We start from the raw sequence: 71,412 nt of genomic DNA on the forward strand, positions 1-71,412 counted from the left end.
TTCTCTTAAAACAACCAATCCAAGTAAAGCAGTGAGAACAAATCATCAGGGTCTTGACAGAACAAGACAGGTCTCACAAGCTTCTTTAGAGGCTTTGGGGAGGTGCTGAGCTACTACATGGCGCACCAAGGTCCTGGGTGGAGTTCACCCAGTAGTGTTACCAGTTCAGTGCCTTGCAACTATAAAATACTCTTTATCGCTGGCACACTGATTCAGACACTTGCCTGAGTCTGATCCTGCAATCTACCAACTGCTTCCTGGAAGGTGCTGAAGACCTTTTGTGCTCACTGGCACAAAGGAGTGGATCCAGAAATGCTTCTGTTCATTAGCATATTATAGATGAGTATTTGGAAGAATACCAGAGGTCCATATACAGGTGGGAGGGAGCTGGCAGGCAGTGCTTGCATTATTTCTCCCTCTAAATATATTGTTAGGCGAAGGTCACATCCACGCTGTAAATTCAGGCACACCCAGGCACTGGAAAGTAATCATCCATGTGAGAAAATTGTTAGAAAGTTCCCCATCATCATTTTGGGTGCCAGCCTGCATCTTCCTAGATAATTCCCAGGCATGGTTCAATGCACAGAACAGTCCAAGAACAACTCCCTGCAGGCAGTTTGCATCCAGCCACCCTCTTCTGGAAGGCAAGACAGTTTACAAGTATGGAAGAGGGCATTTTGTGCCAGTTGGCCACAGAGCCCAGGATACATTTAGTTCCTGGATGCAGTTAGTTTATTAGCACAGATAAAGCTGAATTGCCTCTACTTAGAGTCTCATTACTGGACATCAATAAATGACGCCACCATACACTTACTGAATCAAACACTCTAGGACTGCACTGCCAGCTGAATGAATTCTTGTTGAAATCACAAAGAAGTGATGATCATGCACACAAGTGTATATAATTCCTATATACAATGAGGCAGTTGAGGGGGTGTCCTGGTTTCAGCTGGGACAGAGTTGATTTTCTTCCCAGTAGCTGGTACAGCGCTGTGTTTGTGGTACAGCAAAAGAATAATGTTGATAACATGCTGATGTTTCAGTGGTTGCAAAGTCGTGCTTACCCTAAGCCAAAGCCTTTTCAGTTCCCCGTGCTCTGCCAGCGAGGGGCTGCACAAGGAGCCGGGAGGGAGCAGAGCCAGGACACTGACCCGAACTAGCCAAAGGGCTATTCCATACCATAGAACGTCATGCCCAGGATATGAACTGGGACGGGGGATGGGGGACAGGGAACGGGGGGCTAACCGGGAGGGACCGATAGCTGCTGGGGGACTGGCTGGGCATCGGTCAGTCGGTGATGAGCACTTGCATTGTGCATCACATGTCCTCTTTGGGTTATTTTCACCTCCCTCTTTGTTGTCTCCCTTTTAATTACAATTATTATCATTTTATTAAATTATTTTTTAATTTAAATTATTAAACTATCTTTATGTCTACCTACAAGTTTTCTTGGTTTTACTCTTCCAATTCTCTCCCCGTTCACACTGGGGGAGTGAGTGAGCAGCTGTGTGGGGCTTAGTTGCCAGCTGTGGTTAAACCATGACAGGGGGCAACATGCTATTTGACCTTTCATCAAAATAAAGAATAATTTGAAAAGCCACATATTTTCCCTCAAAACTGCCTGCATCGGGATCAGGTGCTACCCTCACACTGGCTGAGGAAATCACACGGGTTTGCAAGTTCTGCATTACTATGATCCCACTGTGGTGCAGTATTTGCAGGACTGAACGGGTTGAGTCCTGCTCCAACACCGATCTCTTAACTCAGTTAACACCCGTCTCATCACAGCCTTGACACACATTTTCCTCATGTCTTGGTGGAAAACCAACTTCAAAATCCTCTGAAATCTAAACAGTTATTAAAGAAACCAGAGGGATTTTTCCAGATGTAAACTAGGAAAAATACAAAAGGGTAGCTGAGAAGTACAACCCAAGGAATGTAAAATGTTTCTGAGGAAGACCCTGGTGTCATAACCAAACCAAACTGAGCATCCGAGGCACTGTCGTTCATCTGCATAGTTCAAGCTCTGTTTCTACATGGCATAATGGTGACACCTACAGGGAAAAAATCATCTGCTACCTTTGAAACAGCCCAGAGAGGAGCAGCTGACAACACGTCGTTAATATTATCTCCCTATTAAAGGCCATAGGGACCGTGCAAGCAAATAAAATGCTTCTCACTCGCACAAGTAAGTGCTGGCTGCAGGGCAAGGTCATTAGCTGGATGATGACAAAACTGAATCTGGGAGCCATCAACTCCCTCCACGTCTGCTGTAGCCACTCCTATCAAGCAAATGACAGCAGAGTTAAGCAAACTAAAAAAAAGTAAAATTTCTGTAATAACTCTTCTTTCTTGATCTTGATCATCTTTCAAGCTTTGCTTGGTGTATACCCATGTGTGTCTCCAGGACATGGCTACTTGAGCACCCAGGCTGTGTTGGAATAAGTTACGCTGAGACTATTGCTAAACAGAGAGAGGTTTGTGAGAACATCCCATCACTGCCCGCTCCTTCAGCGAAGAACTCAGGGCAGGGCACAGCACAGGCTGCTGGCTCACACTTGGCCTGAGTCCAATTACTGTTTCCTCAGCAGCATTACAGAACTTGATACAGGACTATAGAAGAACATTCAAATGTTACAACACATCATATTTCTTAAGAAGTTTAGTATGTTCTCTAATCAGAGTGGAATTTAAGAAAGTGAACTGTTGTACAGATAAAATAACCAAAATCTTTCATTTTAACTGTTGCAGTTTAATGCCAGCCAGCAACTGAGCCCCACACAGCCACTCGCTCACTCTCCCCCGTGGGATGGGGGAGCCAATCAGAAGGGTAAAGGTGAGAAAACAAAGTGAGAAAACTCACGGGTTGAGATAAAGGCAGTTTAATAGGGAAAGTAAAAACTGTGCACGCAAGCAAAACAGAACAAGGAATGCATTCCCCACTCCCCACGGGCAGGCAGGCTCTGCCATCCCCAGGACAGCCGGGCTCCAGCACATGTAATGGGGACTTGGGAAGACAAACGCCATCACTCCCAGTGTCCCCCCCTTCCTCTTTCTCCACCCAGTTTATATGCTGAGAATGACGCCATACAGTATGGGATACCCCTGCGGTCAGCTGCCCCAGCTGTGCTCCCTCCCATTCCTTGTGCCCCCCAGCCTGCTTGCTGGCAGGGTGGAGTGAGGAGCAGAAAAGCCCTCGGCTCTGTGCAAGTGCTGCTCAGCAGTAACTAAACATCCCTGTGTTATCAGCACTGTTTCCAGCACAAATCCAAAACACAGCCCATATTAGCTACTGTGCAGAAAATTAACTTTACCCCAGCCAAAACCAGCACATTAACTCCCATTAATGTCTCACCATTTTTCAAATTTGCAGGCAAAGGCCTGGAAGAAAAACCCAGACATTTGTCATACAGGGTTTTTTTTTTACAAGCAATCCTGACCATTACACATGGTATGAAACAAGCATTGTCTGAAGTGTATCCTGAAGATAACCACCAGGAAAGCTTCAGTTCATAATTCATCTAAATGTGTATCAGTGCAAGTTATCAGAGGACACATCCTTTCTGACCATGCAGTATCAGACTAACCCACTAAGACAGAAACAGACCACTGACAATACAGTTTGAGCAAAGCATGAACAAAGTGGCATTACCATTGATTTCCAAAATGAGATTTGAAAGGTCATTATTAAAATAAAAATTTGTACTAAAACATCCAGTCTTTAGTTCAGTTCCTTTCTGAGAACTTTGAGCAAATTTCTTAATAGAAGCTGTTTTTTTCTGTGGCAGACAGATTTGAATTTGTCTCAAGCTCATGATGGTATGTGCACAGGCAGCTGTGCAGTCCACAGTAATGACTAATTAGCTAGAACAGTTATTTTGATCACGTCTAATGTCCAATTCTCTCTAATTTCCGTTTTCAATTTTTTACATTTCCCCTGACAACAAGCAGTGCTTTAAAACGCCACACTAAAGGGATCTCTGAAGCAAGAAAGGGCTGAATCAGTCAGAACTTTACAACCACAAAGCAAGTCAAAACGAGTGAAAACTAAAATACTTCCCCCCTCATTCACAGGACTGGACAGAAACCAACAAGTGGTTTCAGACCTAGCAGTGGGTGACCATCCAAAGGGGGGAAGTTTGCTCTCCACCCTCAGCCAGAAGTTCCTGCAGCATCTTTTTCTGCTGATACTTGTTCTGATCTGGCTAGTAGCCAGATCCAGGGGGAAAAAAAAAAACCAAAAACCCCCAAACTAGTTCCCTGCTCAGGAAGATTGCAGAGTCATGGAGCGTTGCTGCCACTAAAAGGGAAGCGAAAGGAGGCAGATCCTCCATTTGGCTGGATACCAGCATTAGATCACGCTAAAGCAATTACCAATCTACAGCCAAAGCCCACGCACCTTATACTGGCTCTTCACAGATCAGTGCAAACCTGATTTTTAAACAAATCAGCTTCCTCTGGGCAGTTTGGTTTCCTACATTTTTACCAAATTAAGCCACCTTACTACAGAAGGCAGCCGAGTTCTGGGCCAGCCTCTCTGTTAGAGGCAAACTTGCTTTGTTCAGACCATGTCAGGACATCATTCCTGCTGCTGAGCCACGCAGGTTCAGCTACAGTCCCCGCCTGCATGCCACTGACTTCAAGGCAGCAGTTACGGATTACTTAGGTGTAACTCAGGCTTCACTGCCAGGCCGCTGCACGTTCTCCGCTGCAGGGCCACGGGTGGAGGTACCACCACGCGTGGGCCACGCACCGGCGCTCACCCCACGCTGCTGCTGAGGGGAACGCCTCACCAGCCGCCTCCAGCACCCGTACCCGTACCCGCCGGCCAGGCCGACCAGCGTCAGGCTTACGGGCGAGTTCGCCTCGTATATTTTGATTCCTTCTTTCAACTCCCTCCCCAGAGCACCAGCAGCCGGGCCGAGCCCGTGGCCTCCCGACCCGCTGCCACCGCTCCCTCACGGCGGCGCCTGACCGCCAGGCCCCCTCCCGGCACGGGCTGCCCTGCGCCGCGCCGGCCCGGCCCCGCCGCGCCCGCCTCAGCGCCTCCCCGCCTCAGGCAGCCCGCGGGCAGCCCTGGCGCGGGGGCCTTGCGGCGGGGCGGGACGGGACGGGACGTACCAAGTGCTGCCGCCCACCCCCTGGTGCGGGCGCTGTAGGCGGGGCTGGTCCGGCGCTGCGGGAGGGCCGGGCGATGGACGCTGCGCTGCTCGCTGTCGCCGCCGTGCTCCTCGCCGTCCTCCTCTTCTTCGCCACCCGCCTCCGCGGCCAAGCGAGAGCAGGTGGGTTACGGCCCGGTTAGGCCCCCACTCCGGCCCCGTTCCGGCGGGGTGAGCTCAGGTGGGCCCGCCCCTGTTGCTGGCGGGAGGGGGGGCGTCACCAAGGAGACCGCGGAGGGGGGGGGGGGGGGGGAGGTCTCTCCTCGGGCCTTCCCCTGAGGGGAAGCAGCTATGGTGGGGGGGTCCCGGTGGTTCCCCGGGGATCCCTGGCGTCCTGCACTCTTCTCCGCGGTCCTCCCTCAGGCCCCGGTGTGGGAGCTCCGGGTGGCGGCGAGGCCTGCTGCTGCTGCCGGCTGGGGCCTTGGGCCCGCTGGGCGGCCTGAGGCGGGCCCTGGGTGAGGGGCTCCGGGCCTTGTTGTGGGGTTGGAAGTCTGGCTGGGCGGGCGGAGGGAAGGTGTCCCTGACGCTCCTTCGGCGAACGGGCAGAGAGATGCACCGTGTGAGGTGACAGCCCGGCCTGGCTGCCATGCCGGTCCTCAGCCCTGCTCCTCTCCGGCAGGCCCGGCGCAACAGCCCCTTAATGTCCCTGTCAGACATAAGACTTGAAAGGCAGGCCAGTTGCTCACTGCACCCTGACAGCCTGCTTTACCTGCATTTCACAGAAAGTGCCCATTTTTCTCCTTTTCTACCTCACCTGACCCAGCTAGCCACACCAGGTTTAGGCGCAGTGTTGTGCAGTCCTGTTCTGGGAAAAGGTAGATGATACAGCACTTCCATGCTTCCTGCAAAAGGCAAGTTGTTTTATCGCTAACCAGTAGTTAGACCCGTAGAATTGTTTAGGTTGGAAATTCCTTTAAGATCGAGTCCAACCATAAACCTAACTCTGCTTAGTTCACTGCAGCAGCGTGAAACCTTGGTGGAAGCAACCTTGTGTGGGTGCAAGTTGAATGTTACGGGAAGAAGTCAGATGTGGCTGTGAACTTACCAGTGTTCTTGTGTTTTCCGAGTGGAAGAAGATAGGTTGTTGAACTGCAAGGTCTCACATTAAAATGTTTAACCAGGACAAATGCTGAAGCCTTCCCAGTTTCCAGGGTTTGGGGTGTTTTGAGGTTGGGTTTTTCTGTTGGGTTTGTTTTTTTTTTTCTTTTGGTGGGGGGAGAACTTTGATAGTTGTTTTTTTTTAAGAGGGGGAAAAAAAAGCCAAGACACCTTTAGTACAAACACAGCCATTCCGTTGGTAAGAGCTTTGTGTTAAAAGCAGTTTTTGCTGATAATTACATTTTCCAACACATTTCTCTCACACCTCCTCTTGTATAAACCTCGTCTAAATCTTTCTTAATAGCTTGGAAAGTGATGAAATTTCATCAGGTATCAAGTGTCTTAGAACTGAGGCCTTTGTAAAAGTGAGTGATGCATGTCCTAGAGAAATGATACTGCTGGAAATTTGTAATTTCCTGAGCTTGGCTTGTGTCATGACTTGGGTAAATCAGGGGCTGTGGGGCTTGGGAGGATTTCTTTTCTGTTTAAGCATACAAAATCCTAACGAAATTGAAGCACAAATACTTCTTTTGAATGATGTGAATTCTCAAAAAGCTCTGATAGTGGTTTTGAGCAGTTTGGTATAAAGTTACTTTACATTCAGGGTAATTTAATCATTTTGAAGCTTCTTTCACAGTGGCATCTTTTTGACGTTTCCACATTGGTCTTGCTTTTCTTACTGTGGTTTTAATACAATTTCTGCCTTAATAAACTGATTTCTGTCATTATAAAGTCCTCTGCAGAATTTCAGATTGTGGGGATTACTTTATTTTCCTTACGCAACAGAAATGCTTTTTCAAAACCATTGGGGCTGTGGTGTGCAAAATTTGGTCTTAAGTAGGAATTTGCTTTCCTGTTCCTTTTTCTTATGTGGCTAAATGGAAGCTGCTACAATTCTGCTAGTGAATCTGTTTTGTCACATGGAAAGGGCTTGGAACCAGGGACACTTGACTTAGGGAACTGGTGGAAGCTCTCACCTTTTCTTGTTAATGTTTAGGGATTGGGGCAGCCTGCAGCTTCTCTTCCTGCGCTCTCTTGAGGAATTGCCCTTTCAAAAATGTTGAAGACTTGCCTGCTTTAGATAATGAAGGGAGCTAAGGATCACAAGAGGTAAATCCTCTAAGTTTGTATTTCCTTTAAAAGGTCATTTTGAGCAGCATGGTGTTGCCAGCAAGATCATGTCTGGACTTGTTCTGCTGAGAATAGAGAAAAAAAACCCACATAGCATTACTGGCTTTTATACATGGTTGGCATATCTTTTTGTGAATAAGCCCTAATGTGATAAGCTGTGCTAGGCAAAAGCACCTCCCCAGGGAAGCCAAACATGCTTCCTTCTACCAGCTGCATTTTGAATCATTTTCTCGTTGAATTTAATAGGTTAGGTTAGCATGCAGGTAGAAGAAGCTGGATGCAGCCCGTGTGGTGGGAAGTCCCACTAACTTGTGAGGGTGCAGCAGGTGGTGCTCTCTGCACATCGGTGGGAGATGAGAGAGCTCACAAAGTAGTAGCAGTTTTGCTGAGCTGCCTCAAAACTTGCCAGCCCAGGTGTTACCCTGATGGACTTGCTTATCAGATATAACTGAAGATAATGTGCTATGATAGGCAAAGGATTGCTTCTCAAGAAAAAATGTCTTTGCTCTGAGTGGAAATTTGCAAAACTTAATGAAGGAACAGATTTCATATAATCACAGAATGGTTTGGGTTGGAAAGGACCTTCAAGATCATCTAGTTCCGATGCCCTGCCACGGGCAGGGGCACCTCCCACTAGCCCAGGTTTCTCCAAGCCTCGTCCAACCTGGCCTTGGACATTGCTGGGGTGGGGCATCCACAGTTTCTCTGGGCAGCCTGTGCCAGTGTCTCGCTGCCCTCACAGTAAAAAATTTATGTCTGGGGGGTGTAAATTAGGTCCTAAGAAGTCCAGGCTCCGAAAGATTTCATAGTAGTTTTTGCGGTGATGTAACAGTGGTGCTTCACATCCAGTTTAGGAAAGAGCTCAGCTTTCAGAGCAGAGTTCTGCTCCCTTCCCCTTTAGGAAGGAAATAATAGAGGCAGAGTCTCACAGATGCTGCTGTGCGCTGGCTGACAAGTCAGATGAAATAATCTCCATTGCTGCCTCTGCATTGTGCTGATGTTTCTTGAATGTGGAGGCAGAGCTGCTCGCAGCACAGCGGTAAAGCTGCTGTCCCCAGAAAAGAGGTATTGCCTAGGTTTTTGAAAGGCTGAATCAGAAACTGGAGAACATACAGATTAAAATAAAAATTAAACCAGTGTTCATTTTCCAGACACCCATTTAAGTTTGTTTGTATCGCTTGTAAATTTGAGGGCTTTGTCTAATTAATGTATTCCAGCCTGTCATTCTGCAAACTGTTGAGCAACTTGTGGATCACTTTTCTCACCTATTTAATGCTGGTCATTAAGTTTCACTGAAATGGCTCTAATTAGTCAAGTCTAATCTTGTGTGGCTAATCTCAGCATGAAGTGGCTAGCCTGGGGTGCCACTTATGTCTGAGACCTCTGCAGCTACAGGAAAATAAAAGAGATGTATTCAGATAAGTGCAGTGGCCAAACCACACCCTGTGCTGCAGGAGGATGTGAAAAGAAACACGGGCCTAGACTCCAGAGAAAATGATTGTGACTTCAGATCTGATGGTCAGTGCAGTTCCAAGAATAAGAGCAAGACAGTTTTTGAGTGTAGCCTCCTGTATTCTTTGAAACCACCAGTCACACTCCTCTGTGTGCAGCTCTTATCTACAATAATTCCAGTTAAGAGGGAGAGCAAGGAAGTTTAATTTTCTAGGTAACTGCAACAAATGAAGTGTCTTAAGCCATGTAGACAAATCATTGACCCCTACAGAACCTGCCAGGTATAAGCATGTTACAGGCAGAGTACATGACACTTTTTTTTTCTTTTTTCTCCCCTTCTTGAAGGATAGGAAGAAATGCAATGACTAACACTTTTTTTTTTTTTCAAATGACTGACCAGCAGAATGCCTTGCAAACAGAAGCTATAGCAGGAGGGAGGAAGAGGAAAGCTGTGTTAAGTGTAGCTTTTCCTGCTAAATGACAATTCAGTGTCTAGGTGGCTTCTGTTGTTTGTCTGAACATTTTGGAGATCTGACAAGCATTGTTCAACAACTGCCTTGTGTATTTGACCATGATATGGGTTGGGTTTGGTGAGGTTTTGAATACTTTCTGAGCCCTTTTAGCACTGCTCAGCTTTGAGGAATTACTGATTCTCCTGTAGAGAATTAAATTGAGAAAACATAATAGCCTGGTTCACACGTTTGTCTCTGTGAGGGTTAAGCACCTGGGTTTGAAATGGATGTGTGGCTTATAAATAGATTGCTCTTTCACAAAATGCAAAACAGTCTCTGTTTTGCAGGCCAAGAACCAAAAACAAGCTCTAGCATGAATGAGCGCTGGAACTGCACAGCTGATAGGCTGTACAGGACTGCCTTTGGAAGTTACTGAGGTAGACACACTGAAGCTTTCAAGTGAAAGGATGCTAAGGTTTGAATCGCAATGTATCTCAAGAACTTACTAAGAGAAATACTGCATTCATATAAAAAGTCTTTTTGCAGAATAAGTATTTCTGGCATTTAGTAGGGTCCCATATGTGGTCTGCTGTTCTGCCTTTGCAGTATGAGGCTTTCCTATAGCATGTTCTGCAGCATTCAAAATAAGCATTATTACACTGTAAATAAGACTGGGCAAGCCTTGAAGCAAAATGATTGGATCTCTGGAGCAGACACTCTGCAATTTGTTATAGACTTGTTTTGGTCCACAGATAAAAGGAGTGAATGAGAACAAGAGGGTGACAGCGGTGTGATAGTGCAGTCACTCCAGTTGAAATGTCACAGTGTGTGTTAGTGCTGGGGGACTGCAACATTGTTGCAGCAATCCTTAATTGCTAGTGGCTTAGTTGGCCAGATGCTTCCCCAGATTACTCTGCTTTGCAGCCTGTGCTGAGCTCAGTGCTGCTGCAACTATATTGTTATCAGTACCAAAGTTAGCTGCTTTGAAGCTAGTTGAGATATAGTGACATGAGCTTCAAGTACACCTTTGATCGTCATGTAGGTATAGTCATAGTTAATCTTATTTTCTGATCATAGATATGCTAATAGGTTTTTTAGGAAGGCATTCTTTGGGTCCGAGGAAACTGGAGACTTGGCAGAGCATGGAAAGCATTTTGTGCTCCTGCTGGACCACAATATGATCTGGCAAAGCAGAAAAATAATGTCCTGATGAGTTTTAAGTAAATGAGTAGTTCTGCAGCTTTCCATGGGACTATTTGAATATTTATCTGAATTAAGGTATAGTAGTTAATACTTTCCAGAATCGAACAAGTAACAACGTACACAAATATCAGTTACTTTTATTAACAATATGCAAAGCACATATCAAGAATTATGATACTTCATCATTATCTTATTGTTTCGGCCTGACTACCATAGCTGATAGCAACAGGATTGTGGAGGTCTCAAAGAAAAACGCGGTGGAGGGTTTTCTATGGAGAACTTCTGAAATGAGCCCACTGGTCAGCTGCTTCATCCCACGCTGTCTCCCTGCTGCTCCTCTGTTATGATATTGCACATTTGTCACATCTTTATTAATAACTGAAGTGTATGCAGAGAGGAGGCAGTGAGGGCTGCAGTGACCTTTGGTGGTCTGTCTTTCCCTGAATGCATTTCTTGGGAGACCTGCAGTTTAAATCAGCATGGTAGAATTAAGTTACCCTGTATGCATTACAGCTGCAATGTGTAATCCTTATTTGCTATTCAGGTTTTGTTTCAGGTATAATGATTTACATATTCCACTCTGAAACATGCGTGCTTTGAAGTTTGAATTCAGATGAATCTACTTCTAAATTACACAAGTACAAAATAAAAAATAAAATTAAAAAAATACTTTAGAAGGGAAAAAAGTACTTCTGAGTCCTTGCCTTTTCGTAACTCAGAAATTATTAGACTGCTAGTCATGCCAGATAAAGGGAATTGTTTTCTGGTGGAAGAGAAAACCAAATTATCATTAGATTAAGTAAGAATATTTCTGGGGCACTTTGGCAGGGGTGGGGTCTTTGTTTTATGGTGTGTGGATTTATTTATTTATTTATTTTGTTTGGGTTTTACTTTGAGGCAAAGAATGCCAATGATATCCTGGAGTGCATTAGGAGGAGCGTGGCCAGCAGGTCGAGGGAGGTGATCCTCCCCCTCTGCTCTGCTCTGGTGAGGCCACCTCTGGAGTGCTGTGTCCAGTGCTGGGCTTCCCAGTTCCAGAGAGACAGGGAACTACTGAAGAGGGTCCACCAGAGGCTATGAAGGTGATGAGGGGACTGGAGCATCTCCCTTACGAGGAGAGGCTGAGAGCCGGCCCATTTAGCCTGGAGAAGACTGGACTGAGAGGGGATCTTATCCATGTCTGCAAATGCCTTAAGGGCCAGTGTCAGGACGGGGCCAGGCTCTTCCCAGTGGTGCCCAGCGACAGGACAAGGGGCACAAACTGCGACACAGGCAGTTCCATCTGAATGTGAGGGAGAACTTTAGCCTGAGGGTGGCAGAGCCCTGGCACAGGCTGCCCAGAGAGGCTGTGGGGTCTCCTTCCCTGGAGACATTCAAACCCACCTGGACACGACTCTGTGCAGCCGGCTGGAGGGGAACCTGCTGTGGCAGGGGCTGGACTAGGTGATCTCCAGAGGCCACTTCCAACCCTGACCATGCTGTGATTCTGTGGTGATTGTGGGGGGTGAGGGGTGTTTGTGTGGCCTCTGTCATATCAAAGAACATCAGCAGCACATAGCTATAGCTTTTTCTTTACTGTGATCTATACATTATTGCAAAAGAGAGTGCTGTCAGGATAAAATTTCTATTGCACATAGCACTGCTGTATTAAGAAGGTTCCAGTGCATGATCTCACTTAATCGCGGGAAATCAACTTACAGATATCTCCTGCCATGCAAGGGAAAAAAACACAGGAGAGCGGGGAGGCATTCTCTCATTTGGTAAACAACACTGGTATTACACTTCTGATTGCAAAAGTTGACTAGCTAAAGGACAACTGCAGCAAGCAGAGATGGCAAATCTCTCCTCAATTATATTTCCTTTTTGCAGCTGATGAGGAACACCAGCAAAATGTGGCAGCAGCAGCAGCAGTGGCCAGGCCTTGGCCCCATACTGAAGAGCGCAGAGATGGGATGCCAAGGCGCCGGAGGAACATGGGAAACCGGATGATGGCCCAGAGTAGAGCGCAACAGGCAGAAGACTGGCTGGAAGGTAACATATGGTTCTGTTCTTTAGTAAACATTGACATGGACCTTAACAGCAGATGTGAAGGTTGGTGAAGGGCTGCAGTTTGCTGAAGAAAGGTTTTCAGTTTTGCTGGCTATGAATTATTTACAGCTTGACTATAATCTATTTGACTGTCCAGTTTCTCTCTGTACTTCATCACTTATCTCTAGATAACCACTTAACTTTGAAGTGTCTGCCACTTCCTGTGATGAATTCTGGCCACAGTTTGTGCCAACAGTGCATCACAACATATTCTTCACCTACTTCCTAGGAATTGCCTTTTGTATTTCCTGCTTAGCCATGCAGCTTAGATTTGGGTAAACAGAATCTGCACCATGCCCTAGGATAATGAGCTGGAGTAAAGTATTGGTTTCTTGTAAATCAGTGGGAAGCATTAATTCCCCAATGTAATATCTGCAAAATCAGGAGTTTTCTTTCGAGAAGCCATCCAGGTGGTGATTGGAATCAAGCCAGTTATCTGGAGATCACCACAGACTGCAGCATTTTGTCATGCTGCCAGCAGGTTGTTAATGAGTCCTCTGTTACTGTGCTGGACCTACAGTTAATAACTATACTTCTGTGGTGTGGCTGGAGACAAGAATATGGTGATAAATAACATCTTTCTACACCCTGTAAGCCTCACTCTCTTTTCTGATGAAACTTCACACATTATTATCTTCATGGCTAAAGAGATGGTATCACCATGATTCACCTAGCTGGATTGCTTCTACTTTCAGATTGTGGGTTAAGTGTTCAGGGTTTCGGCTCAAATGTTGATTAAGTGGGCTTTGCTTCACTTCAGTTTGCAGTGGAGATCCGGGTGTCTTTTTGGTCATCAGTAGGTGAGAAACAGTGAGTGCACATCTGTGTGATGCCTTGATTATGGGCTAATTGCACTTTCTTCACCTTTTCTTGTCTTGCAGTTTGTACAAAGTGTCTTGTGCTCATGTTGGCAGGTAAACGTGCTTTTCAAGCTCTTTATGTTCAACAGTTCTACAAATGGAAAATTGACAGGTCTGAACTTCTCAACTCGGTTATTTCTTTTCATGTATTAACATCCTGGAAAGAAAATGCAAACTAAAAACCTTTTGCTTTAAACTCCCGGCATCAAAAGTTTGAATGCTGAAGGCCGACAGTGAAGCTGTCAAAGCAAACTGCTTATATTACTTTGTCACTTTAGCAATAGAAGAGTCTGTGTCATTGGGCTTTATAAATAATTCTTTTGCAGGTTACTGTACAGCAGATGTAAGTGCTGCAGCTTTTGCATGAAGTTTTCTTTGAAATGGCATCCCTGTTTTTATTTATTGGGTTTTTTTACTTTTCCAAATTAAAACAACTTCTTGCTCTTTGCTTCTGTGTGTGTTTTTATTCGTATTTTGGGATGGGCTTTCCAAGTGTCTGAGCATGGGTGCACAACAGAAATGTAAAAGCCTTTGGAGACTGAGCACAGGCCTCAGCAGTATAGCTGTGGAGAGAAGTGCCTGTCCCTGGTTCCCCAGCATTGAGGTGTGCAATAACAGTGGCCATTATCACGTGGGATTAGCCCAGTCTGTCGTGGCCTGTGCTGCAAAGCCTTTAGCCTGGCCCTGAGCTACCTGTGTTAGTGTAGGGTTTGGGGGTTTTCCCCCCTTAGAAAAGGGTGTGTTACATGCTTTGAAGCCCACTCTGTGGGCTTGTAGCAGAGGCCTGGAATAACTTGTGGATTTGTCCCCTTTTTGCAGAAGCCATGTGCATTTTCTGTGTCATTGCATATAGAGCAGTTTTGTCTAATCATTGCCTCCATGTGAACCTGTTGAAATAGCAAGTTATTCCCACAGCAGAGTTTTATGTTATAAAAATTAGTTGACTGAGATGAAAAGAGAGCCCAGAATGCTTGCAGTGATGTGCAGTGCCAGGCAATGCAGGACCAGTTGGGGCACCCAGCGCTGAAGAGCAAGGTTAGTTGGCAATGCAGACAGAAACATTGAAAACAAGCTAGTCTGGTTTCTTCGGACTTAATTTGTAACTGTTCTTCTTGCTTTAGAGGGCTTCTGAACATCTGCAACTGAAGTGGACTGTTGTTGTTGTTGCTAAAATATTGTTAAATTTGTTGAAATGTTTTACTAGTAAGTTTCTGTTCTGTGTGTGGAATTTCCACTCTGGGCCTGTGTTTAGCTTTAGGCAAAGCTACCTGATCCTGCTCTGTGTTGCTGACTTCTGCCTCAAGTTTGTGCAGGCATAACACCAATCCATTCCCGCAAGATATCTAGCATGGAACTCAGGAAGGGTATGAGGTTGCCCTGGCCATATCTGTGTTACCGTTACAGTCATAGCAGTGGAGTCAGGTAAGAACTTCTGTTATCACCAAAGTATTCTGCCTGTTGGGAGCCAGTTCTGCTGACTCTAGGAAATGGTCTTAAAGCAACGCTTGCAGGCTTTGGAGTTGTGGTTAGCATGAGGGTTTTCTGTTTTCCATCTAACAATCAGATTTCAATTCCAGAATGAGAAAGAAAGCTTCAAGGGTAAAATAGTAGCCCACAGTTTCTGCTGCCTGTGCTAAGTTGTTTTATTATGCCAATACCCCAGTCTCTCACAGAGTAATGGGGGGACAGGATAACAAAACAAATTGTGGCACTAGGATCAGAACCTCGATAACTTTTAATTGTCCCACTTGTAGCTGAGATCTTATTAACTTGCAGGGCTGGGTAAGGAGTCATTTAATACAGGCAAGGATAGTAAATGATTGGTTTGAATACTCAAATCTACAGTCCTTGCCAATGGGGCTAAATGAGGTTATAATTCTTCCTTTAGCTTGATGTGGTGGGGTAAGACACATAAATTACTTGCAGGTTGTCACAGACAGAAGATAAACAGTGAAACACTAAATGCCTTGACTTTCCTACCAAAATTGCAACCCACACGGTGTACGTAGGTTCCTTATTCACGGGTTCCATGTGGGCTGCTCTGTACTGTGGGGGCAGGCCCCCTAGCTGTGTGCCTAATGCTGGCTCGGTTTGCTTGAGTAATGTTTTTCAGTGGTTAGTTGAATACTCAAAGGAGGTCATCTGTTACGAGAATATCAACATCTATTAATATCCTTTGATAACCAAAGATTGCTGGCGAGATATTTTTTGTTGGTGACAAAGTAGTTCTCAAAATGACTGAGACCCCTGAGCTGTGTTCCACCAGCATGACTTCCAGGCTGCCTTTAGAAAAGTGGGTTTGTTTGGCTAATATTGCCCAACTTAATTCTAGTCATAACACTACTGTCTTTCATGCAGCCTGGAGCAACCTAGATGACTGTTGTTAAAGTCTGCGTGCCTCATGGGACATCTACCCTGCACACTGTAGCAGTGTGCCTACGCCTTTCCCTGTGGAAAATGAGTCTGGAAGGAGAGTTCTGTGTTCATGTGGTTAGGTTGCTTATGATATCCCAGCTAGCAGACTTAGTTAGCTCTGTTGTATCTGAATTTAAATTGAACCCAGGCAGAAGTGGCTTTGTGGGGCTGGCTACGGGCAAGATGAAAATAAACTTGCAGCAAGGCATAATAAATGAGTGTGGATTTTAGGCATTAATCATTTAGGGCAGGAGAGGCCAAGCTAAGCAGTGGAAGGGTGCAGGGGAAGGGATATGTTTGAGCTGGGTTGAAGGTTGTTTGAGGCATTGGGGTAGTATGAATAAATAGCATTAGCCATTTCCCAATTTCTGATCCCATTTATTGATTGAGGAGGATGTCTTTGGCTCTGGTTTTTGTCTGACTAATGCTCTTGAGTGCATCCACTTGGATTTTGATCACCTTTGGGTACGCGTAAAGATGTTTTCTTGACACCTTTTGTTTCATGGCTAGCCATGTGCAGAAAATGCAGTCGTCCAATTCTTGTTGAGCTTGTGCTTCCAAACCTGCTCCTTGTGCCTTGGAACACTGCAAAGAGCTCTGCAGCGAAGAAGGTACTTCTCTTGACGCTATACTTGTTGCTTCTTGGAGCAGAAAGTGACCCAGCCAATCTGATGTTTGCATAAAAGTTTTGGTACTGTAATTTCCTATAAGTGATAAGAAACGTGTGGGGATGAACTTACAACAGCAAGTATAGTTGGGTTGCCTTGATCCTGTTGTGGTAGAAATAGAGGATTATGATCAGAGGCAAACGTCTGTTTGCTTGAAGGACTGTTAGACATTATTTCCCACAATGACTTTGTGCAAACATGTAGTGAGAAAACCTGCCTGCCTCAGCACATGATACAAAGAGTTTGCGGAGAGACAGAGGCATGCACAGGCAAAGTACCTCTTACAGGGTTGTTCACTCAGTCAGTGAGTAGGACACAGGTTTTACAGTCCAGGTTTTCTGTTGCTTGGAGTGGTGTCTTGGACCAAAACTTGCTGTTGATTTGAGGGGTTGGCATTTTTGTTGGCTGAAACTGGTGGGGTGTCACCACACCATGATTTAGGGTAGTTATGGAGAAACAGATTTCTCTAAGAAATTATAGCAATTTCCAAACCACCAGGCAAAACAAAGCCCACTGGGCAGCCCTTTAGGTGGAAGGCTTTGGTGCATGTTGCGGGGGAGGCTGAGCTAGATGAGGAAAGAATCAAGGCAAAAGAGAAGGACGTGCCAGGAGAACCTAAGCAGCCCAGTACATTTCCAGGGAACATTTCCAAGGGTTCAGTTTTAAAAGATGCTCACTTCCACATCCTTCAAACAAATGACTTCGCTGACTTGTTGTAAAAAGTGTTGCCAAAAAAAATGGATTTTGTGTGTATTACTGCATTTGATTTCTTTTTTAACAAACAGAAAGTGAAGACTGCATCAAAGAAATAATCTGGAACAACCTTTATTCTGAAATGGTGCAAGCTATAGACTCTCCACTTTTAGCAGTGGCATGTAAATCCAAAATATTAAATATCCCAGCATCTGCATGCCTTTTCTCTGAGTTTTTAGCATTGTATGTGTGAGCACAGGTGTAGTAGGAATGTCCAGTGCAGTGAACATTGGGGTAAAATTACTTCCCCAGAATGAGTAACAATAAAGCCAACAGCTTTTGACAGTCTGAGTGCTCTAGCCTGTAAAGTAAAACATGACAACAAACAGTTAATGATTCCAACATAAATTAAATCATAAGTTCCTTTCCTTTTTTGCTTGGCAAGGCCTGGAGATCAGAATCTCAAATTTTTCTTTGTGTTAATCACTATTGAGGAAGAAAGCACAAAACAAAAAAGGGTTTTAGAGGTCTTAAAAAATATGATTGGGTATGTTTTATTCCCATTCAGTGATGGATACTGTGCATAACTTAGAGAAGAATGTGCTTGTGCTGAAATTTCTCAAAATAAGAAGCACTTTTTCTGAGCAGATTGTCTACCTTGCGTGTCACATTGCATCTTCCTGTGCTCTGATGTGCTGAAAGATCTGGAAAATATGTAAACTTAAAAACACTGATGTGGTCCCATGCTGTTCTTGTGAAACAACTGGTGATAGAGCTATATTAATTGATGTAGTAGCTGAAATTAATTTTAATGCTTAATCAGTAGGAAAACCTTTCTAGTACAGTTAAACTTTGACTACTAATATCCTAACTAGTGAATCAAAAGTTAATTTTGACTTGCTACTATTCATATAGAAAGTGACTTCAGTGTTATCAAAATATCCACAATGTGTGTCTACCCTTGAGACATTTTGAGCACAAATGGTGTGTGGTTTCTCAGTTATGCCATAGGGCTTTATTAGAGAAAAAACTTGAAGTCGTTTGACTTCTGCTCAAAAGGGCTAATGTCCTTTGTTTGCTGTCCTTTCTCTGTCCTAACTGTAGACTCATTTTTTTATAGCTTCACATTAACAAGCCAGTGTGTCATTCAGTTCCTAAATTGGATAGCTGCCAAATTACAAAAGAAAAAAATATTAAAAAATGTTATGATTGTACCACCGTAGGGCTGTGTTACTCATGAGTGCCCACACCTTTCCATATGGTGGACTGATTCCTTTCCAGTGGCTGGTGTCATACATCTATTCAATGTTAATAATGTGCATATGCCTTCTGCCTTCAGAATGAACTGTGTTTTGCCTGACATCTTCCCCCTCTTTCTCTTACTCATCTTGTTAGGTGCTGCATAAATGGTAAATAAAGCAGCTAGCTGTGCCCAGTGAAGTTTTTGTGAGTAGCCACATGTGCAGCTCACATCCTTTTTCATGGACGGGAGTCAATTTGCTTCACTTCCAAAACTTTATAGGAAGCACGACAGACCCTTTGACATAAATGACAAGGACAACTAAAATATATGGCGCAGGTTGTTTGGGAATTTTTTCATATACTCTACATGGTAGCTGGTAAGTTTCTGTCCTGATAAAGAACATTGGCACTCCTGCACACTTTCTAATGGTATTGGGAAGTATGTTATAAAATTAGTCTGTATGTTTCAAACACTGTTAACTCTTTCCTGTTGTCCTGCTTCTCAGTGTCTTCAAAACATTAAGGAAAAGCTAAGGTTCCCTGAAGCTACCTCTCTGCTGGCTAGCTGAGCAAACCCCGTGTTTGTGTAAAGCAGAATATGTGAAGTGATGTGAAAGCATCGCTGTAAGTCAGACTATTTCTGCTTTCTGTCTTAGAGCTGGATGCTGGTGGGAGTGCTTTGCAAGTTCTGGGAATTTTGTTATAGTTGTGTTGGACGCTGCAAGATGGACCAGGATGTCTTGGTAAGGCTGTGACTGTGCCTGAAAGCAGTCCCGTTATGTCACATCCAGGCAGTTCAGGTGGAAAGGGTCCTGTGTGCCTTGAGGTTTGGTGTTCTTTATCAGCAGCTTACCATGAAGTGGGAACAGAACTTGTGTTCTGTGGTACTGTGAGTGGTTAGGGAAAATCACTACTGGAAAAACTGCTTGTGTCAAGCTTGTAGCGCTAAACTCTTTCCTGCCACAACCCTACATACATCTCAGAACTACCATGCTTTAAAACATCAAATAAACTGTACAGAGCACGATGGAAGATCAGTCTTCAAACAAAAATACATTTTTCAGCTTCAACTATACAATGATGTCTGGTGGTATTAGGTTTCCCAACTGAGTATGTATGCAGGCTGGCTGGACATGGTGCTTTGGGTGGTGATAAACTGCTTTCACAACAAGTGAGCACACTTAACTGAACATCTTGCATCACAGCTGAAGTGTCAGGGGTAAAGGGGGTGCATGTTCCTATGGACTGACCGTCGCATCAGATGTACTGGTGTTGGCAGCTATGAATATGTTAAAAGCTGCTGAAACGATAGCTCCTTTATTTTAAAAGAGGAAAAAATATCACTGGCTGTGTGCAGCATCCAGTCTGCTTTTGGTGGAGCTATTCTGCTATAGTAACCAATTGATTCAGCAAATCCTTTTACCATGTGCTTATGTTCTTGTCAGCATGTTCAGGTTTATTTAGCACATATTAATTGCACCCAGGTAGTGTAGTGCATTGTTGACCTTTAAAGCTCTGCTGAATCATGGGCTGCATCTGCATCGTTGTATCTGTCTTTTGTTGGGTGTAACTTCATGCACTAGAAGAAGCTTGGAGGAAGTAGTACTTAACGGATCACATCAGATGCTTCAAACAGGAGGAAAGCAAATGCTACTGAACAAAGGTATGTTTGATCCAGGACTGGAAAAAGGCTTTAAAAGCCTTGCTAGATTTCTGCCTAACCTCTGGCTCAGGTACTCTTAATATAGATGAAATGTGAGAAGCACGCAGAGCCTCAGGTTGAGTAGTGTCATAGCTGTTATTTTATACTTGTGGGGTTTTCCAGAAATAATTTTCTAAAGAATACCACCAGTATTGAACTGTTAATTTTGGAGTAATAACTGCTAATGGGTTGTTCACCCATTGTTTGGAACTCCCCTTGGCCCAGTATTTAAAATACAAATAAAGTTATTTTAAGCTTCAGCAAAATTGTAGAAGCAACTGTGTCAAGTCCGAGTGTCCCCTGTAGCTCGCTCTGTTTGTGGTGTAGGAAGGGGGAACCCTTTTGATCATCTCGGTAATCAGATACCAATAATTCTCTGAAGCCCAATTCAGCAAGCTTGCCTTATATTAACTTCCATATCCTGAAAACAGCTATTTGAGAGCCACCTACACAGTTCTCAATTACGTTTATTTCTAATGATGTGTCTTGGTGGCTTAACTATGTGTATTGGAATTAGTAAAAAAAGTGTTTCAAACCTAATTCTACATATATAAGAAAGGTGAGTCTTGTTCATTCATATGTTCTTTTAATAGCAGGTTTTTGGGTTCCCAAAAAAAGGCAACCAGCTGCTCTGGAGAGAGCTCCCTACAGAAAACATCCTGGCACCAGCCCTACCAAAACCAGTTCTGGTGATTGCCACAGGACTCTCAGCTGCAGGCTCTCATGAAACTGGTTATCAAACATGATGGGCTTTTTCTGCTCGTTAGCCTGGTCTTAAACGAAGGCCTCAGGAGTTGTGTGAGTGGGGAACTTGTTCTCCCTCAGTTAAATCTGAGCCCTCATCACTGTGGGGAAAAAAACATCCCCTGCACACTCTTTCCCCTTCTCCCTCCCTAAATAAACACTTTGTTTGTGGAAAATAGCAGTAGCTGGCAGTGCTATTCTTCAGATTACCTGGTGGACTTCAAGTGTGCTGATCTGAAATCAGCATCAAGCATGACAGCACTGTGGATGCTCGAAGTATAAATTACTTTACCAAAAAAGGGATCCGTGTGACAAAGATCTTTGATTTTGATTCTCCCATCTGATTCAGACGCATGAATCTATATATTGTGTAGCATTTCATGAAGTGAGCTAAGATTTCTTTTTGACTGTTGAGGTCAATCCACAGTACTTAAGTTGCAGGATCAAGGACTAATTTAGATTAGCAAATAAAGTGGCCAAATGTTTGTGAGACATTGGGCGGGGAGGAAATGGCAGTCTTTAAAAGCTCTTTAGTCTTACTTAGCCCCTGGGTGAGCAGAGATATAATGCGTTTGCACACCATTTGAGCATGAGGCTTTCAATATTTCACAGTTGCATCTTTATAAACAACCAGCTGTTGTACAACAGGCCCAAGATTTGCATTGCAGGGATATTTTATTCCCTCCCACCCCCACCTAGGGTTAGCTATGTCAGGCTAAACCAGTGGATGAGTGGCATGCCTCCAAATCCCACTTTTTGACTGGATGTCTGTTGTGTTAAGCTTTAAAGGTAGCGGGGAAGAAAGTTTCTGCAGGTGAGTGTTTAGAAGTTGCGTGGTGACAACTATTAGTACTATGTGTAAGGGAAAGTATATCTTTTAATTGTGGAACGCAGGAAATGTTTATGAAAAGCCTTCCTTCAAAAGAGCAAGTAAATTTTTACTTCTGACTTCACTTGAGTGTGTGTGTTTGCCTTGTTACTTTCACTCTTTTACTCTGTGGCTTTGGCAGCCTAGTGTGATTTTTTTTTTTTTTTTTTCCCTTTTTCCATCTAATAGGTCTTGTCTGAAGTGTATGTGTCTCCTTTTCATCTGCTGCTGCTTTCCTGGGAAGCAATGAAGTTTCTTGAAGGGATTTTTTTAATAGACAATTTAAAAATTTTCATTTACACAATGTTGCAGAGGAAGACTATGCTGAGGAGGTGCCAGAATTTCAGGTGTCTGGAAAAATTGGAGCAAAGAAGCAGAGGAAATTAGAAGAGAAACAAGCCAGAAAAGCACAGAGAGAGGTAAGCATTTCCTGCCACGTATGAAGCCCAGAGCAGAACTCGGCTATTATCAGAGTAATAGCAGTACTCAGCAAAGAACTGGTGATGACAGACACTCCAGAAAGGCAAAGGCAGTGTCATCACTACAATAGTTGTGGTTTTGTTTTAAAAATATAAATTCAGCTTTTTAGGTCATATCCCAAGAGGGCTGTGAAAAATGGTGTCTCATTTTCTTTCCATTGGGTTCTCTGGCATTCTTGTGGGGAGGAGAGAGGAGTTAAACTATTGAATGCTCTTTATTGGATGTTTCCACTGGTTTGCAGCTTAATGTCAGTACTGTCTCCCTTAAAAATAACTCAGGTCAAATAACTTGGGTCCACATAGTATTGTTGTAACGCTGGGTCTCTGACCAAAGCTATCAGCAGTTCTGAGTAGCATTTCACATGCTCTTATAGTACAAAAACTTTATATGGGTTTATATATGTTTATTGTCTTTATGGATTGGGGGAGATGAAAAGCAGACCCTGTAATCCACTGAAATCTGTAATGCAGACAGATTTTGGTTGAAGTTTGGCCCTTAAGCAGAGACCAGATATGCAGAGTGAACGTGCTGCAGCTTTTCAATTTTCTTTCTTAAATCTGTGTATAAAAGTACTTAAATACTGTTTCATTTTTTCAGTTTTGCCCAGCATTTTGCTGTTAATTCCAGGGAAGCAACAGGCTTTTTGAAACTTACTTTCTGAAGTGTGCTTGTGGATGGCAGCAGGTTATGCATTAATTCCTTTTAGTTGTTCTCCGTATTTTTTTGCAAACTCTGTATTGTTCTGTAACTTGGAAGGTAGGGCTGCAAGAAGTAAATACAACTCAAACAGCCTTTGCATGACAGAGCCTGGAGCGTAGGGTGGACTTGACACGTTGTACAAAAAGACAGAGTTTACGAAACTGCTAACATTTCTGTGTAGAGGGTCCAAACAAACCTAGCGAAGTCCCATCCTGAGAATTTTAGTGTCACTTGAGGTTTAAATCCGGTTTCTGCTTTACAGTGTAGTGATATGCCCTGAAGATAGGGCAGTTGGAATAAACTTGATTATTCTGTTTATATATACACTTTCATTGCTTCCTTTTCTTACTCAATGCTTTAACCATTTTGTCACTACTTTCCATATCCATTCTATTTAATTAGCCTCTTTTTTTGTGGAAAATTTGAGCAAAGTTGAATGAAGTTAGATAAGCATCGGTTGGTAGAGTGAGGATTTTATTTTAAAACATGCTGATTTTTATTTTCCCTGTGTAGACAGATAAATTCCTCTGTTACGTCTTTTTCTCTGAAACATTCAAAGCCACAAATCCTCCACTTGAATGTCTTCTGCTTGTTCTCTTAATATATTTTCAAATTTAAGTATATTGAAGAGATTGAAGAACAACTTTAAAAAAAAGATCTCTAAACAATGCATTTTCCTTTTTTATTTTTCCCACATTTTGCAATAATCTCTTTGCTGGGTTTGATTTAAAAACAAATAATGAAATTATTTTGAAGAGACTGGTACAGCTTTTTCTGTAAGAGAATCTGTCCAGGTTAATGATAAATTTGAAGGTAGTTGATTTTACAGAGTTTATATTCCCCTGTCCTTTTTTTCCTCTCCTCAAGGTCCATTCTCACTCAATTTTAAGTGAGGAGAAATGGATTTCCATTACGCAATATTGCTTAATATCACTATAGTAATAAGCTCTTATGCATATTCAAAGCTTAAACCCTTACTGAGATACAAATCAAGCAAGTGAGAAGGGCAATTTCTAAACTTATCACAGTGTTAAGTATACTGAAGAGCACAGGGGGGTGGAGGGGTTTAAATGATAACGATGACTTATTCTCTTTACTGTTTCTTTCTGAACATGCATCTAAGAAGATAGTAAGAAACCCACCCCCCAATGGTATCACAATATGAAATTAAAAAATGTGTATTCATGAAGGGTAAGTCTTGGCTTCATAATGGTTTTTTTTAGGCTGAAGAAGCAGAACGAGAAGAACGGAAAAAACTTGAGTCAAAAAGAGAGGAGGAAAGGCGGAAAGAAGAGGAGAGAATACGTCTTGAGGAAGAACGACAGGTGGGATTGGTTGTATTTATAGATGGAAATTTTGAACCAGGTTTGTTTCAACGCAAGTTCTGTGATCAGCAGAATTCCCTTTGGCTTTCGTTACTATTGCATACATCTTTTATTGGGGGGGGGGGGGGGGGGTGCTTCGTTTTGTTTAATTTACAGTAGTGCTCAGTTATTTCGACTGTAGGTCCCAGCTTTGTTTCCCCAAGTGCTTGGTAGAAGTGAAAACTACTCCAAACATTATACACACATGTAGCAGCAAGTACTCACCCGTAGTCATGTCTAGGGCAAAAAAAATCCCAGTCTCCTGCCTAGTGGATCTGCTATTGCTGTTTGCCACAGTGACAGATCTTTTTAGTCAGTTTATGTTGATGAACACAGCTGATTAACAGGTCCCAGATGAACAAATGACCAATTTAAATGCAGGTATATAAGGGAGGAGCAGTACCTAGTCTCAAGAGGAAATTCTGAGGGTCGCTTGCTTTGTGCCTGACAGAAGTTTGGTATCACGGTTGGAAGGGACGTCCGGACACCATCTGGTCTATCGTCCTACTCAAACTGTGTCCAGTTAGAGCAGGTTGCTCAGGACTTTGACCAGCCCAGTTTTGAGTGTCTTAAGGAAATGTCGTAACTTCAGTGGGCTCATTCAGCTGTCTGCCTGACAGTTGTAACCAGCAAGGCAGAAAGTGAAAGACATCAGCAACTCATTTTGCAACTGTTGTGTAAAATTGTGTGATTGTATTTTAATTATACAAATTTACATATGCTTCACAATTAAAGATTTCTAAACTATGCATACAAAGGTGTGTGTCAGCAGGAGTAACCCAGAAAAACTGGTACTGTCCAATTGAAAAGCTTTTGTTGAATACTTTTCATCAGGGAGGCAAACTTATTTCAGAGCTGCTTTGTGTGTTCTGGGCATCAGCGCTACCAGCTAAGAACTAGGAACAAGCTTTATGCTCTCTGGTGCTTGAGGAAGTTGTGTAGCAGCTTTGCAACATGCTTCTGGAAGCAAACGTCAAGGTGTTCTGCACAATCCTGTGCTGAGTAATTGCTGTTCCAGGGGAGCATAGCCCCCAGCTTCTAATGCAAACTTTTTGGAAAGCCCAGGTTGTGTAAGTGGAATGCGTTGCTGGTAACATTTTGAAAGAGGAAAAGACAATTTTTCCTTTCCTCTGTTGGGCGTATGAAGGCAGGATAAAGCAACTTTAAAAAAAAATTCCATACATCACACATGCAGGTTGTATTCATGGGATCTTCTGTAGAATCTACATTTACCTATGGGGTTAGCCTTTCCAAAATCCTTTATCTTCTGAATTGTCTTTTTTCCTTTTCATCAGCAGAAATCTCCTGAATTTCAGAAATTGAAATGGATGAGGAGAATGTCAGTACTACATCAGGATATGTAGCATGATCCAAGACTTTGACTTGAAAAAATTTGCAAGGGACCAGTTATTCCACAGCTGCCCTTCCGAGAGAGATGTATAAATTTAGAAGTACCTGGCAGCAGTCAAAGCGTGAACCATGAGGCTGAATAACTGACCTCAACTAGTCCGAGCCGCTCTGGTGCTTAGCCAGGGTGTTTTGTAACAGCAGAACTATCAGATCTGGCTTCCTCTGGATCAGTGTCTACCACTGTTCCCCTGCCCATGTGTTTCAGTAGCACCAGCTTCTGCCTTGCAGTCACTGCTTTCCTCCAAAGTACTTCGAGTTTCTCCCCCTCGTACTTCCAGCTTGGAAAGACGCAAGATGAGCTCTGATTGCCTCTAAAGCACATCTGTTGCCCATCCTGCTTAGCATAACAGATAACTCGGATGGCGAGTGGTATATTCTTTTAAGTGTTTTGTTTCCAACCAGTTCCCTGATCATTTTATTTTATTTTATTAATATTTTCCCTAAGGTTCTGGGAATGTGATATTGTTGAAATCCTGAAGTTGGTTGAAGTGAACCGAATGACCCTAGTACTTTTGGGGGAATTAGAAGGGCATACTGGCTGGATGCTAACATAGTTTTAAGTGTCGCTTCCTTTAGAAGAGGCTAATGAACAGAATTTCAGTTCCTTCCAGAGTGGTAGCCAGCATGGCAGGTGGATTGCTAAGCAAAGTGCAGTTGAGCTTGGCAAGCCTGCTGAAAAGAAGCTGCAGCACAGGACAAAGATGTTATCCTGTTGATTGCCTATGGGTTTGACCTGGGGTATAGCTGGCTAATCAAGATCAGTCAGGCATGGTTGAAAAGTTGAGTAGAAAATAAGGGTGAAATTCTAACTAGAGATCTCTTCTCACAGAAAGTGCTTATTAACATAGCTAGCTTTTTTTTCCAAATTTGCTTTTGGTCAGTTTAGGGCGGAGTAATTTACTTTGGTTGAATGAGGAAAATCTTACTTGTTTTTATTTTAATTTTTAGTATTCCTAGTAAAGACTGCACTAAAATGGTTCCACCTCCGTTTTGCAAGGCTCAGTGAAAGAGAGGAATATAAACCAAGGCTCTGATTTTTTTTTTTTGTTCCTTTTGATTTTTTTTTTTTAAATTCCCTGCACAACAGTCCAAAGGAGCACTTGCTAGAATTTTTAAAATTGCTCAGATGGCTGAATCTAGCTTGCTATTCACTTTAGCTGATACCTTCCTTGGTTACCTAAATCTTGTCATTTTAAGCTTTTTTTGTTGTTGTTGTTTGGTTCATTCCTTTGTTTTCCCCAGTAGTCTTTATCAGGGCAGCAAGCCAGCCCACCAGCCTACATCATGAACATTATTCTGCTACTCAAGGGAAAGTGTTTTCAATATTTTATTTTTTGCTTGGGTCCAAGACAAATTGATAATTCAGTAACTGCTGAGTATTTTGAACATGGATCAAAGTAAATGTATCTGACAATATTTAATGTCCATCCACAACAGGTTTCTAGTAATTTTAGTCTCTGTCTTCGTCCAAGTCTTTAGCAGGAAACTGAACAGTTCAAGACTTGTATGTGTTTAGGCTGCATTGCTGGAGTTCCTGCTTCAGTCAGCAAAGAAAGCAGCAGTATTACAGGGAGCATGGTAATAACAAGACTTCAGTGTTTCAGTCTTGACTGGGTGATAGGAGGGGAAACAAACTGAATGAATAGATACTTGATTACTGTGTGTGTAAGCGTAACCTGCCTTTATGATCGTAACATCTTATCTTTCAAATCTTGTTACAGATTGATTGTGTGATGTAAAAGATACTGCCTGTCTTTCCCAGGCCCCTAGAAGCGATAAAGGGATCATTGGATTTATTGTAGTGTTTATAGAATACATAAGGTAAAATGTCATTTATACATTCCTCTAGAGAAAGAATTCATTTCCACAAGCAACGTTTTGTCACAAGTGAGCCCTTGTAGACTATTCCCCCATGTAAGTTAGGAAATGGAAAGGCAAAATTACAAAATGTAGCTCAAGTAGTGGTTGATAGTCATGAGATAAAAAGCAGAGGGTAGCTGGTTGTATGATTTTTGGAGGCAGTTTGATTACTGACATTTCAGAAGTTTATATAGTCCCATGAGACACAAGAAATTCAGGGTTTATTCCTAAGGTTTGTCTGAGCAATGTTATGGTTGTCAGCTTCATTTTTTTCCCTTTCCTGTTCCAGTACATCAGAATATTTCTGCTGGTATAGTGACAGTGGCAGGTTTTCAAACAAGCATAACCAGCTTTGTTAGTTAAATCTCAGTTGAACCTTTTTTTTTTTTCAATCTCTCTCCCAAAAATTGCTACCAAAATTGGGCTAACTTCTGTGAACATTGAGATTGTCTTAGTGTAAAGGAGAGTTTCCTTTTGGTGTTTCAACTACAGCCTTAAACTAATAGCTGAATCCTAGTCGTCAGCAAACAGTGATTCCTGCACCATTAAATACCATCTAAAAGTTTGTCAGACGATGAGGGAAGCCAAATAGATTCAGGAGTATTGAAACTCATGTTGCAGCACACAGATCTTCTAGAAATTCCCTATTGTTGTTCTTTATTAAAGTCACTGGGACTATTAACCCTTTCACATACATACCCCACTCAAGTAGATTGAGATATGAAATCTAGTGGAAATCATGACTACTTGAGTCAGATGAAAACCCACTTTGTTTTATAAGCAAATGGATATCTCCAGTCATTTTTGGACAACTCGCACAGTGCTATACTACAAGTGGGAACTGTACCTTCAAGGGAGTTCTAGGGGCTAAAATCTTGCATATTCTTCAGAAAAATAACCCTTGGTTCTGTTTAAATATATTTGTATGCACATATAAATAAAGTGTGGTTGCCCCTTGGCTTCAGTGTTGCAAACCAGATAATATATTTTTAAATTAAAGTTTCCTTTCCAGTGTTCTGATGACCTGATTGGCTATGTGTGTGAGGAAGCTCCTTGCTAATTGGCATTTGCTTCAGCTCTGCTTTACCCTGGGGATTTCCCTTTCACTCTTGGAGTTTTTTAGCGGTGCAATGGTTTACCAACCGACACCTTATCAATGAGAGCGAACTTCCTCTGATGTTGCAAAACAGTGTCTTCGTACAAAGCCTTGCAGATTGCTCACAGAAGAGCTTTTTTTTTTCCTGTGCACAGGGATTTTTGTAGATTTTACTCCCTCAGCCTAGCTTTGCCCTGCTAAGGAAACTGCTTGTGCAGGTGCAGGGCTCACAGCTATCACTCTTCTATACTAAAATGCAGCGCTGAACAGGGTGTGTTGCTGTGGACTACTCTGGAAACATAGCTTAGTACAGTAGAGAAGGTACCAGTCTTCCAGTGAGCAAGCTTTTAACTGTTGTGAAACAGAAGGCCACAGCAGGAGTGGGGACCATTACATTAAAACAAGATCTGTATTTCTTGAACATAGATAGCTATGCCCAAAGTTTCCAAACTAGGGCAATTTTATGTAGGCTTTCAGTTTTGCATTTATGTGCCTTAAATAAAAATGGTCTGGATGAGCTAGTGATCCAAAAGGTCCTGTTGAAGCTTTTGAGAACTAAAACCCAAAAGTTTTGGCTCTTTAATTTGATGTTTGATCATGTAAGAATAGGCACCAAGTTTTAAAATGTTGATTGTTGAGTTATTGTGTGTAGCATTATGTGACCGTCAAGATTTGTGTGCTTCTCAGCAGAGCCTTTCATTATCTGTTTGGCATTTATATCCACTATTCATACACAAACAGTGCCTTGCTGGAGACTGATGGAAACTACTACATTGTTTCAGCTTAAGCATCAGTTTTCAAGTGTGTACACTTTTCTGAAAATCAATTTCTTCTAAGGAAGTAAACATTGAAAAGCTTGCAGAAAGCTCATTCTACTGTGATTTTGAGAGGGTGAGGACTTTTAAGAACACTTACTCTGTCTTTCTAAAGGTATTTTTTTTATTTTGTGTCTAAACAGTGAAGGGGGCAGGAATCTTAGAGATCCATCTACTATGTGCCAAATTATTTACAGTAGAGTGCCTTTTTTCTTCCTGCAGAACCTGCACTAACAGTCCAGAAACTGGATGCTATACAAGGAGGGTTTCTTTGGTCCATGAACCTCAAAGCATTTGACATAGAAACCAGTATGCTCTTTCTCATTCTGCACATTAAAGAAACAGCTGCAAACAAGGAGCAGCTGGTAGCAGGTAGTAGTTGGAGTCCAGTGTTTGCTCTACCTTCCTCACTAGCAGTGAGATCTCTTCCACTTAGCAGTCAAATAAGCTGCCTAGAAGTGATTTGTTTGTCAGCAGGTTGGTCCTTTGTCTGATTTGTAGGGGAGTTGGCACAGCACACAACTAACAGCTTCCTCTCTAGGAAAGCTGCTTAGGCAAAGCTCTCAGAAAAGCTACTTACTGTATAGGTCAGTATCACTTAGTCTCAGTGTAATTTTAAATGGGTTACTGCAATGAAAGTTAGGAACAGTGGTTCCGTATCTTCTTGCCAGACCGTACTGTAAGGGTCCTCACCTATTGCTAAAAATAGTATTGCATGATAAACCTCCAAAGGCTGTAATCTGTCAACTAGGCAGAACAGTGCAGTTACTCAAGCAGCATTCCAGGACTCTAGAGGGATTTGTGATCCCAAGAGTCAAGGTTGTCTTCCAGCTCTAAGCCTGAAAGTTTTCAAGATGCTCTGGGTTTCACCTGATACAAGATTGGGCTCTTGTGCGGTTGTGTGTTTTTGATGTCATAGAAATAATCATTGTGATCAAGGTAAGAGTTGAACAGAAGGTGGTGATCTGAGAGGAGCCTCACAGCAAATCCAGGTCCTTGGTGGGATGGAAAGAACCTGGAGAGCAGTGGCAGGACTGGGACTGGCTGCAGTGGGAAGTCAGTGCTCACTAGATTTGGTATAGGAAAGGGGTAAGGTTGTTGCAAAGTGTCTCCCAGAGTGCTGGAGATCCACAGGGTGCACAGAGTTCTGGAAACTCTTGGGTCTCTGCCATATGAAGTGACACATGGGACTCATAGCAGGCATGCAGAGGTAGAGTCGATCCAGCAGTGATAATGTGGACATTTCATCAGAAAAAGGAGAGAAGGAAGAAAGCTTTAAGGGATTAATTTTAATTTCAAACACACACACACACACGCCCCAATGAAGACATTGGTCAAAGTGAGAGAGTTTGTTCTTCACGCCATGTAGTAAACTGATAAAGAAGAAATCTTCACGCTGTAGCAAGTTCCCCAGTTTGAGTAACGTTGAGGTGGGTGAGAAGTGAACCTGCTTCAAAAAAAAAAGAAAAAAATTTAAAAAGGCTGCTGAAGGTGAGCATCTGCAGTCACTGAATTTCCATGATGCTGGGATTTCCCCACCACCCCACCCATTGCTTAAGGGAGGTGGCCCAGCTGTTATCTCTCCTCTGAGCCACATGCTTTACCACTTAACTCCACAGCAGTTAATGAGATCAGAGTGAGGAGAGGCAAAGAAGCCTGACTGGCAAAGATGTGGTTTTCTTAAATTTATATTTGTGCTGAGTGCCCCCTATATGACTTGCATGAAGCAAGTACTGGGCTCTGTTTCATTAGTAGACCCTGGGGCGCTAAGAGTGTTTCTGTGTGTGGGTTATGCATGCAGACAGACTGTTTTTTGAGGGAATGACACCTGTCTAAATTTGACCCTGCACCTTCCATGACTTAGGCGTGCAAAAGAAGAGCGCTAGCGTGATGGTGAAAAAAATAGCTGAGAGGGAGTGTTGATAGACAGCCTGACTTCGCTAGGGTTTCCCCTGCTCAGCCTCACTGCTGTTGCTGGTTGCTTCTCCCAGTGCAGTTGGGCAAAGTCATCTCTCTTCTTGGCTTTGAACCAGTTTACAATTTGGCTATATCATTCTTTTTCTGCAGATTGAATCATAGGTGAATTTAGGTAGTAAAGCATGTGAGACTGTACAGGAAGTGGCTGGGATTTTTAGTTATTAAATGAAAAAGCTTCTGGAAATAGTGTTATGGAGGAGGCTACAACCGCCAGGAAACACAAAGCTTTCAGGGCTGACATGCTTTAGCTACTGAAGCAGTGGCTCAGGCCACCTGGAAATGCCCTGCTGATCGTAGTATCAAAACTTAGGATCTGGCAAACAAACTCATGTTGGCTTTTAAGGAGACCACGAAAGAGGGAGTGATAGCAGAGTCCTTTGCCAGTCTTGCAGCAGAGTTGCTTTTCTGCACATGTTGCAAATGGAAGTACTAATTGTTACATGCTGGTATGCTTTAATAAAATTCAAGGTACTATTCTTCAAATAGGTAAGGAGGACAGGAATGAGTCTTGTTCATTTGTTGTTAGACCTTCCATAAACAGGAAAATATTTTTTAGTTATTGTTGCTCTCAGTTATAAATGGGATGCTGTCTTCTCTTTTTTCTTTTCTTCATAGAACCATCTAGAAATTACCTGCCAAAGCAATTTTCAGGTTTTGTGATTATTGTTTTTTGTCACTTCAAATCCTGTTGAATTACAACCTCTGTAATAGACCAGGGGAAGAACCTTATTCTTGTATTTCCAGGATCAAGTCAAGATTAAATTTAATGCACTTAACAAGAAAAGAACAATTGCTTTCATTTCCAGATGAATTATGGTTATGTTGTTCTTGGCACCTGTAGCACTTATAAGGAAAAAATGAACTGTTGGGCTTTTGCTAATAGTTGTTACAGTGATGAATGACCCAGAAAATGGTCTTGTTTTTTCTTGAGGCCTTCCTCAGATCTATAGGGGTTTTTTTATGAGATAGCAGTTTAAAAAATGGTTTTGACTTTGCACATACGATAAGATCCTTTTGGTCCTGTTTTTCTCAAACTTGCATGTAGGTAGTATTCCTTCTTGTGACTTCATGGGAGTTTGATTAAATAAAATTAGGACCAAATACACTTTCTCTTAGTTTTTTATTGAAAGGCAAGCCTCCCATCCCCATTTCGGGAATCTTGCTGGTTTTGGCCTTACATGGCATCTTTTCTAATATGGACATTTTTCAATATACTCAATGACCTGTTTCTGTCTCTTCATGCTTTAATCGAACAAGCGTTTGCTCTCCAGCTGTTTAAGGAAGCAATTACCACATTAGTGACAAAGATATAGCATGGCAAGCATTTAGAAATCAATAATTACGAGATAAATTCCTATGATAATAGGAAAGGCATACCCTGAGATTGTCACTGAAATCTAAAGAACTCATCTTAGTAAGTTTTAGTCAAGCCTTTGCCATGTGATAGCAACTAGAGGCCAGTCAAGTTGGAATCTCATTGTACCAGGTGCTGTACAAACATAAATTTCTCTGTGGAAGAAACAGTTCTGTAAGGAAACATTTTTCTTCTGTGTGAAGTTAAACGTGTAAAGTGTTTCAGAGAACAGCAAAACAAGTTTTAAAAGAAAATGATGGAAAACCTGCAAATTTATAACCTCCCAGTAAAAACCTGTTCTTTTTTGAAACATTTTTTAAAGTAATCTATCACATTCCAAAACTTTTAATCACAGTTTTGCTTTGGAAATGTGTGACTATTCTATATAACCTAGATATAAATCACTCTTTTACTTATGTTGGGCTTAGAGTTTTCTGGGTCTGCATAAGTTCGGGTTTTTTAAGACTTAACATTTCTTGCAGGGTAAGTAAGCAACTGGAAGTATTTTTGTTGTAAATAACTAAAAACAGAGCATATAGGATTTGGTTAACAATCAAATATCTTTAAAACCCCTTTTTTTTAATACAGTAATGCTTTGTCTCCTACATCTAAAATATTTTATACAGTTCTTTACATTCCATGTAGATGTAGTTTGCTTCTATGTCATAAGAAAGAGAATTTACTTGAAACACTTTTACAGGCCGGCTTCTTCCCACACACAGATGGACACCAGTGTAACTCCACTATTCTTTGTGATCATTCCCAATGTACACTAGTGCATGTCAAAGCAGAATTGGGGCCAGTTACTGAAAATGTGGATGTTGCATCAAAGTACAGTTAGGGGCAGGGACTTCCTGTCACGGGATTTACAGAAGAAACATATTCATGCAAATTAAGCAAGCAGTTTGCTATATAAGTGTGTTTTTTCTCCCCTGTGTCAGATCTGTTAAGAACCAGCCTAGCTATATTGTGTGTGAGCTTACATGACCATGTGAGATGGTTACTACCTTGACGGGTGCTGGTCAAAGTAATGATGCCATCAAGGGAGAATTTAGACTCATTTTGGAAAATCCTAATCTGCTGTCTCTCTTAGTAAAACCAGACTGCAGATAAAGAAGATACTTACTTAAAAATAAACCTTATTTGGGGAGGAGCAAACTGACCACTTGTCACCTTTCCTGTCCAGGAAGAGGAAAAAAGGAAGGCAAAGGAAGAAGAGGAGAAAAGAGAGTATGAAGAGTACCTGAAACTGAGGGAGAGTTTTGTAGTTGAAGAGGAAGGGGTTGAAGAATCAATGACAGAGGAAGAGGTATGTATGTTAGGCTGTCACTGCAGTTTCCTTTATCATTAGGCTCAAGTTGCCCTTACTGCATTCTGTCTTGTGTAAAACAAACTTGAAAGTAGGAGTCAGCCAAATGTTTTTGCTTGTAGAAACTAAATTATGTATATGGCACAAGTTAACCTGCATTATTTCCTGGGGAGTGCTACAGTTCCTCATACCAGACTCCTACAAGTTAGAGTGCTAAGGCGAATGCATATTGCTGGGAGTTAGTTCTCTCCCTTGATCTAAGGACTGAAATAAAAGTAATTCTGGAATTCAGCTAATCTTTCTGTCGTCGGCTCTGCCCTACCCATGTACAGTGGGCCAGATGAAAGTGAGGCTAAATTTGGAGTTTGGTAGTGCCCACATATCTTTAGGGGAATTGCTTGGGTTTGGTTTTATTTTCTAGACCAAGAGCTGCTGTGAAATCAAATTAAAAACCAAGCTCTTGTCTTAAAAGGCTTCTGTTAAGAGAATTCATAGGACGCAGCCCTAGTGCTTATGGGTTGTACGTTGGAAAATTGTGCATGCAGTGTTGCAAATGATTGCTATGGTTGATAGCGTTTCAGATTTGTGCATAACGTTCTAGTATGCTGCTCCTGTGGCTGCCTGCGGGCGCACTTCTGGGGATGGGGGTTGAAATGTGATATTTGACATATCACAGCAAACTTGAAAAAAGTTTCACTGTTGTGGGAGGCAGTGTTCTTATTCTGTCTGCTGAAAACCTGTTAGCTTCATTTTAATTGCTATCAAATGCTGAAATTGCTCTTGGGTTGTAGCAGTCAAATTTGAGCTGCATTTTGTGATCCGTATCCTTTTTCAGGACCATGGGTGCACTTGCCTCTCTGCTAAAGCAACCCTGTTGAATTGAATGGATTTCCATCTAGTGTGACTAAGAGTGGCTTTGGGCTGAGGAGCTTGTAATGAGTCAATACCGCTTGACATTAGTCACAAGTTCTCACTGTGGATCTCTTCCCATTAAGATAAATTCCTCCAGTATGCCAGGATTAACACCAAGAGAAGTTGTAACCTGCGATGGGAAATTTCCTAAAATGCATACTTTCTATTAAATGTTCCTTCAAAAATGTGTGCCTATCCTGTTAGAAGATCAGATTATACCTAAATATTAGTGTTCCACTTTAGATGCCCTTTGAAGCTAGAATGTGTTTATTGTCTGTGTTCCTACAGCTGCCTGTCAAGGAGAAATTAATCTTTCTATATGTGGGAACCGAGGAGGGTGTTTCTCACTCTGAAGAGCTTGGCAGGCAGTTGATAATGCCTGGATCTCAACATAAGATATCCTTGATAGGGGTGGGGAGTTAGAACTTTAACAGTAGGTGATTTGAAAGTCATCATCAGAAACAATAACAGGTACGTAGTTATTTGGAGACACCAGTCTTGCAGAAATGGCAGGCCACCCTTCTGCCTTGTGGCAGAAAATGTACTGAAGCATTTTAGTATCCTGTTACAATAGCTGACTCTGCCTTGTGGTGTTGAGGCTAGTGTGCTGAAAATCATGCTGAAAATCAAGGTCCTGAGTCCAGAGCCAAGCAGTTAATTAAGGCTGATTGATTTCCAGGGTTGTAAAGTAACCTGATCTCCTGTTGACTTAAATGCACATTGTTTGCACTGCCTTTGAAAATTGAGCCGCTTGTATTAACATGCCAAACTTCAGGTGCATAGCTTTGGAAACGGCTTGAGCTTCCACATGTGCTGTGCAGCTGTGTGCTACACTTGACCATCTGTATGAGCTGTCTCCTGAATCACTCTTACTTTACCCCTGTACAAAATGTCCTCAGTGTGTGTGTGTAACTTCATACACAATGGACAAACTCACCCAGCCATGGTTATTTTAGGGTATGTATGATGTGAAGAGTAAAAGATTCAGAAGATTTCCTTTCAGGAAATACTTAAACACAAATTCTACTTGAGCAATGTTCTATCTTAGTAAATACTTACTGTAAATTCCTAGTTAAGATTAAATCTAGATATTATTTTTTTCCAGTTCAAAATCTCCCTCTGTGTGTAATATTTAAAACTTCGGAAGTATGCAAAGCAAATACTTAATACTTGTACTCAAGAAGTTTGCAATGCATTTAATGTTCATGAGTTTAAAATAACAGCTGTTTTCCTTGCTGTATCCAGACTCGCAGCTTTCTAATGGAATTTTTGGAATATGTGAAGGTAAGCTACCGTTGGTCTTTCTGTTCCTTTTATACTTGTTAGACTGTGTAAAATACCCTTGTCAAAGAGCTGAGTTGCAGAAAGAAGGGAAATCTTGACATCCACTTTGATTTACTTAAATATTCAACAAGTAACAAAAGTGGTACCTTGGCTAAAGTCTGCATTATTTACTTAATCATGTGTGAGCATGTCCATCATTGTTAAAATAGTTTGTAATATAGCTGTGTCTTGGCTTTTGGGGGCAGGATTGTAGCTCTTACCCTCTTTCATAAGGATAGGCATTATAAACTCTGTGCCTGGTGGATCACCCTCAGAGTTTATAAACAGCAATATTTGCTGTCAGTTGGGATTTGGGTCATTCAGGCTTTTTGTTTGTGAACATCAGCTACTGATTTAGAAAATGATCTCTACATTTCAGCTCAGCGTAAGAATTGCTGTACCAGCATGTGGCCTGCCATGCGGGATGTGTTTGTGTCTGAAACACTGGCCTTGTAAAGGTCAATCCAACTTTCCATGTGATTTCTTTTCTTGTTTTGATCCGTGCAATTTGCAATTGTTGTCTTAATGTTCGGAAGCAATATTTAAGAATAAGATCACTTGTTTTTAACAAGGTGGTTTAGTCTCCCATCATATTGTATGGTTGATTATTTAAAACCTGTGGTGTGTTCACAAGGATTTCCATTTTTGATCTGTAAGGACAAATGCTTCTTTCTCCACTATTGGTCAAGTGCGTTTTTCTACTCTAACAATGTTACACAAATCTTTCATCCTAATCCTTTCCTCCTTCACTGGAAACTGGACTTATATCTCACAATGTATGTCATGTGTGAAAGACTTCATTAGTAAGCAAGTCACTTGTGTACTTACTGAAGTCCTAACCATTTTGTTAATCCAGAATCTCACACTTTGGGCCAGTTTTGCATATCCATTATCCCAGCCAAACCACGGACTTACAAGCAGATTTGTTTCATGGGTAATGCTTTGCAAGGAGTCAGTGTGAGTGAGTGCCATGCAAGTCTGAACAACGGCTTGACCTGGAGTTGCTGGAAAGCTACAGGTGCAAGCGCCTTTTGCTGTGCTGCTCTCTGCCTCCTGCGTCACTGGCACTTTTGGTAGTGTATCCCATTGCCAACAGGCCACAGTGAGAGAGGTTGCTAGGGTTGCATCTGTCGAGCACTTTCTGGGCAACAGTCTCTGGGAGTAATTTGGAAATGTGTAACCTACTAGATCTCAGAGTTAGGATTTACTGCAGTCCAAATGAAAATAGCCCCTGTTCTGTAACCAAGTCCCCAGCATAAGCTAGTCATCTCTGATCAGAAGCACCACCAAAAGCAGGTGAGACAGCTGAGAGCAGATTGTAAACGCTATGGGTAACATGCTTAAAGACCCTGAGTAAAACCATGGAGTGACGATGAAGCATCAGATGGCACATTTCACTTTGCAGCCACGTGGTGATTTTGATATTCTGTTTTACCCAGAAGCCAGAGAGATCCCTTTGAAAGGGAGGGGAATTCTGAAATGGCAGTGTCTGTTCAGACCACCCTCTGTTTCAATTACTATCCATGGAAGTAGACTACATGGTACGGTGTGATCCCAGTTCACCTGTTCCCATCTAAGGCTTTCAACATACTGCCAAGCTGTGGAGTAAGGAAAATGTGCTGTTCTTGATAAACAAGCTGCCCTAGCATAACAGTAGGTAGAACATGTCCCTTGGGATCTTCTGCAAAAATGCAGGGGGGGGGGGGGAGGTTCAAGGGATAATGCAGTAGGGTCTGTTTCTGCACATTGGCCTAGTAGTTACCATGGGTGGAACGGATTAGTCACAAACTCTCAGTTCAGTGTTCAAGCACATATGTATAGTTTCATTAGTCACTTCTACTTGACATCAGAGAAAAGCATGGGCTGAAAACCTAATTCAGAAGTACTTCAACACCTGATTTCCTATGTAGAAATGAGTTGCAGAACTAGGGCATTGCTTTCTTTTACAAGTTTTAGTATTTTTTTAATCTTGAAAGTATGCTTAATATATAGATTATGTATTGCGCTTATATTCTGTTCACAGAAACCGTTGACTTGTATCAAGAAGCAGTGCTAAGCTGCTAGTAGCTGTCTGAAAAGTGTATAAATTAAGATCAAGTGACATTTTTACAAAACAAAATTTAATCTAGCTCTTCCATTGAATAACTTATTTTACTGGTATAACTGACTGGAGATAGCTCACTCCATGCTTCATTCCGAAGTGTGTTTGAAATAAAATGCAGCCTCTTTTCTTCAGCTCTGCCTCGTGGGATTGTTTTAAATGGGATTTTTCTTAAAGGCACCAAAAGGATTGACAATCCCCAATTCTGCTTTTCTGAAAGCTAAGTATCTCCCTTCCTTTGGGGGTTACATAGTAGCCCTGCAACCAGTTTAACCCCTCTGCTGCAGTATCACCACATCACACCCTCAGCTGTGGCAGTCTCTGCTGCGGTTGGTGTCCTGTGTGTGTGTTTGCTTCTTACAGTGGCCAGTCCTCAAGTTACAGACTCGACTGCTCTGCTCTGAGGAGCAGAATAACCAGTTCTTAATGGGAGCGTTATGGTTTTACTTAGCAGTGCTGTAGCTGCACAACACACCTTACAAACCAGCTCTGTGGGCTCTCTAAGCACTTCAAAAAATTCATAATGAAATGGGCAGAGGTTAAAGAGTGGCTGAGCAGTTCCCTTGCTGTGGAGCACTAGCTCTCTTGGCCCAGGGAAATAGGAGCCTGCATTTTCTCCATCAGACTGTTCTCACCCGGCTTGATAGTGTATCATTGAATGCATCTGAATTACAGCCAGTAAATTGAAACAACAAACTACATTTGAAGGGGATAGCAAAGGACTCAAGCTTTGATCCTTCCTGGTTTTTCTTAAAAAATCATGCTTACAAGATAAGGGGGAAAGAATGTTATTCATCTTAATCCTGAGAGCTCTTGCTCTGTTTCATCCCTCGCTGAGGACAGTGGCAGAATCGTACCTAAAATTAAATTAGTTCAGTAAAATGTGGATGTGTATATGTGGCTCTATGAAAGTTAAGTCTGTCTTTAAATCGTAAAGCATGTGGTGAAGTGTTTTGTTTGCTTGAGACCTCAAAATGTCATTATATTTCAGAGTGTGTGTGGGGAATGCATCCAAATTCCACCCCACCCTCTGGGCTCTTATTCACAGCAGGATCTATCTTGGAAACCTTCCATTAAACTTGGTCATTGAGGGTGAATATCTTCAAATGAAGGTTTAAATCCTGTTTTTCTTGTTTATGTGGCTTTGCACCCCCTCGCGCCCCCCCCCCCCCCCCCCCCCCCATCCTTTTAAAAGAAGATGTGACGAATCTTGGCAGTTCCCAGCTCTGAGAACTGAATTCCATGGACTGGTTCCAATTCCATGCGTTCAGTCTATGGTATTCAGTTCTCTAGCTTGGCTGCATCAAACTTCACAACTACTAAGTCTGTGTGTGGCTTTTTTTGTCTGATTTTTGTTCATGAAAAAGATTCATCTATTTCAGCCTCTCTTAATTTCTAATTTATCAGTGTCTTTCCAGCATACTCTCAAGATCAGAAACAAATGCATCTGTTGTTTGAAGTATTGCATCTGATAATGTAGATGTAGCTCTTGTGGCCGTACATATATGGCTCTTAGGAATGTGGTCCAGAATGTTAACTGAACAGTTTTCAAAAGCTTTGTATTTTCCAAGGTCCTTGCAAACAGCGTATCCTTTTACTGCTTCTAAACAGACAAGTTTCTAAAACTTTTGCAGATAAGAAAACAGGAACCAAGTAGCTCCAGATGAGTGCACCAGGTGTTTTCTCTAATTCTCTGGAGCTACAGAGAAGCATAAAACCAGATGTGAGCAGTGATGACTGTGTCCTGACTGAGAGAGGCTGCAGTAAGAATCTCTGTCAAAAGCCAGATGAAGATTTGCGGTTCCTGCTTCTGCTTTTGTCCTCAGAGATCGCTGCACTGCCTGTGCCCGAGTGTGTTAGCAGTACACTTCCAACACTGACAATTTTAATAAGGTCTTCACTTGCTTAGGAAGATTAATATGGCATTAATACACAACATTAATACACAACATTAGTGAAATAGGCTAAAGTTCATAATGCTGCCAGTCTTGTCTGGATTTTTATGTATGTGCCAATATGTACCAGTGATCTTTTTAAAAGGTACTTTGAAGCATCTCTCAAACAAAAAGGGATCTTGTTAAAGCATACTGAAAATTAAAGGTAGCAGTTGAGAAAGTCAGCATGAGCAAGAACAGAGCCATAGCTGTTTATTGTGATTGTGCTCATCCTGTCCTCCTAACATAAGAAAAGGTTCAGGATGAACACTGGCAAATGTATTTGAGTCTTTACTTAAGTGGGTCAGAGCATTCACGCTTTCCATAGAGCAGACTGGTTTAAGTAACTGAAGTTAGTTTTTCATCAGAGAAAAGTGCTTACTAGGAAAAGTTAGTTAGAATGACAGGTTCTACTTTGTCTATTAAATGCATTATTTTATTTGAAAGGAAAACAAATATGTTAACCCTCTAATTCATCAGCTGCGTTTAACTCTTGTTTATTTCCATAGAAAACAAAGGTAATCCAGCTCGAGGACTTGGCTTCACATTTGGGTTTAAGAACACAGGTAAGGACTAACTTTTGGGGTGCAAGTACAAGCCATGACTTTAAAAGGACAGGAAAGTGGAGTAAATAAGGGTAATAGTTACGCAAGTGTTTCAGCATTACTGAAAATGTCTGGATTTTGGTCAAGATCAGCAGTCGGCCCTAAAAATGTGGCCACTCATCGAACTACCACCCGGCTGGTGAAGGACTGTTGTTGTGCAAGATTGTTTCAGTGAAAAGTGCTCACTCTGCCTCTTGCACAGCTGCCGGTTGGGTAATGTATCCTATAGTGTTTGCAAATATGGTAATAAGGCAATTCAGGCTACTTGGGGATAAAAAGCAGAGCTAGAAGCACGTTCAGACACCGTCTTCGTAATTGGAAATGTTAGATTTGCAGACAATCAATAGATGAGGTGTTTTGCTCCAATTGCTTGTGTATTCTTAGAACACTGAAGAATTTGTATCTTCTGGTGCATCAAGAAAATTGTCCTGCTCAGCACCATATAAGCCTGTCAAAGTGAGCTCATGGTGTGATATCTGTCCTTTCCCCTCTCCCCGGCCCCATCCTTTTCCTGTTCTCTAAACATTTTATGTTTTGATTCTGAAGAATAGTCATGGCTTGGTTTATTTTATTATGAGAATATTTGACATGTATTTCTAAGTGACCAGTGTTTTCTGTTGTTGTGTACCTTAATCTGATCTTGGGGTACCTCAGCACAGCATCTTATGCTGCTGTAAGTCCAGGCTGCTATGCCCCTTCCTCTCTCTTAAACCAGAACTGGTTTAAGCATGCAGTGAGGCAGTTGAGGGAATTTATCTGGTTGAAATCTAAACTATAATTTGCTTCTGTGGTCACATAAATACAACAAAGGGAGGGAAGCAGAACTGTGGGAGCCAAGGTTTAGATACTTGCTGAAGGTGCGGTGGAAATGCATGCTTGGAGTAACTATAGAGTCAACCCAGCAATAAATTCAGCCAGTTGTTGCTTTGCATTAGTAAAAGAGGTTTCCTCTTTAAACGGAGCAGGAAAAAATATAAAAAGCTCTGGAATGTATCGAGTGTAGCCAGGTTCTTGGAGAAGTACCTAAGTGTACTTCATGGAACTTGCATGTTGCATTGGCACTATACAGCCTTTCCCTGAGAAGATTTCTATAACTGTCCCCCCACATTCCTTGTACAGCCAGGTAACAGCAATAGAAGTCTTATTTGGGGGAAGGGAAGTTATTTGAACACCCCAGAGGGCTTACTGCATCTGTCTGTGTGGAAATACCAACGTGTATCCTTTACTGTAGTCTTTAACACAGAGGATTGAAATGTAAGCTTCCATCTGTATTTTATCTGAACATGCAGAAGGTTTTTTGTCTCCCTCTTGATCAGGTTTTTATTCCTTTTTCTCTTCTAAACAGGATGCAATTAACAGAATCCAGGACCTGATGGCAGATGGCACTCTAACAGGTGACAGCCAAAACACAAAGGGGAATTTGTTGTAGCTGGTGAATAGGTGGCACAGAAAATGCCTTTGCTGTGGCAGAGAGGCTTCCAGTGTAATTTCTGTTTTTAAACTGCAGAGGATCCTAGCAGGACTTGATAAATAGGTATTTTCATAATTGCTGCTTCAGCTGCAGTGTAACTACTATTTAAAGCACGTTGGGATCTGGTTGCTCCTGTGATACGTTATACAGGGGTGGGGGGTGAATGTTCCCAACACTCAGGAACCAGCACAAGGCTTCTGCATGTTGACTGAACCCTGCTGAAGGCCTTCTGGGGTTGCTGAGCAGCCAGCTGCAAATGGTGTCTTCTGAAATCTGAATTTAAAAGAATCACTTGGATGTTTTGGGGTTGTTTGTAATTTGCTAACATGTTGTGAAAGTGCAGTGGCTAAAGCCAGGACCATGGCATGGCATGCTGTGGGAAAGGCAAACATGCGGGAGCACTCCAGGATGCTAGCCGTGTACCCATGCAGTCCAAGTTGGAGCGTAAGCAGAGACCGAGCACGTGGGTAGTTCCCTGTCTGAACAAGTCTGGTTTATTACCGGGCAGTCTTTTTCTTTCCAAGGATGAAGTAAGAGAAGGTGCCACTGCAAACACTTATTAATCTGATACTGTGGCCATGGCTGGGAAACATCCACCTTGGTGGGTACCTGTGGATACCCATTCAAATGACCTAGTAGCGCTCTGAATCAAAGCATAAGGATGTGTACTGTCCTGGCTGTGTCTCTGGCCTAAAATGCATGGCAGTGGGGCGCTCTGCCTTGTGTTTGATCCTGTAACGCTTTAAAAACAGAGGTGTCTGTTCTCGCTCTTGATGGAGGGACTGAAATACAGAAAATAAGCTTCATTCCCTTTTAGAGCGGTTGGAATGGCTGAGCTGGGCCCCGCAGGGGCTCAGAATCACCTCCTGGACCTTTCTGCCACTCTCTTTTCTCCACCAGCTGCTTGGGCCCAGAACATGGGCACCAAAACTATGTACCCAAAGTAGCTGCTGTGGTACTCCCAGCTAGCTGCACACAATGAAAAAAAATGTGTAACTTTGAACAAAATTAGTCTTACCAAGGCACTTGGCTATTGTTGTAGCCCTGCTCAAAGACCCAACAGCAGAGAGGAAATAAAAGCCTGACTGCTAGCACATTGTCCTGCCTGCCCTAGATGTGGAATGCAGCCTCAGCAGTTTGAACATCCCTTCCAAAAGAAGCAACTGATGTCTGTTGGGAAGTGAGAGGAGCCAGAGTGCTGACTTCAAGGTCCTTTCTTTCCCCCTGTAGGTGTGATTGATGACAGAGGAAAGTTCATCTACATTACTCCGGACGAGATGGCTGCTGTGGCTCAGTATATCAAACAGCGAGGACGAGTCTCCATCGCAGAGCTGGCCCAAGCAAGCAATTCCCTGATCAACCTCCAGCCTGACAGCCAAGCTGTGGCTCCAACTGTGGCGTGAAATTGTGGTGTGAGAAAACCCAGCAGGAATTTAACCTTTTAATGAATAAGCCACATAATTAAAAACAAACAAAGAACTCCTCTAGTCCATTCACAGTGCTTCAAGATAGGATGCTCTTTTTAAGGGTCAGCTGCAAGACTTGATCAAAAGTGTTTCTTCTTTTATGTTAGAGCTGGTATAAAATAGGACAGTCATTTGTGCAACAGAGGCTAGCCAGGAACTTGGGGCTAAAACACCGATGCACCTGTACCCTGGGAATATCAGTATTTACATGGTTACTTTATCCTGGCAGTCAGTCTCATGTGACTATACCCAAACTTTTTCCTGTTACCAGATTCTGATGTATCAAGTATATCTGGTTTTGATTGCATTCAGAATTCTCCAGGCTTTCTCTGCACTTTAGGGAGCTGTATAACTTTGTGGCAATGATGTACACAGCCCAGAATAATAGGTGTGTAGGGCTGAGGCTTGCAGATTGTGTCTTCTGGATCAACATTGGAAGGATAGAGTAAAAAGAAAACACTGCAAGTGTGTCTTTGTTCTTACTGAAATATATACTGAAACTCTAGAAAGAGAGCTTGCTATATTGTGAGAACTTCCAGAGGTTATTTCAGAAAACCTTTGCTATATAACTTAAGTTTTGCTCGGTTTATATAATGTAAAAAGTTCACTCGCAGACAAGCTGTGTTATTTTTCTGTAGCCAAGAGACAGAAGCACCTCCAGGGAAAGGCACTTGCCTCATCTATTGTGCAGGCCAATTCTACTGATACCAACCAGATTCTGATGATTCATCCTTTGAAGTAAGAGCCAGCTCAGTGCATCTGAAGGTCTCTGACACCCCTGCCCCATGGCCTTTGTGTTCTGGATGTTTAGGGGTTTTTAAATAAAGAAAAATTCAGGCACTGAGTCATGTGATTAATGTTACCAGTAAATTATTATTAATGTATTAATTGTAGGGGTCAGTATATGTTGCAACGGAGGGAAGACACAGTCACTCAATATGAGTGATCAGCAGACTTCATTTATTGTACCTTACAGTCACCTTTTATGCCTTGTTATAATTAGCTCATACATATTACAAAAGCTAAGCTCATTATTGGTTAGTTGCCTAAATACCAAGCCTGCCCCTAGTTTCTCTTCTGTAGTTATCTGTTCCCACCTGCAACATTCTTTTCCCACCACAATCTTCCTGTTACTGTGTAACAAGAACAGCCAAGGATAGTGTATTTTTGCTTTACTTCAGCTAAGCTGAGAGGGATGTGCATTTTTGTCCAGCCAGCTGGACTATGTCTATGTGACCCTTTTCAGCTAGCCAGTTATCCACAAGTATATTTCCTGCATATAAGAATATTTATATTTTTAAGAGCCTGATTGATGCTTTTTTAATTCTCTTTTCTGAAATCAAAAGAATCTATGTGGATATACAGTAATTGGGGAGGGCGAGAGGGGCTGGTTTTGTCTCTACTAAACAGAGACACAACTTGAGGAGACTAAAAGCTGCGCTACCAATGAGACTAGATAGCAATAAAACAATGGAATGGCGCATATTTCCTTTTTAATCTCTGTACTGCTGCTGAATGTGATACTGTGCAGGAGCGCTGAGGTACAGTGCAGTACCATGTGTTGATGTGAAAGATCAGTACATCGTTACCGTGCTGCACAACAATAATCAGCAGAGAAATTACTTGAGATTTGAGGCTTGTAAAGTCTCTTAATTATTCAAAATTTGATTTTTGCCATGATTTTTTTGTTCGTTCTTAAACTATTTTTGTAATAAAACAATATTGAAACAATTGTGGAGATTTATATTAGAGATTTTTTTAATACTTTTTCAATGTGTTAAAGGGTTTTAGGAGATAAAGGAGCCAGCTAGCAATGCCAGCCTCCAGCATGCCAGTCAAAGACCAAAGGTATTCCATGAAATACACAGAAATAACTCCAAAGTACATTCAGTTTCTGTGAATGTAACAAGTAACACTATCTCGGGTGTGCAGTGCAAGCTTACTTCTGCTCTGCTAGTACAACTGCATCAACAAAACTGCCCTGCCATTTAGCATGGTGTGTGCAGCCTTGTACACACATCTGTATCTTAGCTTGGCCAAGATTCGCATCTTGTAGTACTAGAATAATCCAGACCATTTCATTATCGAAGTTTCACAGGGCTGTGCCAAAGCCAAAAGGGTTGTCTGTGCAGGACTCTGTGAAGACGTGAGTAAAAGCTGCAATTTAAAGGAGGTGCTAGGCAGAAGAAAGTGATAGCCAAGTGTTTATTACGAGCTGAATTGATGTCTGTTAGAGGGCTCTGACATTAATGAGCACCTCAGAGGTGTGACTTACCTAAGCTCCAGAAGCTTCTGTTTGGAGCTCTGGGAGAGTGTTTCCATATTAAGTGAAGCATGTGAGGCAGGCAAGGTAGCCAGACCGAGCCCTTTCGTGTGAGATGTGGGTCACCAAACAAGTTCTGTAGATCTTTCTGCATGTTGTCTGTCAGTGTGCGAGACAGAATTTAACCTGTAGGTCCCTCCTAGTGCTGAGCTCATACCTAATGCTAGGGTTTGGGGCTCTGTGCTTGCTTTTATCCATGATTCTTTACAAGGGATTCCCAGCATTGCACTTTGGACCTGACTGTGGCCATGCTGTTCCTGAGGTTGTGGAATTAATTATGTGGAAACTGGAGCATAGGTCGGTGATGGTCTTCGGAAGAGCTAATTGTCATCTGGCTTCACTGTGTTGTAGTCTCAGATGTGACATCAGCCACTATAAGATGTGACCAGGGTAATATGTAGATGGGGCTTGGAGCAACCTGGGCTAGTGGAAGGTGTCCCTGCCTGTGGCGGAGGGTTGGAACTAAGATTGTCTTCAGCATCCCTTTTAACCCAACCCAGTCTATGACTACGTAGCTGTGCCAGCAGCTAGTGTGTCTGTTGTAGTCCTCCTCTAGCATTGCCATTCCCGTTCTTTGCACCCAATTGCATTGTTTCAGTGTTCAGGAAAACTCACTTTTGTCGTTTTGGGGTGCTTTGTGATCTTCACTGCATGTGAACTGAGAGGCCAGACACTTACATGAGCCAGAGAAAAAAAAGTCTGGCTAACAACAAGCACCCACAGGCTTCTAAATCTTCTGAAAACTTCGGTGGAAGCAAACTCTGCTCTGCTTTGAAGAAATTATTTTACTTGCTCAGGTTTTCTAGATAGCTTACAGAGCTAAGGACAAATGGATATTGGTGCTGTGACCCGCAGGTCCGTTTCAGCCCTATGCCTTGGGGAACAGCCACCACTATTAACTTGTAACTTATTTTTCTGTTAAAGAGCATTATGATATTTTCTGGGAATCTACTTAGAAGATAGTTTGAAAACCTTGAATACAATTACTTCAGGCCATTTCTTTAGATGGTTTATAAATGAAGCATTGTAAACCTACGCTGCTGCCTAAGTCTGTGCTCATGCTTTTTCTGTGAAAGTGGAGGGGGAAGAAATTAAGGGCTATGCCCCAAAAATTATTTCACTGTCAGAATTCATAAATCATGTGATAACTCACATTTTGTATATCCCCAGGCAGGCAGTTATCCCCACTGGCACTAAATTAGGAGACATCCACGAGTGCTGTGCCATGTCCCCAATGACCTGGGTGAGGATGGAAGCTGAGGATGCTGGCGGAGAGGTGGAATGGTCCATCAGCATGTGGGGTGCTCTCCTCTCCTCCTTCCCCAGTGCTTTAAAGCTAGCCCTGACCCTCTGTTGCAGGGAACTGCTGTCCCATGGGATGATAAAAGCTTGACCTGACTTGTCCACAGCACCGATCCACCCTACGTGCTTATGGAAAATTTTACTGGGTCAAGTACAAAACCGGGCTGCCATGTTCATCTGTGTTAGTGTGGTCCCCTCCCTCACATCTGTGTGCTGGTGGTGGCTGGGATGGAGTTAATCCTGTTCACAGTAGCTAGTAGGGGCAACGTTTTGGATTTCTGCTGGAAACAGTGCTGATAATTCAGGGATGTTTTAGTTACTGCTGAGTAACAGTTAAACTGAGCCAAGGGCTTTTCACAGACTCACAGCGTGGTCAGGGTTGGAAGTGGCCTCTGGAGATCACCTAGTCCAGCCCCTGCCACAGCAGGTTCCCCTCCAGCTGGCTGCACAGTCACGTCCAGGTGGGTTTGAATGTCTCCAGGGAAGGAGACCCCACAGCCTCTCTGGGCAGCCTGTGCCAGGGCTCTGCCACCCTCAGGGTAAAGAAGTTCTCCCTCACATGCAGATGGAACTGCCTGTGTCGCAGTTTGTGCCCATTGCCCCTTGTGCTGCCGCTGGGCACCACTGCAAAGCACCTGGCCCCGTCCTCACATCAGCAAGGAGGCTGGGGGGCACAAGGGGCTGGGAGGGGGCACAGCTGGGACAGCTGACCCCAGCTGACCCAAGGGACATCCCATACCATATAGCATCGTGCTCAGCATATAAACTGGGGGGAGAAGGAGGAAGGGGGGGACATTGGGAGTGATGGCGTTTGTCTTCCCAAGTCCCCGTTACATCTGCTGGAGCCCGGCTGTCCTGGGGATGGCAGAGCCTGCCTGCCCGTGGGGAGTGGGGAACGGCTGTTAAACTGCCTTTATCTCAGCCCATGAGTTTTCTCACCTTTACCCTTCCGATTCTCTCCCCCATCCCACGGAGGGGGGGGGGGGGGGGGGCGGGGGCGAGCAGGCAGCTGTGTGGGGCTCAGTTGCCAGCTGGGGTTAAGCCACAGCAGTCTGGCACAGCGGTAAAATTCAGGGCAGTAAAATACTGGCAAAATAGTAAATACAGTAAAGTAGGAAAATTCTGGGACACAGGGTAGGGTTTGGCTGTTTTGAATTCATAAAAATTCAAAAGCGCTTCAGTAACTGCTTTCTTGGAGTACCTACCGTGTACAAACGTGACCCCTTACTGAAGTTTCTCATGGATATTTTCGCTGGTGAGCGTTAGCTCTTTCTGCCTTACGACTAAGAACCAGGGTACGGTGCACCCAGCTAAGCTCTGCCCAGGCTTTTCACTTCGGGCTGATCTGTATGCAAATCCCTCCTCAAAATTAGCTTTGGGCAAGGACAGGACTCCTGCTCCCCCTCTTTGTTAGAGGCAGGATGGTGTCGATGATTTGCTTCCTGCTGCTTTGGCCGATCTACTTTTATCATTTTTAAAAAGCTAGAACATCCCCCTAGTATTTGGCTTGGGAGGGCGGGGTGGGGGCGGAATATCCCTATTTTCTGTTAAACTTTGCCTGAGTTATGCAGCATTTACCACCGTGTTTTTCCTCTGAATTAGCACAAGAGCTCCCAAGTACTCTGGCTGTACATGGAAGAAATAATAATTATAATTACTAGCTCATTTGAGCGAGCTTGTCCTAATTTTGCCGTTCCACCCGAAGGCATAGGCTGAAAAAATCAGATTGAAAACCTTGTCTTCATATCACACAAGGTGAGATCTAACCAAGGAAAACTCCAGCTTCTTTTTCAATGAAAGGATATAGTCTCTATGAAGCATTTACAGGTTATAGAAATGTAAAAGCCACAAATGTCACAAGTTCTCATTTTATTTGTTTGTGATAGGAGTTTTAGAGCCCATCAGCCTCCTGGTTTCCAGGTTTTCTCTGTAACTATGGATACTAGGAACAGATTTGGGGTTTTGTTGTTGTTTGGAGGGGTCTTTTTTAATTGATACTGTGTGTTGATCCTTTTAGGAAAATGCTAAGTATCGCAGGATGGCAGTGAATCACAAAGCTGCAATATTCCCCCCTGCACAGGAACAGCCACGTTCTGGATTCACAGATTAATTTTTTTTTTAAAACCCCAAAAAGCAAATTCAGAGCATTAATACCTATTTATGACTTGAATGTAGAGATTCCCACAAAAGAGCTAATATCCAGGGAATTTGTGTGCCTGCAGCACCGTAGAGCTGATACTTTAATTCTTTTCATCTTCTGTGATTTAAAAAAAAAAAAAGTTAAAGTCCAGCAAAACAAAGGAGGGGAAGAAAAATCCCCTTCCTGCCCTAAAGATAAAGGAACATTTTGTGATCTCTATGGACACATCTGTATTCGTCAAGTGTGACATTTTCTCTCCCTGGGGACAAGTAATTCATATCTGTTTGTATGGTGAAACGAAGAGTGGCAGCAGCTAAACCGCTTTCTGGAACCATTTTCTGGAGGGTCCCCAGCTGGGCTGGGACCAGACTGGCGGCAGCAGTGCCCCAGCCCTTTTCAGCCCGCCCAGTCCAGATTTCTCTGCCTTCTTCACCCTTCAGAAGGCTTCTTGTTCCGAGGCAGGCTGGTTGGATGGCGAGATAGAGGAACCACCCCACATTTATTTGTTGACCAGTAACCCGATTCATTTCCCTTCTGAGTCAAAGATCTGTGCTTCCCTTTCTGACACCAAACAACCCCCCCAGCCTGATGTAGATCACCCCCTTCTGAAAGTGCCTGCACAGCTCTTTGATGGCCTCCCGAGTGCTGAGCTCGCACAGAACATCAGGGCAAAGAAGCTGCTGCTGATGGCATCCCAAGTTGTTGAATCCCCAACAACAGGAGAGGCTGCAAAGAAAAGCAGCTCCCAAGCAGTGGAGCTCCAGGGAAGGGTCTGTTTTGGAGACAGATCATTACCTGAAAGCCAGCCAGGCTGTGCTCGGGGCTGCTCAGCTGAGGACCTGGCCCAGACAACTAATCAGATGCCTTATTAATTGGGTCCAGCAGGAATGTGGCTTCTTCAAAGTCAATGGATTTTGCTGGGCAGATGAACCAGAATGGTGAGATTTAAGGGTGTGATGTACACATTGGTGCTGTGAATGACCCGAACTGTCCTCACTGCAGGTGGGGTCTTGTGCAGGTCTTGGCTGGCAGCATTCATGCTGCAGTAGAAGCAGCTCCTCAACATTCATCCTGCATGTGGCTTTGTCTCCAGGAGCTTCACTGGCAACTCACAGTGGTTTGGGGAATCATCTAAAACCTCCAATTACCCTCAGCCAAAGTCCTGCTCAGCCATTGCCAGCTGATGAAACCCAGATTACCCCAACTTCTGATTACCCCAAGGTCTAAGGAACAGAAGGTGGAGGGTTTGGGAGCCCATCCATGAAGGATGAGGCGGAGCTGGGGCTATTCCAGACATGCCTGACTTGCATTTAGGTGAGAATTTCTGATACTTCACTGCAGGGACAGAGAAGGGTAGAGAAAATAATGGGAGCTGGATCTAGCTGCTATTTCTGTGCATTAGCTCTAATGGAAAGATCAGAGGTGCCAAATGCAGGGGATCCCATGCATGCCTCCAGGAGAACCAGGCACTGAGCTTCAGGCATCTTGTGTGTGTGCTGAGGACACCTGTACAGCTGGCCATGCACGCACAGGAAATCTGAAATGTTCTCTACCCGGATGGTTTGCATATGCAAGTCATCTCTGCCAGTCACTTCTGCAGGCTGCAGCCTCACAGCTCCTCTATATGAGTGCCCTGGAAATATCCCGTATGTTAAATTCACATATACGTGTATGTATGTGCAGTTGTCTCACTGACTCTTCCAGAGGTCAGGTGTTCAGGGACTGATGGATATCCTTGAATCCCTGGTAAATGGAGAATTTCCATCATTTTCTAACCAAACAAAAGGTACGATTTAGGGTTGTGTGTTAACACTGACCAGGTCTCAAATGATGGAGTTCATAAATGAAAAGATGCATGGAATGGGAGCTGGGGGCTGCAAATTGAAGTGAAGGCAATGTTAATGGGGCTTGGAGGAAACAGGGTCCTGAAGGACTCAGCCAGGTTCTGGGGGCTTGGCGGAAGGCAACAGAAGGTACACACGCATGTATGGCTGAGAAGCTGTGGGTATCTGCTGAGCAGGAGGTCTGAAGGACAGCGAACCTCTTAAGTATGAATTTGGGTGAGAAAAAAAAAGAGAAGGCCAGCTGGGGGAGGAGAAACAAGGTGGGGAACATGAAGCAAGATGAAGCGAGCAGCAGGCCCCACTGGAAGAGAAGGTGATAGCTAGAGACCAGAGGCCAGAAAGGAACTGGAGGATGGACAGAAAATGGTGAGAAATCACAGCCCAGCTAAGGCAGAGACAAAAGAGAAAGGCCTAGACACCCACGCCAGTGCCAGGCGGAGGATCTGCATGGCAGTGGACTTCTTTGAGAAAGGGCCATCAGTCGGTCAATGGGAGAGATCCAAACAGACTGACGTGCTGCCCGCTCGGAGCAAAGGCAGAGGCCATGGCCTTGCAGCTTGGAGGGAACTAGAGGAGCCCGGGCAGCAAATGGCACAACTAGAGCTGCCAGAGCCTTGTGTGACAGAGAGAGCGAAGGGACTGCAGAAACCACGGTGGGGTGGTGAGTGAACAGCTGAGATGGGATGGATGCAGCCTAGAGAAATCAATAAATTCAGAATAAAGTGTTCAAGGGAGGCTCTGGAGGCAGGATACCTCCCCAGGCCTGTACACAGCACAGACCACCCAGGTCAGCTGTTCTGCGAGGCGCTGGGCAGCAGCACCACGGTGTTTTGGAAAGGAGGGACCCAAGGAGCAAGCAGAAGGTCTCTCTGGGACCTGAAGGTCTCTCTGGGACCTGTTCTACATTCAGGCACTTGAAGCAGTCCTGGTTCACATCACCTGTTGTATTTATTCCACCTTCTGTTCTTTCCTCTTTCTTTTCTCCTTTGGCAGTGCAAGTTGTTCCCTTGCACCCAAAGGATTTCAGCTTATCGCACTTGCTGATGGAAGTGGTTTCCCTGGCATCCTCACTGGCTTCACTGCTGTCCTCCTTGCCTTCATAAAAATCAAGTGACTGGCACAAATATGCATGACAGTCACAACCATCCTACCTATTTTGCCAGGAGACATGGGAGACGTTGCTCTGGACATGGGAGAGTGGTTTTCCTCTCTTTCTTTTATCACCTACAGGAAAGGGGCGTTTTCTCTCTTAAGGAGGGGTTTGTCCCTGTTGTGTATTTTAATCGCCATCCTCCCCGATGAAACCCCAGTGCTGGTATTCCCCAGGGAGGGGTGGAAATCGCAGCTGCAGCTGGCAAACCAGAGGGTGAAAGTGAGCACGGCTCAGAAGCTGAAGGTGCGGGAGAAGCCAAAGGTGTGGGACAGGTTCGTGCTGTGGAGCTGGGTGTCAATCCTCGCCCTCTCCCAAGGCACCGCCCAGGCTCCCGGCGGCAGAGGCAACCCCAAAACTCATTGATCCAGAGAGGAAAATAAATTAAAAGCTGTTAAGTCAGTGGGCTGTGGGGCATCTTGGCCAGATGCCATTGTCCCCACACGGTTTCAGGACATTGGAATTGTCTCATCAGTGGCAATGGAAGAGCCTGAACCGCTTCCCAGCTGCTGTCTCTGCTCCAGGGGAGCCTCCTGCTGTCACAGCCTCTCCCCTTGTCACCACAGGAGTCATGTCTACCCATCAGGGGGACTCTGGACCTCGCCCAGCCCCAATGCCCACAGTGGCTGCTGTGAAGCCCATCAGCCTGTGCTCTGAGTTATTTTTCTTTCCTTTGGGCAGCCATGGAAGGGCCCCGGGGCAGTGGGATGCTGTGGGAGGGGTGTAGAGTCTCCAGCTCCAATGATCCAGTATAGAAACTGATGGTGGGAACCCTCCTGTTTCCCAGGTGGCATCTGAGCTTGGCAGCTGGTAGACAATGTGATGTTGTGGGTCAGGATCTCTTTCTGCTGCATGGCTCCCTGTGGGTAAATCATGCTCCCAACCTTTCACAGGCTCAACCCACCTGGGTCTCCTGATGCATCCCACAGAGAGAAATAGATAACTGAAGCACACACAGGATGGGATCCAAACCCATGTCCATGTCCAAGGACACCCAGCTCAGCCACACGTTGTGCTCCTGGCCAGCTGAAGCTGAGGTGGACGATCTCTCCCTGGCTCTTGTGCCAATGTGAGTAGGGGACCAGGTGAGTTCAGGGGCTTCTTCAGGTACAGGGTGGCAGCAGAGGTGGCAGCCAAGGTACATGACTGCCCACTCTGGAGGACAGAGAATGGACACAGCAGGACTTTTACAGCTATAACCTGACCTTTGGGCATATCCAGCATAGCAGTTTGCCCGGCTGATATGGTTGTCTCTAAAGCCTACAAAGTCCTATGCAGACCTGCACTGTGGGATGCAGTCTGGCAGCAGAGGCACAATTTCCTTTGGTCTTTCTTTCAGACCATTTTAGTGCCTGAATTTGGTTAAGATGACCTAAAAGCAGGATCAAAACGGTTACAGAGAGGATGACACTGTATACTCAGAGGCAAATCGGACATGAAGTGTGGGAGGGCCTGGCATCTCCTCCTAAAACACCTCCTGGTCAGGTGGATCCAGGGTCACCGCAGATGACAGAGATTTCTGGTTTGCCTCAGAGGAAAATTTCTGCCAGTATCAAATTAAGGTCAGGGGACAGAGCAGAACAATGGCCTCATTTCAGCTTGGCAAGGGAATCTGGAATCAGGAGCGGGGGGACCGCAGTCATGTTTACGCTGCACGGTGCTGCATGGTGCGGGGCACGGGTGCCCTGGTTGTGCTGGTACCTTTGGACAGGCTCCCACACCAAAAGAGCTGGGGAATATTTGTGTGACTTATTTTCTTTCTCCACCCTCCTGCTAGGAAGATGCTCCTCTGGGCTGTCGTGTGTGAGCTTCTCACACTTTGCATGAGCTCTTTGGGGAGGGCAGGATTTTCAGGTGGCCAAGGGGGAGCAGTGGGACTCATGGGGGAAGCCTCTGAGCAAGGGGAAAGGCTGCGATGGGGCAACCACTGCAGAAAGGACTGCAGGAGGTGCTGCTGAAGCCGAAGCTGATCTGGCAGCACAAATAATGCAAGCATCTCTTATCTGCACCGTTGCAAAGTCAACCCCAGGGTGGGATGACGACATCCTGAGGGGGCACAGCAGCTCCTGAGAACACCTTTCCCAGGGTGATGACAACCCAGCACAAAGTCAGGTTATCTCCATTTAAAATCATTTAATACTGCAACAATTTTGGCCATTAGCACAAGCAGTCCTCTGTTTCAGCTCTGGTCATTTTGTCCCATAACAACCAGCTACAGAAACCCAGGCTGCATTTCCCATCAGCCACCCCACAGTGGGACCCACGTTGGGTCTCTGCCATCTAACAGCCCGGCCCGTGACCCACCTCACCTTCCCTACGAGGGACCCAGCCACAGCCGAGGTTTCCATCTGGGTGCTCTGTGGGCTGAGGTCTCTGACCTCTGTGGGCTGCCTGCTGACAGAAAGGTGAAAGTAACTTGCCATCTGCAGAAAAGCTACAGCTCTTGGTGGTAACACTGAGGAACAACGATCAGTTGCAGCTTCTAACACAACCCACGTTCACTGTCTGTGTTGCCTCCATGCTCGCAGCTAAACCTCACAGCCATCCCCTCCCATCTGCCTGATCTATGCATCACCCTGTACTACTGCATGTACCTCCTTGCTGCCACTGCCATTAGCGCATTAAGGATGGGACTAACTGGTTCAGGGCTTTCTCTTCCAGGAGCAGTCACCTCCAAGCCATTCTCCATCCTTGAGGTGACCTCACCAACCCTTCAGTGTCCTCACAGACACTGTCCTGGTTTCAGCTGGGATAAAGTTTTCTTCTTAAGCAGCTAGCAGTTTTTGTTTTGGTGTTTTGGCTCTGATGTGAGAACAATGTTGATAGCACACTGATGGTTTTAGTTGTTGCTGGGTGATGTTTATACTAAATCAAGGACTTTTCAGTTCCTTGGGCCCTGCCAGTGAGAGGGCTGGAGAGGCACAGAAAATTGGGAGGGGACACAGCCAGGACAGGTGACCCAAGCTGGCCAAGGAGGTATTCCATACCATATGACGTCATGCTGAGTATATAAACCGGAGAAGTATATAAACTGAAGAAGAAGGAAGGTGGGGACATTTGGCATTATGGCATTTGTCTTCCCGAGCAACCGTGACGTGTGATGGAGCCCGGCTTTCCTGGGGATGGCCGAACACCTGCCTGCCCTTGGGAAGTGGTGAATGAATTCCTTGCTTTGCTTTGCTTGCATGCACGGCTTTTGCTTTACCCCTTTCCCCCACCTTTCCAGTTTGCTATTATTAGTAGTAGTAGTATTATTATTGTTATTATTGTTGTACTTACCTCTTTATTCTGTTTAAATTATTAAATTTTTCTTATCTCAACCCTTGACTTTCACATTCCTTTTCTGATTCTCCTCTCCATCCCCCTGAGTGAGGGGGAGTGAGCAACTGGCTGCATGGTGCTTGGTTGTCAGCCAGGGTTAAAACATGACACCAGACCAGCAGAAGACCTGCCCAAAGTTCCCTAGGGTGAAGCTAACTAAGGATAAACCTGGGGCCAAAATACTACATCGGCAGGTTGGGGCATGATTCGGGGTCACGGCCATTTGAATCGTTAATGATCTATTTGACAAGGAGTCCGCTGATTGTGGGTGATGCTCTGCAAGCTTCTGGCCGTAAGAGGTGGCAGCAGGTGAGCGCTAATGAGGTCCAAACGGCATGATACCAATGTACCTGGGTGCCCAGATCAGGGCTGAGCTCTGTCTGAAGCATCTCCCCGGCTCCCTGTGCTCTTCCTAAAACACCCCACGCGATCCACGCCTCTTCCAGGAGATGGCAGCAGCAGACCTCGCATCCCCCCCGTGCAGCATCTCTATGGCAACGGGAGCGAAGCATCCCCCAGAGCTTGGAGGGCGACCACAAGGTTAGGGAAAGCCATCGCTTCCCAGCAAACAGCCCATCTCCCAGCTTTCCAGGGCTGGGAAAAGCTTGAAAGAGGCTGCCTGCCGCTTTGTTCCTTGCCCAGCATCACAGCAATACAACTGAGGTGACAACCAGGGTATTGCAGTTGAATTAGCCAAGATTACTGAGTTTTCTTTTACTTCTTTTAGCAGGAGGGAAAAGCTACTGCAAAACTTGTGCAGCGTCTGGATGTGCCAAGGAGTGAAAATGGCAGCAATGACAGCAAGATGTTTACAGCAGCATCAACTGAGTCTAGCAGCTGTTGGCATGGAGCAGCCAGAGCAGGGAAACATTTGTGAGCTTAGATCCCTTCCTGCGTCTCGTTGATCTTCATTGTTGAGAAAGCTGGCTGCTCCCCCTTGGCTCCCTGCTTTCCAGTGTGCTACCACCCAAACTAAGCTGCTTAGCACATGTGGTATAATCCATCTCCAGGCTTGTGGCAGGAGCAGCAGTGGGAGCTAATTAACATGCACTAATATGTATGTTAACAAAATCTAGCTCCTACAGCAGGAAAATCATTATGCTTGTTGCCGTTTATTTGCACACTGAATTTTTGCCATTAGGCAGCACGTAATGTCGCGCTGCCGCTGGGGACCTGTCCCTCCATCTGTGACTAATGCCACTCACACGAGGGGTGAATTATGGGCAGCTCTGGCAGCAGAGCTCTTGGGACCCAGCTCAGACCTGCTCTGAGAAGCTACAGGGAAGGGTTTTTTTGGCGCGAACACGTTGTCATTCTTTGGAGTCAAAGCATAGCTCATAGTTAAGGAGGGCAAGGGAGGTGTTTGGAAAGGGATTTGTGGGAAGGTTTCAAAGCTGCTTTGCTGCCTTAGTACTTTACATTTGGCCGCTCAATCTGATGCTTTCAGAACTCCTTCTCAAACATTAGTCCCTGCAGCGCTGGTGAGGATAAGCCAACCACCGTCACTTCTTCTCCACCTTGTTTGTAGACTTAAGCTGAGCCCTGGAGCTGGTTTATCCTTTTTCTTCCAGCAGAGAGCAGGAGTAAAGCTGGACCTGTCCCGAGGCTGCTCTCTAGTTGCTAGATCTTTCCCTTTGGGACTGCAGCTCCAGCAAGAGGTGCTGACCATGCTGGTGTCACCCTGCTAGGACCTGATGCAGCATAACCAGACATTTCTCTTGTGTTGTTCCAGCCCTGGCTCTGGCTGATGAACTGCTGTGGTTTCAAGTCCCAGCTATGGACTGACACAGCAGATACAGCTGTATAGAAAAACACACATCACTGGGCTATCAGGATCCTTAGGATTCTTCTAGATTGCTCCTACCAGGTTTCTTCTCTATAAGGTTTACACCCACATTTTCTTTGGAAGTCTCCTGTTCAAGCATTGGGTAGGTCCCACCTTATTCCCACCTTATTTTGTTTTATAATTTTAACAGTTCTGATGGGCTGCAGGTTTTATGAGCTCAACAGTGTGTGATGTGGACTGTCCCAGGCCACATCCCTAAGGGATGGAGAGCCAGGAGCCGAGTGGGATGGCGCGGAGGCAGGGCAGGGACCTCGCCAGTTAGTGCCCAGCTCCACAGGACCTGGACAAGGGGAGCAGGAGAGGCCCATGGATGATGGCTATGCTCAGCCAAGAGGCCAGATCATCAGGCAAGTTGGTGGTGATGAGTCAGGTCTGAGGCCAAGCTGTGAAGTCAACCCAGGTCACGGTCAAAGGGTCCGTGGGCAGGCATGGGTATGACTGCGGCTGGGCTAGAGACCAGCACTCCTTCAGTGAAGCATAGGCAGGGAGTGGGGGCCCAGGGCTGAGCTGAAATGGGAGGGTGCCTGTCAAACACAGCCCTTTGGAAAAGTGGCCCTCAGTACCCACGGGACACACTGGAAAACATTGTGTTATCCTCTATCTTGGGGAATGGATGAGCTAAGCACTGAAGCCACATCTCTGTTCGACCACAGCAGCACATTTCATCTCAGAGATCTCATGAAACAGCAGGCACTTGGCATAGGTCACGTCTCCTGGCCTGTTTGGTCATTCCCCAGAGATGCTGCATGTCTTTGCTCTTTTTTCCTTTCCTAATTTTCCCCTTCTGTAATTATTTGTCTGACTGGCAGAAAGGATTCACACTAAGTTAGCAGAAGTTTATTCACATACACAGTCATCCTTGAGAACTGCCACTCACCAGCATACCAAGATATTTTGGGTAAATATAAATAGAATGAAATAAAGCTAGAATACAAAGTAAACTGCTTATGCAAACAGCAGAAAGCACCAGCGATATTTTCAAAGCACACTGATATCCTCTGCTAGAAGGTCACTTAGGCCAGGAAAAGTCATAGTCCAGCCCACTGTCCAGAGCAGCGTAAGAAGTGATGAGTGGCTGAGCTTCTTTTCTAAGCTATGATGAGCTGTACAAACAACAGCCAGGTCATCCCAACTACCTCCAAGGAACAAGATCCTGTTCTTGAAACCCACCTGAGGGATAACCCCAGCCTTTCGGACCAAAGGGGACCATGGATGTTGGAAGTGTCTCTGAAGCATTCCCTCAGCCTGTTGGGCCTCCTCTTTGTGCAGAAGAGCAGAAAAGGAAAAATCCCAACACGGAAACACACACCTAAAAGTCTCATCAGTTCCGTAATGAGAATGGGGTGGGCCACTACACGTATCACATACCAAGGGTTCATCTACAGCAAGGACCAAGGGCTCCCTGCCTTGTAGACCATAGGAACTAGGGTTCATCACCAACCACCACTTCTCAAACCTTCCTTCCAAGACCAGACCCTGGTCTAGTCCAGACAACGATCTTGGACACAGCAGAAACATGCAACCAAGGCAGACAGACCTTCTGCAGAGGACTTTACTCATGCAAGGAGTCCTTTTGCTCCCCCAACCCATAGACAAAGTTATCTGCAGCTCCAGGGGGAACATCAGATACTGAGCTTGACAGCATCTGTACTGAGCCCAGGCCAGAAGAAGGGAGCACAAGGAGGTTTTCCTCCTATGCAGGGATTAACACTGGCTGGTGGGAACCACAGCCCTCCACTCCAACTCTGGGTGTTCAAGTTAGCATGTTTTTAAGGTGCATATACACCTTACGTGAGGAAAAAACCTACACTGAGTAGTTGCAGCTGGGCTCCCATGGCTCTTTCCTCTGCCAGCAGCTCATAGCTTTAAATAGAAACTTTAACATACAGAGAGCAGGGACCCTGAAAAAATGATGTCCCATCAGGATGGGAATGACCTGTGCCACCACGGAGTCTAAAAGGTCCCTCAGGTAGAGGATGGATCCTGCAGTGTCTCTGGCAGCAGGTGAAGATGGGATGCCAGCAGGGCAGGTCCAAGGGAGGCCGAAGGGAAAGAGGAGAACCTCAGAAGAAACCAGGTGCACTTGAAAGAAAGGCTGTGCTGGAGCCTGACATTGTCTGTTTCTCTTTTCCTCCCTCTCCACCTTCCCAGGAGAGTGTCTGGGTTTGTTAGCAGCTAGGAAAACCTTCTGGCCCAGATTCAGGCAGCTATTAAGATCCACAGTCCCAGCGGGAGCTGGAGGCTCCTTGAGGCTGTGGGGCTTGGCGAGCTGGAGCCAATGCTGGGGAAAGGCCATGTGGTCCCACCAGGTTCCAGGAAGCAAAGGGGTCTTCCCAGTGTGAAGGACACGGTCCGCGCATCCCCCATGCCCGTCTGGCTCCACCTGCCCAGCCCTGCTGGTTCCTGTCACACAACGTCCTTAGGTTTGCAGGAGTGAGCTCACTTGCTGAGATGAGCCAAACAAAACAAGCTGTGTAAGACTATTCCCAGCTTCGCTCTGACATTTGCCAGAGGAGATTTTGAGCACGAGAGCTGCCATCTCCTCGCTGCACTGCAAAATGCAAATCTGTGGCAATGCAACATCCCCATCCTCTGGTCCCCTGCCCCAGGAGGCATCCCCACCTGCATCCCCTCCATCAGTGACACCTGAACTGGTTGTCATAGAAACCAGTGGTCTGCCTGTCTCCCCGTGTCCTGCCTGCCAGGGTATGATGCTCTGCTCCCTCCAGCAGCGACTCCTGCAGTCCCAGGTACTCGGGGTGGCAGCAGCTTCCCCATGCATCTGGAAATGGAACAGCCCACGTGGCCGGGAGCACACTACCAGCTGGTGATGCTGCTATAATTAACGGGAAACCAGGGCAGATGGGGGTCACGGTGAACCCCCTGAGTATTTCACCGACCACAGGATGCTGCCGTCTGAGCAGGCTGCAGCAGGTCCCGTCTCTGCTGAATCGAGATGGGCTTGTTCGCATCTGCATGTTTTGGAAGCCGGTGGGGATATGAATGAAAAGGGCCGGTTGCAATGCCTGCCAAACACTGCAGGGAAGCCTTTCATTCAAAAAAAAAAAAAAAATAGAATCCACCCCCTGCTTCCCCCCGCCCAAATACCATTTTATTTTATTTTTTTAATAAAGCTGCAGAGGGTATTGACTATAGCTAATTTCAGGATGGGTTGATGTTGTTGGACAAAACCCCATAGCCTCACATTTCTTTTATGACAACAATTTTGGTTTTAATGCTAAATAGTTTTCCTGGGAACCCTTGTTCTGCAATGATCATCATTGTGAAGGCGAGGCCAAGGTGCCTGCTGGAAGACAGCGATCGCCCATCACTCAGCACCTCAGCTTTTCTCCCTCATCCCTGGCCAAGGCCCCAGGGAAAGGCTGGGCTCAGGGCACCAGCCCCAGCTGTGGCCGGGCAGCGATGCCACGGAGAGCGAAATCTGGAAATTAGGGAACTGGGCTAAAAATAACCAGAAGTGAAACACTGTCTGTCTTCAGCCAGCTCAACAACCCCTGAAAACTTGGCTCTGTGGTTTGTGGCAGGGAACCAGGGTCCAGCAACAGCCAGGGCATGAAAAAATGAGCTCCTTGACCCCCTCCTGGCTGTGGTGGGATGGGATCTGATAGGATGGGATGGGAAGCAAAGGAGATGAGTAAGGTTGCACATGAAAGGCATGGAAATGAGGCCAGAAGTGTCAGGTGTCCCAGCAGATGTGGGGGTCCATGCCTGATTCTACCCAGATTCAGCCACACTGTCCGGAGTGGATTTGGCCCCGCTGGCCAGGAGGGATGGTGGCTTTCCTCTGCCTCCATCCACTGCTGCTCCGTGGGCCACTAACCAGCTGAGTGTTTTCTCCCAAACACGAGCACTAATCAGGCAGCATGTTGTGTCTAATTAGGACTCGTGACAAAGTGAATCAGCTTCCCCCCACCCCCCGCAGCAGGACGATGATTTCATCCGAGGCCAGGTGTTAGCAGATGGGTGCCAGCTCCACATGCACGCAGCCAAGCTGCTCTTAGCATTAATAAAATCCCTACCCAACAGGCTCCGGGAAGGTTGAAAACCAGCCACAGCAGTGTCTGCTCCTCTACCTGCCTGCCTGGTCCCTCTCCCCATCTCCTCTCACCATCAAGGAGCTGGTTGCCCACTACCTGACTCGATCCTCTGAGGTCATTTTTTGGGAGGAAAAGTCTGTGTTCGACCAAGCAGGACCTGATTCCCACTCCTGATCCTTCCTCTATCCAGGAAGCAAAAGGCAGGAGGCATTTGACTCATCCCAACTAGGCACTGAGGCCAAGAACATGCATGGGAGCATCCAGAAGGTCATGAAAAACCTCCACGTGAAAATGGGATCTGGTAACAAAGCAGCAAAAAGGGATGAAGTACGAGACCAGATTTCACAGGACACTCCAAAGCAGGTGGTGGCTTGGAAATGAAGCACATCTGGATGGCTTAAAGAGGCCTGGGACACTGCAGAGGAGGCATTTCCACCCTTTTCAAAAGAGATGAAGCTGATACTTAACCAAAAGTGCATCAATACTGCCTTTTTGGCAGTACCATCCCTTTTTTTCTAAGGGATGCTGCACCCTGGGAGTGGATAGGAAAGGGTAACTCAATCAGGAGCATTTTAGCTTTGGGTGAGGACTGTATTTCCAGCTTTTCAGGGAAAAAAACTGATGCTGAAGAAAGCTCTGTGTCCGTTCCCTCCACCCAACAAGCAGGGAGGTGACAGTTTCTCAGCCTGCTTTCAAAAAGGTGCTCCCGCGGGAAGAAAACAGCAGTGTGAGGACATTAATGTGAGCAAAGGGTGGAAGTTGGGAAGCACTGTATGACAAGACAGGAGCAGCCACTGAAGGCAAAGTGGCCACCTGGAGAACACAATAAGCCCCACAGGTCTTTTAGCATCATTAAGGGATTATTGTCTCATTATTATATTTGCCCCATTGTTACGGGACCATTTGTTCTGCTGGGTTCTGCTCAGACAAGGCTCTCCCTGCCCTCCTGGGCATGGCTGGATGGCCCCGGGCGGCAGATGTGTTAGGGCGGGTGGTCAGAGGCATCCTCTCCTCCACAGAGACCATCAGCAGTAATGGGAGGTCTTAGGAAGCTTGAGGACACAAACCTTCCTGTTTGACTAGAGAGGTGGAAATCTTCACGGCCTTTTCTGAAAGAGGCTTTTTTGGCTCTGCTTGAATGACAGACTGAAACTCCACATGGAAAGCAAACGTCTCCTCCCAAGAATTTATTTTTCTTCTTCTTGTGGAGCAAACTCCGTCACTTTCCACCAAAGCTGTTTTTGCAGATTTTTTTGGCACACACTGTGTCTATCTCTGCCCTATTCTGGAGCTGGGGAAACTGAGGCATGGAGCAGAGCTCATCAGGATCTGACAGATACTTACACTGACATGGTGGAGAGACCTTCCCAGGACAACCTGCCCTGTGCTGTGATGGCCCTGAAGGGGGAATTAAGGTAACCTCTTACATCTAAAACAGGAGTCCTCAAACTTTTTAACCAGGGGGCCGGCGCACGGATGCAGTGGCAGGCAGTCATCTGCGGCTGCTTGGTTTCCCCCCCCAACCCCCGGCCAGGGGGGTGTGGGGGTGTCTGTAAATACCAGGGGCCGGATTGAGGACCCTGGGGGGCCGTATCCGGCCCACGGGCCATAGTTTGACGACCCCTGCTCTAAAATTTTGCAATCGATTTTCTGTCCTCATGGACCTACAGGCTCTCCATTGACTGTGTACAGTCGAGTCTCTGCTCTCCACATCCTATAAAAGGTGTTGGCTGCTGGATTTTTTGACACCAGACCTCCTGAAGTCATGGGATCATGCATTTCCCTTTTAGGAAGGAAGATCTGTGGGGCAGAGGGCAAAAACCCCACAAATATCATCTTTTATTTATCACCTCTCTCTATAATTAACCAGTCTCTGAATGAGAGCCAGCACTTGCAGCCCAGGGGTGGACACGGCACAAGGAAGCCAGAGGACTTTTCTGGTCCAGCTGTTCTGGGTTTCCACGCACCTGTCCCCACCTCTCTCCAACCCACTTCTATTTATGGGTGTCACCGCGAGGCAAGCAACCCAGATGAAGTCGGGATGCTTATTGCTGTTCTGCTGTGCTGGCCAAATCTAACAGCAGCGTGATGCAACAGCCGTGGCTGAGCACAAAGGCCGTTGCACAAACTTTCCAGCCAGAGAAATAAATCTTTTAAATAGAAGTATGGAAAAAAAGCAGTAAGCACAGAGGGCAGGCTCAGGGCGTCTTTCTTGGAGTGGGTCCCTACGAGACAAGCTGCAGCACATGTTGTCCTGGCTCCCTTTGGTGAACTTTGCTAACATTGCTTCGGTATTTGCTGCGGGTGTGCTGGGGTTGACCTGCTGCTCCTCTCTAGGCTCCAGCCTTGAAGGACCTGGTGCCTTGTGGGTTCATTGCTAAGGAAGGAGGGCCCAAGCCCTACAACCAGCCTCTGGGATGACCTTGAGCCAGTCCTCTCCCAGGACTGTCTCCCTATTCCTCCTCCAGATTCAGCAGATCCATGGACAACGCCCTGGGCTGGGAGGAGCAGGTGAGACTCACCCAGGTGGGTGGCTCTCCTGAACACTGGAGTGAGGAAGATCTTGGGGGAATTTTGCCCCCCCAAAAAGGGGTCAAATCTCAGGACAGCAGCTAGATATGTAACCGCATGCCCTCTGTGTCCTACAATACAAGAGTGGACAAACTGGGGCAGTTTGAACAGCCTGACAGACTGTTCATCCTATAGACCAGCCATCCTATGGACCATCCAGCTAATGGCCTGTCTAGCACAGCAGCCTACCTCTGTGAGCCACAGAAGTAGGGGCGGGGGAAAGAAAATAAAGCCCATGTGGAGGAATTCCTTCCCAGTCTCCAACAGCTTCAAATTCAGACAGTTCCTAAGGCAGAGGTGGGGTCTTTGGCTGGAAGAGCCTTTTGGGTTGCTAAAGGTGCTGAAGTATTGGGATCCATGTAAACTATGTATTTGCAGCACCCTGCAGCAATAATTCCCCAGTTTACCTGAACACGTTGTGGGCAGCAGCTCCCTTTTCTGTCTGAGCCTGCCCTACACTAGTGTCACTTGGTGGTTCATTTAATCCCTGCCTCTGGTGTCCTGACAGATGGTCCAGCAAAGTTGTCCCTTGTCCACTCTCCAGCCACCCTCAGTTGCCCAGCTCCATTCAAACCCTCCTCTGCTGTCCCTCCAACAGGAGCTATCACGTACCTTTAAACTTTCTTTTACTCCTTTCCGAATCTTCCCCTGAAATTCTTAATGAGATGTGATAAGGATGAAGCAAAAGACCATCTGTGCATCACTGGGATGGTGGAAGACCCTGGGGAGCACACAGCAGCTGGCTGACACTTCAGCAACGCTCTGATACCTTCTATAACCACTGGCACTGTGTGTATATAACACTGACACTGTTTTCCCTTCCTGACTTTTTTGTGTGTGCTGCTCCCACATTCACTGCTCCTAAAGCTGCTTACAATCGTGCTAAACCCCCAGCTTAGGCAAACACCGCTCTGGGTCCTGAATGACTCACTGAGCCACTTCCTTCACTCCCCTTGCAAGAAAAGCATCCTTCCTCCCTCCAGCAGCCCAGAAGCACCTTCTCCTACCCATGTGCACCCACCAGCTCCTGTGCTTTTTTCCCCTTTTGCTAAGTCCAAATTCAATGTTCACATGCCTTCTACTTTACATGGTGATTCTGATTTGCTATCCATAAGATAGCCAGGTGGCTTCCTCAAAGGGTTGGCCAAGGTCTTGCTCATCCTCATAAATACTAGCCTGCAAGATCTGAAAGCCAAAAGTTGCAGACAGAGGCACACGGCAGCTCAGGCTGAGTGTGAAAATGGGTGTGCAGGAGGTGGTGACGAAGTCTTTTGCAAGGTAATGGCTGTTTTCTAATGCATACACCCAAATATTCTCACCTTCTTGTGTTACCTGGGTAAAGAATAATGCATGCTGTTCTTGCTTTGTGCAAGGTCATCCTCTAAAACCTCTGTTGCCTTATATATGTGCAAAATCCCAGTTATCACTCAGTATTTGCTCTTGCTAAGCCAGATCAGGAGTTTTGGGGCCTTGCCGAAACCTCTTCACTCCCCAGGAGGAATGTTTACCCCTGGCAGAAGACTATCCTGTTTTTTTATGTAAACATCTGTGTCTTTACTGGAAAGCAAGTGACTTTTCCTATGGCGTGGAGAAAAGGCAGTGTCCGGGCTTTGCATCTGCTCCAGAAGGGCCCAACCTTTTTGCTGCTGGGACAATATTTCACATCCAGATAATGCCGATTAAATTAACAGTGCTCCATGGTCCCCTTCATGGACCTGGGGGAACGATGGGTTGGTAAGCCTTCGCACACCTTCGCGGTGGTTCAGGTTGATCCCCACATCTGGAAACACAGTGCCAGGAGCTGCCCAAGCCTGGCCACATACATACTCGTTTGATGAGGCGTGGGGTGAACCAAGGGGAGCTCTGGGATCTCGGGCCAAGGTAAGTAGGTCCTTCAAAGGAAATTTTAAAAAGCTTTGGGGATGTCTGTGATGCCTGGACTGTGGCAAGGAAACACAGGACCTCTCATGCGCACTTGGCAGTCTGCTTTAATCCTGACACAGGCACAGCAGGACCTGGGGAGACAGCAATGGGCTGAGACAGGTATTTTTAATGCCATTAAGCATGCTGCAGCTTCTCCAGCCCAGTTTCTGACCCTTCTCCCCCCAGACCAGTCCAATAATGGTGCCTCAAAAGGCTCAGCTTGGAGGCAGCTTTACCCTTTGTGATGCTAAACATCTAGGAAGGAATAATCAAATTATATCCACACGATTACCTGAACAACTGCATGAAGAATCCCATATTGATTCATCCCTTGTCCCTTTGCGAGGGCCACTGGATCACTCAGGCCAGCAAAACACCCCTTTGCATTTTGAACTGGGAGGACTGGTTTGGCCACCTTTGGCTGCCGTTCTTGAGTGCTTCTGGATCTGCTCACCTGGTTCCCACCAGCCATAGCATGACGGTGCTCTTTTCCAGGTCCTTTGCACCTTGCTGCGGTGTTTTTTAGGTGCCGCACCCCATCCCGAGCCCTCTGCCCTAACCCGCGTTGTAGCCTGAGCAACGGGCTCTCCTCCTCCCCACCATGCGGAGGGTGGTCCCTCCATGCAGCCCCTGTGCCGGTGCACAACAAGTAGGAAACAGATGCTTCCCGCACAGCTCCTGATGGAGCAAGCGGCTGGAAGCGCATCCCGCTCCCGGGGCTTATGCAATTAGCGGATGAATCAGCAGCACATCTGGGCGCCTGATGAGGCTGCACAATCACATTTTCCCCTCCATCCCATGCTGATGAGCTCTTAAGCCCTGGGAAGGCAGTGGGCCAGCCCTGCCTGGCTGCTTGGCCGAGAAGTAGGAGGGAGAGGAAGCTGGGCTGGCTTGCCTTGCAGGGGAAATATTAAATGCTGCCATCAAAAACTAGGTCATGTCCCTTGCCCTGTGTCTTCTTGATCCGGGGGTGAGAAATCAGGCCTGTTTGCTGCAGACAGGATTTTAAGGTTCCCCCCACCCTGAACTTGGTTATGAAGGGAGGACATGAAGCCTCCCCTCTTTCCCTTCCTAGCTCCAGGCTTTGAAGCAGAGGGTTGCTCCCAAGCTCAGCCCCATAGCACAGAGCTTGGTCTCCTGTAGGGCTGGGGTTTATGGAGCCAAGCCAAGCCCATGGCAGCACAGCATGTGACAGCCAACAGCAAGCTTTTCCCAAGCAGAAGGAGCTGGGAGGCTGGCTATGGAGAAGAGGAATCTGGGGATGGTGAAGGGGAAGCTGGGGATGGAGAAGGGGAAGCTGGAGATGGAGAAGGAGAGGCTGGGGATGGAGAAAGGGAGGTTGGGGGTGGAGAAAAAGAGGGTAGGGATGGAGAAGACAAGGCTGGGTATGGAGGAGAGGCTGGGGATGGAGAAAGAAGGTCTGGGGATGGAGAAGGCAAGGCTGGGGATGGAGAAGGCAAAGCTGGGGATGGAGAAAGGAAGGCTGGGGTTGGAGAAGGCAAGGCTGGAGATGGAGAAAGGGAGGCTGGGGATGCAGAAAATGAGGCTGGGGATGGAGGAGAAAGGGAGGTTGGGGATGAAGAAGGGACAGCCTTGCTTGCATTTAAGTCATGAGGAGGTGAAGTCACGCTGAATGGGCACCTTCCACCTTCAGCTGTTGAGTACATTTCCCCCAGCCCACCACCCAAATTCGCAAGCCACATGAGTCCCTGCCTCAGAAATGCTCCTGCCTTCCAGCACCGCACAGCCCCATCCAAGGGACGATTCTTCACCAGCAAGTGGCTGGAGGCTTTTTTCCAGCCCTGCCACACCAGGTCCCATTTACCACTCCCTCCATCACAGCCCCGACCCCCCGGACCCCTCAGGCAGCCTCACCCCCAGCTGGAGGGCTGGACACAGGGAGCGGGGTGCTGATCAGCACCGTGGGAGCAGCTCCTCGGGCGATGTCGGCTCAGCCCCGGCGCTGTGGGAGGGGGAGTGGCTGGCGGGGGGCTCCTGTCTCCCCGCTCCGCACAGCCAAGTGTCACTGCACATCACCATCACCCTGCGCGGCGAAGGATCGGCCACAAGCAGACAGGACCGGAGGCGGGAGAGGCGGTGCGCGCAGAGCATCCCTTCCCCCACCGCCCCGCTTTTTCCCCCAGCGCTTTCCCTGGCCCAAAATTCAGACTTTTCCCAGGATGTAAAAAGAAAGGCAGGCAGGGCAGGGGGGAGGAAGGCATTTGCCAGCTGAAACAAAGCCTGCGGGGGCTCCTGGGTTAGCAATCCCCACCCGGGGTATGTCATTTCCTCTCCTGCCCCCTTGCTTCCCCTCTGAAAGAATCAGGAGATCAGCCTGCAAAATCATGAGATCTCACCCAGAAGGAAAAAGAAGTGCGTGGACCCCATGCTATCACAGGACAACCAACCCCTTCCACAGCAAAAAAAAGCTTTTCCGTGAAAAAAATTGGGAAGCTGGGGCAGGCTGGGGAGATGTCTCAGCACATGGAGGGCTGGTTCCTTAGGGCTGTGCATTCCAGCGGTGAATATCTGGTCTTTCCCTCTGCTGAGAGGCATCGGCAAGCCCAAACTGGGCCCTCGGATCTCCCCCAGCAGGATCTGGCCCCTCTGAAGTATTGCACATGGGCTGCCACGCGCATCCTTCATCTTCAGTCATGTCCCGGGACCACTGTGCCTATGGGTGATGGAGGGAAGGGAACACCAGTGGGACACCTCTGTGCTCCCATTTGATCTTGTTATTAACAAATAATAAATGGTTGATCCAACACAGCTCAGACACCATCATCCTCCTCTCCTTCAAACCAGGTCCTGGGAGGGGGAAGGAGGCAGAGAAGGAGGGAATTTCTCCAGCCAGCCTAGGTCACGGGCTGTCCTGATTTTTCCATGCATAGCAGCCGATGCCATTTCCAGATTATTATCTTTGAAGTGTAACACTCAAAATCTAGCAGCAGGCAGAAAGGGAGCTGACTTTATGCACAGAACAGGGAGTTTAGCATCAGGCTCATTAACAACCGACTCGCAAGAAAGCAAGTCATTTTTGTTAGCCTCGTTGCAACGAGACCGACACAAAGCATTCAAATTATCCAATTACTGTTAATTCCCATTAGTAATGCAATTACAATTGTTATACACAGACTTCCAACCATCTCTGGTGCTGTGCTCACCCCTCCTCAGAGTCATTGTGGCAAATCACCAGCACCCCAGGTTTTTTGCTGGAGGTGCTGAGGGTGGGAGTGCTGCCATGGTTAGTGCTGGGGGTCACGGGTGCTATTTTCATACCCCATCAAGCAGCTTGCTGCCGGCACTTCTGTCTTACCAGTCAGCACATCGGCTAAACCATGACAATAATGATCCCTTTTTTTTTTCCAGACCTTTATTGGTCAGAAATGTTTTTAGGGTGAAACCACACAACTGCAAAAAGTTTAGCTAACACTTGATGCCTGTCGCCTGACAGCTGGGCAGATTGGCTGTCACAGCCAGCAACGGTTATCTGACCATTGGGCAATACGCTGTTACAGCTAAAATCAGCTAAAAAAAAGCTCCAGCTGAGACAAGTCCACCATGGCCTCACAGGACCTTAGCCCTTGTCTTGCCAAGCTAAGCTCAGGAAGGCTCAGGACCTAAAGGCAATGGCTGTACCTTATTTTCTGCATTCCCAGGCCATAAAAGCAGTTTTGAAAAGTTACATCCCTGAGTCTTCCCTGGAGCGATGCTTGGACCCACATGCAGCATCTGCAGAGCCAGCTACACCCAGCCTCAGTGGAGCTGAGGCCGCTGGCAGGGTGTCCTCTCCTGCCCTAGCAGGCTGCAGCGCCGACGCAGAGGCAGCCTGTGATGCTCAGGCAGGAGCAGCATCTGTGCAGGTCCTGCAACTTCTTGCATCTGCAATGCCCTTGGCTTCATCCCACCCTCCAATCTTCCAACCAAGAAGCAGCTGCTCTTGGAGGCCACTAGACCTCCAGCTTCCTCTTGGCCCCAAAAGGATACAGGCAACAAAACATTAATATTTGCTGTGTTGCTACCAGATTTTTGCTGGCTAAGCCCCTGTCCAAGCCAAGCATGAATGCTAAACAACAAACCTGTGGGTTTCTTTCTTTGTCAGCTCCCTTGGATTACTATTATTATTAGTGTTCCCTTAATTACTGTCACCAAATCTTTTGCACGGTGGGCTGCGTGCCCACCCATTTTCTAGTTAAAGGAGCTCAGGCATGATGTGTGCCCTCAGACATCCCTGTCTAGGAAGATCCTCTGGCCACTGTTCCAGAGGATGGCCAGAGCAGGGGCAGCTGGGGCAGAGGAGCAGGAAGGTTTGCTCCCAGAGCTGGGTTGGAGGAGGACAAAACGTCTCATGCAGTGTGAGGTAATGGCAAGGAGAGATTTTTTCAGTCTTGTCAGTAGGAAGCATATGGCTGCTGCTGAGCTCTCAGGTTTATTTAGGATTTAGTGACTATTTGATCTATTTTAATCCAGATGTTCAGCTCATCACATAATGAGATCCCACCAGAGGAACCAGATAGTGATGCCTCCCAGACAGCCAAGGCCCCCAAAACGCACTGAGGAAAGGGAGCAGCTTCACCAAGGCTACACATGGCTGAGCATCCTGAGAGGGTGACAGTGATCTGGGGCTGCTCATGGCTTTCCACCATGGTGAGATCAACACACTGGTGTTGGGACTCCAGTCATCTTCCCAAGTCCTTCCTGCATCCTACCCAAGCAGTTTCTAAAATCTGAAATCTTTTCCTTAAAACATAGAAATTTTGAAGGGTTTCATCAAAGCTTGGATGTGCTTCTTTCCAGTCTCCTTTTCCCTGTACCATGGGCCTTCTCTCCAGATAGAGGCACCCTTCTCCTTATTTCAGTGCAGGGACCAACTACTCCACCGTTCTGCATCACTGCATTACAGGCATCAAAACAGAGAAGCAACCATGAGTTGCAGAGTGATGGGAGGGAGGTGGGGACCACCAGCACTGCAGCCCTGGAGCT

The 71,412-nt window shown here is 45.4% G+C and overlaps 1 protein-coding gene across 1 annotated transcript; it reads left to right on the forward strand.

Moving 5' to 3' along the window:
• The first annotated feature begins 5,126 nt into the window (after nt 1-5,126).
• Nucleotides 5,127-45,683, forward strand: DDRGK1 (DDRGK domain containing 1). The gene is made up of 9 exons (XM_055795667.1): nt 5,127-5,282; nt 12,365-12,526; nt 22,088-22,194; nt 24,178-24,279; nt 34,017-34,139; nt 36,297-36,335; nt 40,919-40,975; nt 42,360-42,408; nt 43,716-45,683. The coding sequence occupies exons 1-9, from the start codon at nt 5,195-5,197 to the stop codon at nt 43,886-43,888; spliced, it is 900 nt and encodes a 299-aa protein (XP_055651642.1). The 5' UTR covers nt 5,127-5,194; the 3' UTR covers nt 43,889-45,683.
• The last annotated feature ends 25,729 nt before the right edge of the window (nt 45,684-71,412 follow it).

This window comes from Falco peregrinus, chromosome 2 (genome assembly GCF_023634155.1).
Source record: "Falco peregrinus isolate bFalPer1 chromosome 2, bFalPer1.pri, whole genome shotgun sequence".
Classification (NCBI taxonomy): domain Eukaryota; kingdom Metazoa; phylum Chordata; class Aves; order Falconiformes; family Falconidae; genus Falco; species Falco peregrinus.

Bases quoted from the DNA above. Each gene is read 5' to 3' on its own strand.
- DDRGK1 (XM_055795667.1), top strand. From the start codon at position 5,195: ATGGACGCTGCGCTGCTCGCTGTCGCCGCCGTGCTCCTCGCCGTCCTC. The intron at 5,283-12,364 runs GTGGGTTACGGC...TCCTTTTTGCAG, and splicing joins CCGCGGCCAAGCGAGAGCAG to CTGATGAGGAACACCAGCAA. The intron at 34,140-36,296 runs GTATGTATGTTA...TGCTGTATCCAG, and splicing joins AATCAATGACAGAGGAAGAG to ACTCGCAGCTTTCTAATGGA.